Source organism: Apium graveolens, chromosome 11, assembly GCF_009905375.1.
Source record: "Apium graveolens cultivar Ventura chromosome 11, ASM990537v1, whole genome shotgun sequence".
Taxonomy (NCBI): Eukaryota; Viridiplantae; Streptophyta; class Magnoliopsida; order Apiales; family Apiaceae; genus Apium; species Apium graveolens.
Genome location: NC_133657.1, coordinates 146,836,422 through 146,908,510, shown reverse-complemented (window position 1 = coordinate 146,908,510; position 72,089 = coordinate 146,836,422). Strand labels below are relative to the sequence as shown.

Below are 72,089 nucleotides of genomic sequence, written 5' to 3'. Positions count from 1 at the left end.
ACTGAAGCTGAAGATAAAATTCATAAATTAGTGCAAGATCCAGCTGCTATTGAAGAATCTAATGATGGTAAAGAAACTCATGTATCTAATGTTATGTTAGATTTTGAGAATGATCTTTTCTTTCCTGAAGATATGCATATGCATGTTAGACAAAAAAAAATAAAAGACTTAGATACTAAGAAAAAGCAGGATTATTCTGATAATCTCTAGAATGCTTATTGGAAAGATACTACATATCCTATTTTCTAAACATGTGTAGTTTAACATATGGAAACAGCTGAACAGAAGATTACAAATCCTGATGTTCTGCATAATCTGAAAGCATCTACTTTGGTTGTCAGATCCTTACATACAGCTCATGAAGCAACAACTACTCAAACCAATCAGATTAAAGAATCATTGATTTCTTTAAAACTGCTTACTCATGAGGAAATTCAGAAACAAATTTCACCAGTAGTTGCCCAACAAATTTTAGTTGAAGCCAGTCAAGCTAGATTGGAAGCTAAACAAGCTCAAATGTCTGATCAACTTATTGAAGTACAAAATTCAATGGAGCTGATTCTTTCTCTACTGCTTGGTGATGATGCCAAAAAGGGGGGGAATTATTAAATCTAAATTCAAACAGCTGACATTGACAAGTACTAATGATGAAAATTCTGATGGAGGTAATAAGGGGGAACAAAAGGAGAGTAAAAAAAGGAAGCAAGAGGAATGAAAGAAGAGTTGAAGAATTGACTGTGACTACTAAAATGCAAAAATCTTTACAAGTCACAACTATTGCTGATGAAGACCAAGGTATTCTGGAGAAAGAAGCTGGTACTGAAGCAAGTCAATATCTTCAAACTCTGAAAGTTAAGGGAAGAAAGAAAACTCTATTTTACAAAGATCCAAAGATTCAATTATTTGATTCTGAGGTGAGTAGAAGAATATTTGCAAAGGAAAATCCTGGAGTTGATCTTGAACAGCTAAGGAAAATGGCGAAATACTTTAAAAAATTCTATGAAGACAGCAAATGCTGATATTGTTGTTAGTTCTCAAGTACTTTATGAAGATGATCCTTCTAACAGACCAGCCAGAGGTATATTTATAAGGGAAATCAGCTAGGCAGAAGATGAAAGATCTCTCAGATCACAAGCTATTGGAACTACTGACATGAAGCTTAAAGAAAAGGAGAAGATAGAAGAAAAGTCAAGGATTTCAAAGTCAAAAGCCAAAGCTAGAGACAGTATCTAAAGAATTTAAATCTTAAACTCTGATAGATTTAATCTATACAATAGTTAAATCTCTTGATACTGAAAAAAATTTAATTGAAGTAAGAATTATCCAAGCTTGTTTAAGAAGGAAGATTTTTAGAAGCATTCTGAGCGGAAGAAGTGAAGTTAACCTCTGACATTGCTCAAGTTAAAGAAGTAGTTCAAGATGAAGAGTTAAAGTCTTATATTTACTGAAGCAACATTAAATATATATACTTGATTCCTGTATTTAGATAGTTTTGACGTCATCAATTGGAACTTGTCCATAATTCCATAATGAACAAGTAGGGGAGATTGTTAGGAGCAATTGATGATATCAAACACAAACTATCAGAAGCATCAACAGATGATGATTACAAGCATCAACGGATGATGATTACAAGCATCAACGGATGATGATGACATCTACGGATATTGATATTAGACGGATAATGGTATCAACGGATGATGATGTCAACGGATGGTGAAATCAGTATTTGTCACATCAGTTGATCTTTGAAGAGGAAAAGGAAACAGGAACTCAAGTCGGTGGAGGACTTTATCTCAGAAGCAATAATATAGGTTTTCTTATTGTTAATAGAATAGGATTCCTTATACATTGGTAGTTGTGCTCTATATAAAGCACATATTAGGTTCATGCTATAAGCATTGCGATATTGTTATATCTTTCGCATAACCTAGCAGCTCTCAAGGATATTTGTTCATCCTTTCGAGAGAGTACTTGTGTATTAAGTTTTTATAAGATTGATATTAAAACTGTTAATTTTGTTGAAGCTTTGTCTAGTTGATCATATTAACTGTATCCATTCCACTCTACAGTTGATTAAGGGCCTAAGATTATATTATTATTTATACAATACTAAAACTCCTAGGTTCGAACCCCACCAACAAAAAATATTTATATTACTATCTATACACTACCCCGGATTCAGGTTCGAATCCCGCCAACAATAAATATTTATATTATTATTATTATTATTATCATAAGGAACCCGCAGCCGCTACCCTTCGGGTGCGCACTGGGTAAACCCCACGGGCATATTATTATTTATAAATATACTAGTAAGGTAATGATCCAAAAAGAAAATTATTATAATTTTAAATAATATAAAAATATTAATGAAGACTCGTGCATCACACGAGTTTTAAATCTAGTATGATTAAAAATTAAAATAGAAAATAGTGTTAAAAATACATTTACATGTGAGTGTTAGGTTTTGAACAGGAGAGAAAAATTAAAATACGAGGGGATGTGGAAGAGTGAAGTAAGAAAATAGTAGGAAACGCTAGATGACAGGGAAGATAGGGGAGAGAAAGGTGGGTAATTCAGGAAGATAAATGAAAAGGTGGGTACTTTGAAAAGGGAACACTAAACATGGGCAAAGTAATGAAGGATTTTATAATTAGGGGTTAGGGTTTGGGTACACGCACCGAAACCCTTCCCCTAATCATCGATCAATCTTCTAATTATCAATATTAGGGTTGAGTTTTGGTTTTGAGAAAATGAAGAATGAGTCTCACAGAATGATACGATCCTGATAATATATATAAAAAGATGAAAAGGATGAAAGATGCACTGATTGAAGATGATATATGTCTGCATCTGGCCGAATGGGTGGAAAAGATGAAAGATGCACATATTGATTCTGATATAAGTTTGACCAAATGGGTGAAAAAGATGAAAGATGCACGAATTGATGTTAATGTTTGTCTGGATCTGGCCAAATCGGTGGTGTAAGATGCATATAATGCTTATATATGTTTGACCGAATGGGTGGAAAAGATAAAAGATGCACAGGCTGATGCTCATATATGTAAGACCAAATGGATGAATAAGATGATTGATGCACACAAGGCAGGGATGAATTAGATGATTGATGCACACAAGGATGAGAAGCGTAAATATGAACCACCACCAACACTAGAGTCGCCGGAAAAAGAAAGGTCAATTAGAGATATTCTCTCATACAAAAGTGATCTATGGGAGTATGATAAACTTGGCAAGATTAACCTATTCGACCATCTTTTCGGTGCCGCCAAAACAAAATGCCTATGCACTAGAATAGGGGATAAGGTAAAAGTTTAATGCTAACTTATATTATTCATAATTTATTTTAGTCATAAATTTTAGTAATCTATTATTAGTATTAAAGGAGTTATTTATAAATTTTAATTGTGTTCCCCTCTATCAGGTTGAGGTTGACTAACTCAAGGGCAAATTTTTTATTATCCATCGCTTGAGAGAATTTGACAACGATGTAGAAGTTACTTATTCAGAAACCATACCTGACTTGATAGAAATTTACCAATTCTACGGCAATTCTAAGATTGAGATTGTCTTTCTTTGTCTTGGTGAAGACAAGGACTTGTTCTCTGATCACTTCATCTATATGTCGTGGCTTGCCGTCTCACCAGATGATGAGAGAACCATTAATGTATTTGCAAAGGAATTTGACTTTCCAAAAGATGTGTGTTTTCTTCTTTTTAACGGCAATGGCTCATTGTGTCTTTACGATGCCACAATCAACATTAATGCTTATGGTGTCTTAGGATTTCCTTTTACCCAAGAAAGTAGACGGGGATGCTGCCATACTCCGCACTCCAATCATCGATCGTAAACTAACATTGACTGATATTTTGGGTGCTCATGTTATTTCCCCGAAAGGAGACAAGGCAAGTAAACATTTTTTATTTTGTTTTCAAGGCACATATTCATCATTCATTCCAAAGTATATTACATGTCTTTCGCAAGTCCCTATTTCCATTCCCATTATATGTTGTGCATCACCATGACCATTCGTGTTCATGTATATTTACAGGTACCTACCTTCAACTTAAAAAATAAGACTATGGGTCTTTACATGTTGAACCCATATCAATCTCATATTATTCTCGAGAAGTTAAAACTTATTTTGGAGGATAAGAAAGATGATTTTGTCTTAATTCCCATCATCACATCGTACCATTCCTCCTGGTCATGGATCAAAGCCGAATGTAGCCAGCTCGAATGTAGTACCCCTTGGTACACTCTTCCCTCTATTAGGTGTCACTACTTACATAAAGTTTTCCAAAATAGCCTTAAGTATTTGTATTGTTCGCTTGGAGCATGTGATCTAGTTATTCTTAAGGGCGATAAGCATCTTTCTGTCAGTTTTTTTGCCTTGCATATCCTTGCACGCTTTGGAGTTGATGCCTACCCCTTTACCATAGAAAATGTTGTGCAAGTGGAAAAGAAGGAACAACAAGGCGACATAGTACTGAAGGAAATATTATCTTCCAAGTCTATTTTATGTAAACAAGTTTCTCCCGGAAGTAAGGTATGTGTCATTAATTATGAGCACTATCTAGCATGATATAGTTTTTGTTTCTATTATCATATATTATTTTATTGAAGATATAGTTTTTGTTCATATACAAGTTTATTGGAACATCATCTGAAACTTTTTCTAATAATCTGCCTGGCAGGAAATGATCCATGTTTCAAAGCTCGATGGTAGATGCCTCTAATTATTGTTTGGAACTCATGGTTGTGAGTCGGAATCATTTTTGTCTACCATAAAGAATGCGTACGTTAACAAGGGTGATGTTGATTTTGAGATTATCTACATTAATCTGGATATCAGTTTAGAATCTACTTCCTTCTCAAGCCCTACCAAGAAAATGCCTTGGGTGGTACACTCATCTGAATCAGAGGTTGCAGTTTCCTTGTTCGAGTGTGTGTTTCCCATATCTGCACTTGCACGCCTCCCTGCCATTGCAGCCTTTGGGGAAAATGGGCATCTAGAAATAAAAGGATCAGGCTTAGTTTCTAAAGATAAGTTGGTATCTCAGTATCCATTTATACAGGCTGATATGTATAATGAGGTTTATTGAGAACTAAAAGACGAGCACGAATGGGACTTGAAAAACCTCTTTTACTCTTCTGTAGAGATAGAGGCGGCTATTCAAAGTTGGATCTTGTTCCCTGACAATTGTGTGTCAGGTAACTGTTATCCAATACATTATTTCCCGGTCGTTGGATCCAATGGCCAGGATTTTAGAAAAAAATCCCTTGTCCGCGCAAAATATCCGCGGAAAGAAGAGTTTTCGCATATATTATGCGCTGAACGGTTGTCCACTCCGTGGATATTGAGCGTGGATGGACTGTACTTGCAATTTAAAATCTTAAAATGATCACACTTTCCTTTTTATATAATTTTATGGAGAAGGATAGAGATCATTCCTTAGAAGATATGGATGATACGTACTACAAATTTTATCGATCATTAATGCTCGAGTCAAAGACAACCACTTACCTTGTTACCTTCAACAAGTTCTCATTAAGGGGTTCTTGCATATGTAGAATGTTTGAACTTTTGGGCATGTCGTGTCGGCATATTACTGTTGTATTGACAAAGAGGCGTATGGCCGAATTACAAGAACATTTTGTGAAACGGAGGTGGACTAGGGATGTCAATATTGTTGATGGTGTGTTGCCATATCACCTGCCCGAAGATGCTGCCCCATCCCATGATTTGACTCAAACGGAAAGATTTAATCACATGACTTTGCTCACTATGGGGTTTAGTCATAGTTGCATGGCATCGAAGGAACATTACGAGTATGCCGTGAAAGTTATTAATCTAGAGACCGAAATCATTAAAAAAATTCCCATTAATGGGGTGGAACATGTTGGAAGTGAATTTAATAAAAAATAACTCAAGAAAGTGGAGAGAAGTTGCATGAAACTATTCTTGACCCCATTGTTTCGAAAACCAAAGGGCGGAAAAAAGAGCACCAAATTAAAAGTCCCGTTGAGGAACTTGCAAGGCAAAAAAGGAAATGCAGACATTGAAACATTGAGGGACATGATGCTAGAAAATGTTTAGTGAAAATGGAAGAATTAAGAAAATGCCAAAGTGGCCAATTGTAATTCACATTTTATATTACACTATTTATATGTTGCTTTTGTCGTGCTTTATACTTATATTGGTTTTAGTAGGTCTACCTCATTTTACTAACATGCATTTCTTGTTATATGTAGGGGAAATAGACAATACTTTGGATGACGGGTCGGTGTCTTACGTTAGCAACTCATTCTCGGACTCGGACTCCGAATTGGAGGATTGTATGTCATCAACATTTAGCGAGTTGGATGTAATCTCTCGTGAATGGTCCGAAGAAATAGCACGGTTTAACGAAGTACCTCACCAAGTGGATGAAGAAGACCCGAAGTTGCACCCCCCCGAATAAGAGGCATACTGTTCAAGGGTTTGGGCTGAAGCATGCCATTGGTTAACCCTTTCTTACAAGTTTGAAAGAGTGTGGAGCAATATACCACCTTACTTTCTCCCTATTTTGAACTTGGGTAAGGAGTCCCCCGATGACCCATGGAGACTATCTGAATGGGATGGCGGTAAATTTTTGGAATGTGATAGGATCACGGACATAAGTAAGTTGAAGCCTCGTAAGGGTACCACCCAGGACCAAGTCGGCATTAAACACGTCAAGGGGTTGGGTGTCCCACCTACATGGTGATGATACCACTGCATCGACTTGGAGGCGTGCACCATCGTACAAATTCACTCTCTACGACGGGTCGAGTACCATTCCCGTCACCACATGGAATGATCATGAAACCCATGCCGAAGTCACTGAAGGTGTGCTCCGCGAAGGTTATGTTGTTGTGCTCTATTAGGTGACGTGCATTGTGAGGGCTGACGCCCCTCCCGGGGTCTCCACGTACCGACTATCGGGCGACTTCTCTAACTTTTTAGAGATATTTAGTTAGTTAGGGTAGCTCGTACGAGAATTCCCTTTGTTTAAGTATTTTATTGTATTTTGACGTGATGTTTTCAAACTAGACAAGTTATGCACGTATTTGGATTTGAATTGCAACGCTTATGTAATTTCTAATTTGTCATTGATCCATTAATTGAAAACTTATTACGTCAAAACACAACTTTATTTATGTGATGTTAAGTGGAGTGCATATTTATTTTGTGATATTTATGTTGGTCATGCATGGGAATTTACATGCAAAGTTGGCAAAATGACCATATGTTCGTCATTATAGTAAAGTAATTGGTTAAATTTTGAAAGTCCTAAGCAACAATGTTCTAATAAATATTTATACCATAATGCAGTTCATAGAGTTGAAATATATCATTTTCTCATAGATTTCAAAGAAAAAAGGGGGTAAGTTTTTTAAAAACTTATTGTCCTTTCCGTGTAAAATATCTGCGAAAAGCATCAGCCCAGGCAGAGTCAGTTTTTTGAAATGTACCATTTATAATGGCACATTCCCACCTGTTTCACAGGATAAAAACAACAATACAACATCATAACAATATAATAAGAACAACAAGCCAGTAAAAAAATTGCAAAAATTAGGCACCCCTCTAAATATGGCCCAAATCGCCAAAAAAATTCAAAACCTAAGAATTTGAAAGTTCTCCGAACCCTTTAAAATTTGCAATTAAGTTGAGGGGGGCCATTATAAATACAAATCAATAAAGAAAAGAAATAAAAAAGCTAAAAAGGGGACGGGAAAGGGACACGGTCGATAAATGACTGATATAAACAAAACAAGTGTCACTTATAATTAAACCAAATGAAAGGTACGTGAGGATGTTCGAATGGAAGGAAACAAGTTCAAGTAAAGTACACAAGATCAACTAAACTACACAAGTTCAACTAAACTACACAACTAGACGAATGACCTAACTGCTACTCTTTCTGGCTGCCCTCTCTATCCTTTGCCTCATGCGATGCGCTGGTATAGGTTTAGCCATACCTCTTTGAAGCTCCTTGGCAATTCTATAACGAAACCTCTCCACGTCTGAGGCATCCCAACGCACTTTAATGAGGTCATATACTTGCAAGGTGCGGTCAATATATTTGCACACGTACTCATCGCAATCTGAGTAGTTATCTTGTTTAGGCATTGCATCCCAAACATGAAATAAAGGCTCTTGATATGGGACATTTCGATTCTTGAAAATATAAGGAAGCATACATGTAATAACTCCAATCTAACACACTGATAAGTGGCATTTTATACCACTTAGAATGTCTTATATTAGCTTGAATTGATCTCTTGAAATCAAGTATTTTGTGTATTTGATGCATTTTTCTAGTGTCTTTGCATTTCAGGGTATAACTTGCGTAAGTAGGGAGATTTCATCATAATAAGCCTGGGGAAGTACTTGGAACCATTTGGGGGGAGTTGTGCGAAAAATTCAGCAAAATCAGGAGGAAAAAGATGATTTTTCCAGAAGCAGTGCAGGTGCCCGCCTGGGATGTGGGGCGACCGCCTGGAGATGCAGGCGCCCGCCTGGGAACTGAGGCGGCCGCCTGGGGCCGTATTTTTAGAATCTGGATTTTTTATAATTAGACTTCTATAGGGCTTCTAACGGCGCTGTTTCTTGTGGACTTCTATATAAGTAATCTTGAGAGATGTTTCACAAAAAGAAGAACAAGTATCAATCAAGCAAGGAGCAAGGATAGAAGATTAAGAATACCGTTTTAGCACACCATAATGAAGAAGAGGAAGCACACATTATCTTGTGATTCTTTTATTCGTTATAACAGTGGATGCTAGTTTTCTTTACTTTGAACCTTAATACTCTTGTGACGTACTCTGGTTTTAATAAGTATTTTTATTAGTTTATATTGTTGTGTTATTATCATGTTTTCATATGAACCCATGGTGACGATGAGTTCTATCATGGGTTAATCGTGATCATGGGGTCGTAGAGGATTTACTATGGATTTCTTTAGTTAATTGTTTAATACCTTGGTATGTGATGATTGTATGATATCTAGCATAGGTTGTGCTTATTCGTCTTATGTGCGTCGCGAACATATAAGATAGCCTATTAATCTATTGTGAAGAGACAGTGAATCTTGAGATTTAGAACTTGCCATGCTAGCATAGGTTCATGTATTGTATGCATGATTAGTGGGTAACTCTAACCGTTTTACTTACCCTGTGTAATCATAATGAATAACTTGCGCTTAAATCGTTATATTGTCAAATTCTGTAGACATATAGGGTCTCAATATAATTGATGCCTATTCAACTTCTATCTTAATTATGGATGCTTGGTAGAATGGTACTTGTGCAATGAAAGTTGGCTTTTATCAGTTTCGTGTTGTTCGATTAATGTCATCACCGTTACATGTTAAGGGTAATAACAATAACTATTGAATGAAGTAGTAATTAAGTTATGATCTCATTTGTGTTTAATATTGTTAATTCAAGTGTTAATTTAAGTGTTTAATTCTCATAGTTAATAATTAGTTAATCAAACTTAAGTGTTATTGTTTTGACATTAAGAAGTAATCATACATTGGTGAGTAAGTGTTAATTGAACATAATTAGTCTGAGTCTTTGTGGGAACGAACTAGAAATCATTTTATATTACTTGCGAACGCGTATACTTGCGTGAATTATTAGCGCATGCTTTGTGCCTAACAAGTTTTTGGCGCCGCTGCCGGGGACTCGGTGTTAATTTGTTTAGTTTATGTACTTGCCATCAGTGGTCATTAGGACTCGTTGATTAAGACTTGTTACTTATTATTTCTAGTTGTGTTTCAGGTACTCTAACGAGCATTTATGCAAACACGTTCTCGCACTCGCAAGAGGACTCTAGATACGGCTGAGGAGACATATTCAGTTCTTTATATTCTGGAGAAGATAGATTTTGAAGATTCGGATAAAGAGAGTGAAAAGAAAGAACTGGTAATCATGGGTGATCGTATAGTTCCAGCAGATCCAGCTCTTATGGACTTTTCTCGACCTAAAATTGATGACATTTAGTCAAGCATCATTCATCCGGCTATTCAGGCCAATACTTTTGAAATCAAGTCGGGCACTATTCAGATGGAGCAGAATTCTGTTTCTTTCGGAGGTGCTGCGACTGAAGATCCCAACATGCACATCAGGAATTTTGTCGAGATCTGCAGTACTTTCAAATATAATGGTGTTACTGATGAGGCTATCAAGTTGAGGCTTTTCCCATTCTCTCTGAGGGATAAAGCTAAGGACTGGTTACATTCTTTACCAGATGGGTCCATCACTATTTGGGAAGATCTTGCGCAAAAGTTTCTGGTGAAGTTCTATCCAATAGTCAAGACTGCAGCTATGAGGAGTGCTCTTACTCAGTTTGTGCAGCAACCAACAGAATCTATGTGCGAAGCTTGGGAGCACTATAAGGAGATGTTGAGAAAGTGTCCACATCATGGTATACCTGACTGGATGGTGATCACTGTATTCTATAATGGTTTGGGGGCCCAATCTAGGCCCATGCTCGATGCAGCTGTTGGAGGTGCCTTGTGGGCCAAAAGCTATACTGAGGCCTATAATCTCATTGAAACTATGGCTGCAAACGAGCATCAAAACCCAACTCAAAGGATGATTCCTGGGAAGGTAGCAGGTATTCTGGAAGTTGATGCAGCTACAGCTATTGCAGCGCAGCTCCAAGCGCTGTCTATGAAGGTCGATTCTTTAGCCAACTATAAAGTCAATCAGATAGCTATTTTTTGTGAGCTTTGTGCAGGCTCATGCTACGGATCAGTATTCTCTAGTTAATGAATATGTTCAGTATGTGAACAATTATCAATGACCGCAGTAGCCTGTGCCCGCTACTTATCATCCTAATAATAGAAATTATCCCAATTTCAGCTGGAGCAGTACTCAGAATGCTATTCAGCAACCATATCAGCAAGCTGTAAGTAAATAGTTTAATCCACCCGGATTCCAGCAACCTCAGCAATATGCTCAAAGGCAATCATATCCTCAACAAGGAGGTGCTGCCCCACCTTCTAGTGCTGATTTCGAGGAGCTAAAGATGTTGTGCAAAAGTCAGGCTGTTTCTATCAAGACCTTGGAGAATCAAATCGGTCAAATAGCCAATGCCATGTTCAATCATCAACCTGGCACACTTCCCAGCAATACTGAAGTTCCAGGCAGGAAGGAAGCTAAAGAGCAAGTCAAGGCTATTATCTTAAGGTCTGGAAAAGTTGTTGAAGCTGAAAAAGCAAAAGATGGAGAAGCTGAAGTTGTAGATGAAGAAGAGAAGCAAAATGAGAAAGAGGCGAAACCAAGGAAGACTATTGTTGAACACACTCTGCCTGAGGGTAATACAGGGGAGAAACAGCTCTATCCTCCACCACCTTTTCCTAAGTGATTGCAAAAACAAAAGCTGGATAAGCAGTTTGGTAAGTTTCTGGAGGTGTTCAAGAAACTTCACATCAACATACCTTTCGCTGAGGCTTTGGAGCAAATGCCTAGTTATATGAAATTCATGAAAGGTATTCTTTCAAGGAAGGTGAAACTGGATGATCTTGATACTGTTGCTCTAACGGAAAAGTGCAGTGCTGTGCTATAACAAAAATTACCTCCAAAGCTTAAGGATCCAGGTAGCTTCACCATTCCTTGCACCATTGGCAAGTTGTCATTCGACAAGTGCCTTTGCGATTTGGGAGCAAGCATTAATCTAATGTCGTTGTCTATCTTCAAAAAGCTGAATTTACCTGATCCAAAGCCCACCTACATGTCTCTACAATTGGCTGATCGTCTATTACATACCCACGAGGCATCGTGGAGGCGTGTTAGTAAAGGTGGATAAGCTCATCTTTCCTGCAGACTTTGTCATTCTGGATTTCGAGGAAGATAAGAAGATTCCCATAATCTTGGGAAGACCCTTATTGGCTACAGGACGTACCTTGATAGATATGCAAAAAGGTGAACTTACTATAAGGGTACAAGATCAGGATGTAACATTCAATGTATTCAATGCAATGAAATTCCCTACAGAAGATGAGAAGTGCTTCAAGGTGGATTTGATTGATTCTGCGGTAACTTCAGAACTTGATCATGTGCTAAGGTCTGATGCCTTAGAAAAAGCCTTATTGGGGGAATTTGACAATGAAGATGAAGAAGGCAATGAGCAACTACAATATCTAAATACTTCTCCTTGGAAGAGAAAGCTAGACATGCCATTTGAATCTCTTGGCAATACTGATCTCAAGAATGCTGAGGGAAAGCTCAAACCATCTATTGAGGAAGCACATATTTTGGAGCTTAAACCATTGCCTGAACACTTGAGGTATGTTTTTTTAGGTGATGCATCTACTTTGCCTGTTATTATTGCATCTGACCTTTCAGGTAGCGATGAGGACAAGCTCTTGAAGATCTTAAGAGAATTCAAATCGGCCATTGGATGGACTATAGAAGATATAAAAGGGATCAGCCATTCATACTGCATGCATAAAATTTTGCTAGAGGAAGGTAGCAAGCCAACTATTGAGCAACAACGAAGACTGAATCCTATCATGAAAGAAGTGGTGAAGAAGGATATTCTAAAGTGGTTGGATGCAGGATTCATATATCCTATTTCTGACAGTTCTTGGGTGAGCCCCTGCAATGTGTACCTAAGAAAGGAGGTATTACTGTGGTAGCAAATGAGAAGAACGAGCTCATCCTCACTCGAACAGTCACAGGATGGAGGGTATGCATGGACTACAGAAAGTTGAATAAAGCCACGAAGAAGGATCACTTCCCTCTTCCATTTATTGATCAGATGTTTGACAGGTTGGCTGGTCATGAGTATTATTATCTTCTGGATGGCTATTCGGATTACAATCAGATTTGCATTGCACCAGAAGATCAAGAAAAGACTACTTTCACTTGTCCATTTGGCACGTTTGCTTTTCGTAGAGTTTCTTTTGGCTTATGTGGTGCACCTGCCACTTTTCAGAGATGCATGATGGCTATATTCTCTGATATGATTGGAAATAATGTCGAAGTGTTCATGGACGACTTCTCCGTCTTTGGACATTCATTTGATGAATGTTTGAATAATCTCCATTCGGTGCTCAAAAGGTGTGTGGAAACTAATTTGGTGTTCAATTGGGAAAAATGTCACTTCATGGTGCAAAAAGGTATCATTCTTGGGCATAAAATCTCTAGTAAAGGCCTTGAGGTGGATAAAGCCAAGGTAGGGGTCATTGAAAATCTTCCGCCTCCTATTTCTGTGAAAGGAATCCGTAGTTTTCTTGGTCATGCGGGTTTTTATCGGCGTTTCATCAAGGACTTCTCTAAGATATCTAAGCCGTTGTGTAACTTGCTCGAGAAAGATGTGCCTTTCAAATTTGATGATGAATGCTTGGCAGCATTCGAGATTCTCAAGAAGAGTTTAATAACTGCACCAGTTATTACGGCACCTGATTGGACAGAACCTTTTGAGATGATGTGCGATGCAAGTGATTATGCAGTGGGAGCAGTTCTTGGGCAGCGCAAGAATAATATCTTTCATGTGGTCTACTATTCTAGTAAGATGCTTAATAGAGCTCAAATGAACTACACCACTACTGAGAAGGAGCTCTTGGCTATAGTTTTTGGTTTCGAAAAATTTCGATCTTATCTACTTGGGACAAAGGTGACAGTATTCACTAATCACGCTGCCATTCGCTATCTGGTCTCAAAGAAGGATTCGAAGCCTAGACTTATTTATTGGGTGCTCTGCTATAGGAATTTGAGTCAGAGATCAAGGATCGAAAAGGTACTGAAAATCAAGTAGCTGACCATCTCTCTAGATTGGAGAATCCCGATTCTACTTCACATGATAAGAAATTGATCAACAAATCTTTTCCGGATGAGCAGTTGTTCGCAGTTTAAGAGAAAGAGCCATGGTTCGCAGACATTGTGAACTATCTTGTCAGCAATATAATGCCTCCTAATATGAATACGGCTCAAAAGAAGAAGTTTTTGCATAAGGTGAAATGGTACATGTGGGATGAACCATATTTGTTTAGACAAGGAGCTGACCAGATCATCAGGAGATGTATCCCATTCTGTGAGACGGAGGGGATATTACGAGACTGTCATTTCACAGTTTATGGTGGACATTATGGTGGTGAAAAGACAGCAGCTCGTATTCTTCAAGCAGGTTTTTTCTGGCCTACGTTGTTTAAGGATGCACATCAGTTCATTTTAAGGTGTGATTGTTGCCAAAGAGTTGGGAATCTTACTAGGAAGGATGAGATGCCTTTAAATGTGATGCTTGAAGTTGAGGTCTTTGATGTTTGGGGAATCGATTTCATGGGACCATTTATCTCATTCTGCAATAATCAGTACATCTTGCTGGCAGTCGATTATGTCTCGAAATGGGTAGAAGTCAAGGCTCTACCGACGAATGATGCAAAGGTAGTGTTGAGTTTTCTTCATAAGCAGATATTCACAAGGTTTGGAACGCCACGAGTTATCATAAGTGATGAGGGGTCGCATTTCTGCAATCATAAGTTCACTTCTATGATGCAGCGCTACAATGTGAATTATCGTATTGTTACTGCCTATCATCCGTAAACTAATGGTCAAGATGAAGTGTCTAATAGAGAGATCAAGCGTATTCTAGAGAAAGCTGTTTGGGCTTATAGAACAGCATACAAGACTTCACTTGGGATGTCCCCGTTTCAACTTGTCTATGGTAAAGGATGTCATTTACCTGCAGAGCTTGAGCATAAGGCGTATTGGGCATTGAAGAAGTTAAACCTTGATTTAGATGCAGCTGGGAAGAAGCGAATGCTTCAGTTAAATGAACTTGATGAATTTCGACTTCAAGCATACGAGAACAACAAAATGTACAAGGAAAAAGTAAAAAGGTGGCATGACAGAAAGTTATCTCCTAAGTCATTTGTGTCAGGGCAACAAGTTCTTTTATTCAATTCTCATCTCTGAATTTTTCCTGGAAAATTGAAATCAAGGTGGTCTGGACCATTTATCATCAAAATTGTGTTTCCACATGGAGCGGTGGAGATTTTTGAGAACGATCCGGGCCAAGCATTCAAGGTTAATGATCAGAGATTGAAGCACTATTATGGGGACACGGCAAATCGAGAAGTGGTTAGTGCCATTTTATAGTCAACTTGATCGAACAACTCTACGTCAAGCTAATGACGTAAAAGAAGCGCTTCTTGAGAGGCAACCCAAGATATGACACCATAGGACCCTTAGAATTCAGTACTCTATCCAAAAACACACAAAAAATCAGAAAATTGAAGGCAGAAAAAAAATTCCAGGAACCCTGCAGGCGCCTGCCTGCTAGTTCCAGGTGGCCGCTTGCTGGCAGGCGCCCGCCTGCTAGTTCCAGGCAACCGCCTAGAGACCGATTGTTTGAAAACATTTCAGCCTTATAAGAAACCAAAAAAATAGAAAAAAACACAAAAAAATACCACAGCATTACAACCCCATTACCCACAATTTCCATCTCCCAATCACCCACAAACCCCACTCCTACTCTAATTCTAACCCTAATCTTACCCTATATATATACACATCCTCTCCATACACACCCATTATACTTTCAACACTTACAAACCCTTTCCTACACACAAAACACAACTCTACAACACTTATTTTTAGTTTCAATGGCCCCAAAGAGATCTCGGACTGTCGATAGCAGCAGCACCATTCCTACTGTTGATTCTTCAAGGGGTACTGTTGTGAGGCCCCGATTGGTGGATAGGGCTGCTGAGGAGGAGTATGCTAGACTTCTGACTAAGCTGATTCTGAAGGAGAGGGGATTTTTGCCATCGGGGAGGGATGGTGAGTTATTGCCGATGATTGCAGAGAAGGGTTGGATTACTTTTTGCGAGTCGCCTGAGGCGGTCCCGATGAGTGTTGTTTGCGAGTTCTATGCGAACGCCAAGGCCGACAAGAATGGGTACTCTTTTGTTCATGGGCTTATTGTTGATTATCAGCCCGAGGCGATTCGCCGTGTTATTGGGCAGCAACAAAGGAAGCCCCAGGAGGAGAATTGGAACGAGAAGACCCCCGAGGATTTTAACTCGGATTTGATTATTGCTACTCTCTGTCAGCCGGGCACGGTGTGGAAGTTTAAGACGGGATCTAACGAGTATCGTTCTTTTCCGGCTGTTGCGATGAACAGGTATGCCCGTGCATGGAATGCCTTTATTTATGCTAATATTTTGCCTTCTTCACATGCACATGAGGTTACAGTTGAAAGAGCCAGGTTGTTGTGGGGGATTCTGAATGAGGATTATTATGTAGACCTTGGTGAGTTCATCTACCAAGGGATTTTAAAGTTTTTGAGGGGGAGGACGTATAACAACATCCCATATGCCTCTGTTGTCATAAAGCTGTGTAAGGCAGTTGGAGTCCACTGGCCTTCTTATGAGCAGCTGCAGATGTCGGCCGCTCCTATTGATTCATTGACGTTGAATGCGATGCAAGAGTGGACGGTTGGAGAGCCCGAGGAGCATGGTTTGGGATATCGTCTTTTAGGAGGATGTCCAACAGCTGGTGCTATGATGGCTAGGCCCAATCAGGCTCATGGCGAGGCAGGTTCATCTAGAGCCCAGGGAGGTGATGGTTCAGGGATGGCTGATGTCCAGTACAGGAGGCTTTCCAGGAGGATGGATGCGATGTATGAGTCGCAGAGTAGGTTTGCGCAGGAGCTCACCCTAGCACTTGGGACTGCTTTCAGAGGCCTTAGAGCTGACATCCAATGGCCCGTCTTTGGTGAGGACTCTGCTTATCCGCCTCCTGACACTCCACCCTCTGAGGGTGATGATGATTATTTCTCTGAGTAGGTATACCCTGTGTTCATTTCTATTACCTTCACTGGGGACAGTGAAGATTTTAAGTTTGGGGGTGGTAGTTAAGGAACATATTTGTGTGTGTGTCATGTAGTTGCATATTCATGATAGTAGTTTAGTTCATATAGTTGTATTTTTTTTCCATGTAGTTTTTTTTTATTATTATTTTATAGCTTTATTTATCATGTCATATAGCTCATGCATATACCATGATCCCTTTTGTGTTGCTTTACCAATTGATATGTGATATTGATGCGAGTGTAGTGATAGCGGTAGAGTGATATTGAATCTTGTTAGGTTGGCATGCATGCTAGAAACACTTGTATTTTACTAAGTCTTAGAGTATGCTTAAGGATTAGATTGTTGTCATGGTTTGATGGTTTTGAGGTTAATTTATTGCTTATGCTTAGAATGTATGATAGGCTCTTAATGATAAAAGGCATGAAAAGATAAAATTGGAGTAAAAATTGGAATTCATTGCTAGTCGTGGCTAGGCATCAAATGGCTAGTAGCCGGCTCGTATTGTATGCGAGTAGTCTAGGGTTGAGCAAGATGGAGCGAAACGCACTTGCTCAGACAGAAATTGAAAAAAAAAGAGAGAAAAAAAGAAGTAAAAAAAAAGAAAAAGAAAAAAATATGGTTTAATGCATAATTGATCACGAGTGAGATCTTTGGTATTCGAGTTATTAAGTTCTTAGGGGACTTTGTGCCTAGTGGCCTAAGGCTTTTATAGTCTGGGATCCGCTAACCTAACGCTCGCTAAATGGATGTCATTGCAAGATCAAATAAGCATTTGTTTATTATGTTGAATAAAAGCATGATTTCGTAATAAGATCCAGTGATCTTGAAGTGTTATAAGTCATTTTGTGTCTAGAATATATTCTTCGTATAATCTTGTGATTGCTTTGAGGATAATTGAGTTATGATAATTGATCTAGTTTTGAAGCATATCTGTTAAGCATTCACACACACCACGTTTCTAGTTGTATGTTAGCTTGCATGATTTGATTGATCTTTAGTCGCCTAATTGCATTTGTTGAGATGTTATGTGTTGGTTGGTTTAGTCATTGTGATGGGGATCGCTGCATTTCATGTAGTTTGCATTCATGCATGTTTTATTTTGTTTTTGAGTCTGTGACGCTTGAGGACAAGTATCTATTTAATTTTGGGGGTGTGATAAGTGGCATTTTATGCCACTTAGAACGTCTTATATTGGCTTGAATTGATGTCTTGAAATCAAGTATTTTGTGTATTTGATGCGTTTTTCTAGTGTCTTTGCATTTCAGGGTATAACTTGCGTAAGTAGGGAGAATTCATCATAATAAGCCTGGGGAAGTACTTGGAACCAGTTGGGGGGATTGTGCGAAGAATTCAGCAAAATCAGGAGGCAAAAGATGATTTTTCCAGAAGCAGTGCAGGCGCCCGCCTGGGATGTGGGGCGACCGCCTGGAGATGCAGGCGCCCTCCTGGAAACTGAGGCGGCCGCCTGGGGTCGTATTTTTAGAATCTGGATTTTTTATAATTAGACTTCTATTGGGCTTCTGATGGCGCTGTTTCTTGTGGACTTCTATATAAGTAATCTTGAGAGACATTTCACAAAAAGAAGAACAAGTATCAATCAAGCAAGGAGCGAGGAGAGAAGATTAAGAAGACCATTTTAGCACACCACAACGAAGAAGAGGAAGCATACGTTATCGTGTGATTCTTTTATTCATTGTAACAATGGATGCTAGTTTTCTTTACTTTGAACCTTAATATTCTTGTGACGTACTCTGGTTTTAATAAGTATTTTTATTATTTTATATTGTTGTGTTATTATCATATTTTCATATGAATCCATGGTGACGATGAGTTTTATCATGGGCTAATCGTGATCATGGGGTCGTAGCGGATTTACTATGAATTTCTTTAGTTAATTGTTTAATACCTTGGTATGTGATGATTGTATGATATCTAGCATAGGTTGTGCTTATTCGTCTTATGTGCATCGCGAACATATAAGATAGCATGTTAATCTCTTGTGAAGCGACAATGAATCTTGAGATTTAGAACTTGCCATGCTAGCATAGGTTCATTTATTGTATGCATGATTAGTGGGTAACTCTAACCGTTTTACTTACCCTGTATAATCATAATGAATAACTTGCACTAAAATTGTTATGTTGTCAAATTCTGTAGACATATAGGGTCTCAACATAATTGATGCCTATTCAACTTCTATCTTAATTGTGGATGCTTGGTAGAATGGTACTTGTGCAACGAAAGTTGGCTTTTATCAGTTTCGTGTTGTTCGATTAATGTCATCATTGTTACATGCTAAGGGTAATAAAAATAACTATTGAATGAAGTAGTAATGAAGTTATGATCTCATGTGTATTTAATATTGTTAATTCAAGTGTTAATTTAAGTGTTTAATTCTCGTAGTTAATCATACTTAATAATTAGTTAATCAACCTTAAGTGTTATTGTTTTGACATTGAGAAGTAATCATACATTGGTGAGTAAGTGTTAATTGAACATAATTAGTCTGAGTCTCTATGGGAACGAACTCGAAATTAATCCATATTACTTGTGAACGCGTATACTTGCATGAATTATTAGCGCATGCTTTGTGCCTAACACACACAACAAAAAACAACATTACTTCATGAAAGTAATAAGGAAAGATTTCAAAATTATGATATAAGTTGTGGTCGAGGAACTATTACCACTCACTCTTTCTCTTCGGGATATTTAGTGTTGTAGTTCATAGGATCAAGTACCATCACGCCCCATTCCTTCACTGAAAATACCATGAGAATCCAATGATTCTTATTCACCTTCACGGGAACAAATATATAGTCCACCTGGTTAATTGGTAGACCTATCCCACAACTCTCCCAAGTAAGAAAGAAATGCATGGCCTTTGCAGAATAGGGATGTGAGTAGTCCACTTTCTTTGACAACTCCATAAAAAGTGGATCCATGAAGTAGTATGAAGGCATCCTCGGATACACCCCTGCTGCAGCTATGACTTCCTCACGATCACGCAACAACCACTGCAAGAAATAGGTTATCACACAACAATTGTAAAATATAAAATTTCAAAGTGAAATAAAAAGAACAACATAATTGAAAGAAGGTTAAAGATTATACCTTGTAAGCCTATACGATCCTATCATCTAGCTATCATTTGGGTTGCAAACTCTGCATAACATCTGTGTACAAGGTCCACATAAGATCATTTTTAATAGGAGCACTCACGGAGAAACCTCCCCATCCAAAATCCCTCCTAATAGCCTCCATCCTCTCCTACTTTAGCCTCTTATTAATCTCCCATTTCTCTTCCACATGGCGGTGGGCATCCATCTTCTCGACCCTCGAAGAAGATGACACTGATACAAATACAGATGCCTGTGTATGGGCCTATGACACCTGTTGAGACGGCTGTTTCATGTCAATGACATCGGGCTCTCGACTCTCTCCAACTGTAGGCCTCATCGCCTCGGGAGATAACTGAACATGCTGGAACAATGGAGCCTTATATGTTGGACCTCTAACCTGCATGAATTGACAGTACGGCTCCACAAACATAGGGGCAATCCTCCCAAACTCCTATTCATACTCAGGGGGAATGCTGATATCCATAGCCTGCAGATATGCCAACCCCTGTTGTATTTGCAGAGATATTTGTGGCATATAATCAGATGCTACTATAATGCAAGGGAGGAAATAACTATAAAAAATATGGGAGTATAGGGGGAAATAATTATAATAAACTTACAAAGTAAAATGTCTGTGAGTTGTTAAACAACTCCCGGGTGTTGTATTGTGGCTCTGGCACTAGGTGTGGCTTCCCTACACGCATCCGTGCAATGTCTGAGTACCACTGCATATATCCTGTGTCATCACCCGAGTCTGGCTAATGATCTACTATAACCTCCGGGTGATGACTAAAACAGGTCCTCACACCAATCTCAGCAAACCATATACCCCGCCAGTCATAGGGATTGAACGGAATCATAGGCTTCCTATACTCTATCATGTTAATCGGTGACCGTGGGATACCCTGTCTCAACCCGAACTATCTCATCACCCTATCAGAATGTTGATACTTAACAACATCATAACATAGCACTAGAACCCTGGAAAGAACAAAGAAATGAGCTACCCAATCCTTAACAGATACATCATGATCCCCATCTCAATCCTCCTCCACCTCGTGAAAGTGAGCATATGACATCCACGCCACAATATCAGCTGCAACTCCATCAAACTCACCTCTATAATGTGGCAAACTATGATGAGGCACCAATCTACTATCATGCCTACCACTACCCCGTTTCCTCTTAACAACAATCCAAGTCCCAGGAACATCCTCATCCACAGCATCATCAGGAACAACATCAGCCTGGACCTTACCCTTCCCTCCCTTCCCCTACCCTTACCCCTAACATCATTCACCTCCGTCCCCTTCTTCCCACTAACCTCTTTCCCCTTAACCTCCTTCACCTGCTTCCCTTTCACCTCCTTCCCCTTTTTCCCTTTCTTCCTCTTAGGCTCCTCATCCGCCTCCTCCTCCACCTTTTCCTCAGCAATCACCTCATCAACCGGCCTAGACCAGAACTCAGAAACTGGATATGAATCCATGGTAGGATCAGGAAGATGTCTCTCAATCAAGAACCGCTCATATGCCCACAACTGAAACTATTACGTACAACAAGCAATTCTCTTCACCCCCTTCTACGCTGCATGCTCGAGCCCCCTGTATAAATATGAAAGAACCGCAGAACCCCAGGATCATGTATGCACACCCCTAAGAAATTGGAGGTGTCTATTGTACCTCGGGTGCACCACATTCCTACTACTGGTAGGAAACAGAACAGAACCAACAACCATGAGCAAGTATGCCTGTGTGTGGATAGCAATCCTCCTCGGATCAGGACCCGGATCAGCCCTCCCATATATATGATACAACCATGTGTACTTTATGTCGGCTCTGTCATATGCCACTTTCACCTCCTCTTCATCCAGCGGCTCAAACCAATATCTCTCAAAGTACCCAAATCCACTCTCAAGTCCGTCTTCAACTATCGAAAGTCCAGAAATCGGTAAACCCAAGATATAGCGAACATCCTCCAGAGTCACTGTTATTTCCCCCTGTCTCATGAAGAAGGTGTTGGTCTCGGGACGCCACCTCTCCACAAGTGTCGTGATAAGACTCACATCATTCTGTAAAAACACACCCGAATTTGTAAACATACCAAAACCAATGTTATGCAACAAGTCCTTTTGAGCATCAGACAAAACCCAACTACCCATGAGCCTGTTCCCACAATAACACTCCATAGGACCCCGTTCATGTCCCTCCCAAACATACAAACTCACTTGATACTCGTTATCAAAGATAATGATATGACATTACACTTTTAAAACTGATCGTATAATCACATTCATATTTACCAAAATAATTTCATAATACTTCCTAAAAAAACTATATAAATTCTTTCAAAATTACCAATACAAGTTCTTAAATTCAACAACCCTCTTATTACTACAATTCAAACATATAAATTATCCTTAGTTGACAAATTTTGAATTCTAGCACTAGATATGCGCTCGAAAGTAAAAGCTATTAACTAATTCAAACTTGCCAGGGTTCGAATTTATGTTCAATTATTGACATGATACTCAACAATTCAAACTTGTCCCTGTTAAATTAACTAATAATTCTCTTTCTTGATCTCTTTCTTGATCCGATGCAATGTATATTCAAATACGCAATTTATTAAACATTATACATACGCATAACAGAAAAACGTCATAAATAATACATACATGAAACATAATTAAAATATCTGATTTAAATCGTTCAGGAAATCGAACCAATTCAACCAATTCAAGATTAAAAACATACAACTACTTAATCATCAAACTAAAAATAATCCTAATCCCACAAGTAACAACACAACTTACGATCAAAGCATTTATATACACACAAATCGAATGAATATACACATAAATCGTATTTATACACACAAACCGAATGAATATACATATAAACGGAACAAAATATAATTTTCATGAACCCTAACCCTAAAAACCCAAAAAAAAACATAATTACAATGAAATTACAAACCTTGCAGGTGAAACGTGGGTGAAATCGATGAAAAAAGGATGGAATCGCGTTGTCGCAGTGTAATCGCCAGCAAATTGCCACCAAATCGCAGGAGAAACGCAACTAAGTTTGTATATGTTTGAATGACTGTTAAACGGGTTTGTTTTTCATGTTAAACTGATAACAGACCTTCCGCGAATATTAATCGCGAAAGCAGTTTAAGGGTATTTTCATCTTTACTCGTTCCGCGCATAATATACGCGGAAGCTCTCCTTGCCGTAGATATTATGCGCGGACAGGGGAATTCTTTTTTTAAATCCTGGTCGTTAGATCATTTTGTTGGATAACAGTTCGTAACACATGATTGTCATTGTCAGGGAAAAGGGACCCTTTAAAGTTCAGATTAATTTATGGCTCAATTAGTCGGATGGCGCTACCTATATGTATTTAGATATTAAATATATAGTTTTATAAGCATATATTTGCTATTGTATATATAGGTATATAAGCCGATAGGCTAGCAGTAAGCTTGGCTACAGCGGTAGATAGCCTGGTTCCTATAGGCCGTGGACAACATCTCATGTTCTGCAAAGTGAACCAGTTACACTAGATAAATTGGACTGAAACGGAGTTTGCATGTCTTAACCGTACTACAGGAGAGGGGATACCCCCCCAATACCCCAGGATGGGGAGAAGACTCCCAGTTACTACGCGCGATCGTATACTAAGGATAATCATTCTGGTCCTGGGAGAGATGGCGACCATTCTCGGGAGAAAGTCTTTGCAACCGAAGTAAGCCGAGGAGCCGAGTGTTTTGAAGCATTCTTTCCCATTCATAGGCGTTAGGGGTTCTTTCTCTTTCCATAAGTCGGCTTCGTACAGGTAGATGTTTTTCGGGGGAGATTGGTGATCCTTGAGGTATGCTTGCTAGCAAGAGGTAGAAGCTCAGTCTATAGCTCCTAAACGGCTAGCTAATAGTTATATGTTTGACCCTTTTATTTATGTTTATTTTAATGTGTTTTTTATCTTTATTGGCTGTCCGAATTTAATTACATGATCTATTTTTTTATTTAATTCTTGTTGTCCCGTTTATTATTTCCCGGTTAATTACAGATCCTAGAGTATCGTTTGGTGTTTGTGGATTGTATAATTTGTGGCATTTGGTTAATTCGTTTAGATTGGTCAAAATGGGAATTTATATGCCGAGAATTAGTGCTCTATCTAATTCTATTTTTCTTTCGTCTGGAATTCTAAATTTTAGGGTTGAACAGATTGTTTTGGTAGTTTTCTAAGTAGGAGATCTTCCAATTAATTATGTCAAAAGGAAATAGTTCATTTTGATAATTAGAATGGTATATAATTGCACCTTCTGGATGCTTATGGAATTTCAGGGTCACTATTTGACTGGTACAATTTGTTGGCATAGGTAGGAATGTCTACAACCTATTTCCATGTATACGTGATTTATTATGAATTAGCCTGGTCCCAATACTATGAATTCGCAGGGAATGATTCTGGTCTAGTTCTGAATTCACCTACATGAATTAGGGAGTGAGTACCAGCTCATTGGGGCATATTTCTAGGTTTTTGGGGTATGTTTTGCAGCGCAATACAATAAAAAAATATAACGGTTTCTCTCGACACCTGTCTTTTCTTTCAAGTCATTAATCTCATATCTATCAGCGGGGGGTGTGCCTTGCCTATTAAGCATACACCCTGTTATGCCCAAAATTTGGTATAAACTTTGTTCGGGTCAAAACCGGATCAATTGGTCAGAATTGAGATATTGGTGCCTAAAATTAAGGAAAGATAAGGCATCTATTTATATCACAAAGGAAGAAGGTGCGCCCTACAGATATGGGGAGGCGCGCCCTTATGCATACGAGAAGAGTAATGTTGACACCTTACATAATCAAGGCGCGCCCTCATTGGTGAAGTAGGCGCGCCCTATTGATATATGAAGAAAGTAATTCAACAGATTCTTAGAGATATCCCATAAGGTATTAGGGCGCGCCTTAAGTGAGAAACATAGCTTGGATGGGACTTCAATATTGTTACTTGGACGGGTTCTTTGGATGATTCAAGGAAGATGGAGAATTATTATTACTAACATATTTGATGCAGGTACTCTGTTGAAGAACTCCTTCCTGTAGCATATCTAAAGGAAAGGCGGTGTCTGTGGTCAGAGACCTCCAGGGGTATGCCTGGACTGAAGGCCTCCTCCTGTAGTCAATGAGTGTCCTCATTGGGGATACGGGGTGAAATCTGGTGTGTGCTTTGGGAGCTCTGTCTCTGTAGTCAACGGGTGTCCTCGTTGGGAGACTTTGGAGTATCCTGCACTTTGCACCCAAAAGCTTGGGATCACTTGTCCTGTAATCTGGTAGGGGCTCCTTATCGGGGGGGGGAAGGATGCGTCCAATATTTAGGGTGAACCATGGCTATACCTGCGTCCACGGACTAGAGAAACTGCTGGTAGCGGAGGGTTATCCTTGGCCAGGGAGATACCTTATCCGTGAAGTTTTGAAGCCGCGGACGAGCCTTGGGCCTTTGTGGTTGGGCCTCATCGGCGGACATTCCTAAAGCTAGTAGAAAACGGTTTCCAGTGGGTTTCCCATTGGCCCTCGGGTCAAGAAATCTGAGCCCGTTAGGTTTCTTGTTCCCCAAGAACTACGTGGGTTTGATTCTCTATAAATAGGGATACGTAGGCAAATTGCAAGGGGTCGGAAGCGAGAGCCTTAAGGAGCCACCACCAACCCTAAGCAATCTCAGCCCCCAATTCATCACAACCACCACACTCCGCTCACTTTTCAGGCGAAGAACCACCTTCGTAGATCTTAATTCCGGCTAAGAACCTCAAATTTTGTTGATACCAAATTCCTCCGTCAACAAATTAGCGCTAGAAGGAGGGGTAATCAAGATCATAATCTCAGGAGGAAGAGATGTCTCGTCACGATGAAGGTTCTTTGACGCAAGAATTGAAGGATAGCCACGGAGGAGTTGCATACAACGGCCACGAAGGAGATCCGTGAACAACTGTTTTCGGCAGGGGGGTCGAATGAGATTTAAGTGTAGTATCCACGGCCACGAGGGAGATTCATGGATGATGATATCCGGCCATTGAGGTTGAAGTTTGCAGCCATAGCCACGAAGGAGCGAAGTTGGATGGAAAATTCGGATTTGATGGATTTAGCGATTTGCTTACACTGTTTGGGCCGTATCTCGAGTTTCGTAAGTCAGATTTGAACGATCTTACAGTCTACGCGAAGCTTGTTGAATTCTCTTTAATTTAGAGATGATATGATTACAAGAATAAAAGTTGAGCAGTACGAAAATAGAGGAAAACAGTAACTGCAAATTTTTACCAAAAAATCCTATTTGGTTTAGAAGATTGGGAGAATTCTATTTGGTTTAGAAGATTGGGAGACTCCTATTTGGTTTAGAAGATTGGGAGAATCCTATTCGATATAGAAAATTGGGGAATCATATTCTAATTAGAAGATTGAAGAATCCTATTCCATTAAGGAGATTGGAGAATCCTATTCCAACAAGAAGATTGAAGAATCATATTTGATTTAGAATATTTGAGAACACTATTCAGTTCAGAGGACTTAACCAGGAGCAAATCTGAGGAGGATCGGGAGGAGAACACTTCAAGAAGAAGGCATTACTACCATGAGCCAGTCATCAATGTTAAGACGATTCCTCGAGGTAACACTCGACTAGTTTTGTTATGTTTTCCGTTAATTATTTCTGGGACTTGTGCAGAAAGAATATTGTGAAAGAGATTTAGCACGGAGAAGATCCCCACAAACACTTAGAACACGCCTTGATGAAGATATTCGAGGCTCAAAGGACTTCCAACAAATTTCAGGAGAGTTCGCTGATTGGACACGTCCATCCCTCTAGGACGCGTCCTCCAGGTAACATTTAAAGTTCCATATTAATTGTATTTCTTGCAGGTAGGAAATCTTATCTAGAAAAAATCTCATGATTTGCCAAGCAAAGTATCACAATCTATTAAGGCGCGCCCTCTGCATGTGAGATATTCAGCAAAAAATTTCCTTCCCAGGGCGCGCCCTCAGAAGAAAAAGTCTATGGAAGTTTTCAATGAAGATGTCTTGATGATCAGATGAGTCATAATCAATACTTGAAGAATGGCTCGACTGGAACTAATTCCTTGTCTTTCAAGACGCGCCCTTTCTTTAAGGCGCGCCCTCAGAGAAATATTGAGAGTGAGATTCCCTTTATTGGATGCCACTTCATGAGATGCCTAAGAGATGTTTCTACATGAGATAGTTTTGACATCCCTTGAGCTTTGTAGAAGATTGAAGCCTTCTAAGAATATTGATCTTTGATTTGGTTTTTATTACATAAAGATTCTGTAGAAGACCCTTGTCGAGGTAGATGCTCCTCTTACAGAGGACGCGCCCTCCAAGGATGAATACCCTTGTCGAGGTAGATGCGTCTCTTACAGAGGACGCGCCCTCCAAGGATGAATACCCTTATCGAGGTAGATGCGTCTCTTACAGAGGACGCGCCCTCCAAGGATGATTTACCTTGTCGAGGTGGATGCTTCTCTGAAAGAGGACGCGCCCTCCAAGGATGATTTCCTTAGTCGAGGTGGATGTGTCTCTTATAAAGGACACGCCTCCCAAGGATGAATAGCCTTGTCGAGGTAGATACTCCTCTTACAGAGGACGCACCCTCCAAGAATGAATACCCTTGTCGAGGTAGACCCGCCTACTACCGAGGAAGCTCCCTCCAAGGATGATTACCTTTGTCGAGGAAGACGCTCCTCGTAAAGAGGACGCGCCCTCTAATTCACAGATAATTTTATTTGAGGAAGACACCGCCACTATAAAGGGCGCGCCCTCTAAAAATATATGATTGTAAAGGTTTTAAATTTTAGGTAAATAAATGAATCACACTATTTGTGGAAAAGACGAGTTCAACGATTTAGAGTTATGATTTGACAAGGAGCAAGAAATCAAATATGGAATGGTATTGTGTTGTTGATGGAAGGATCACTCTCACCAACAAAGCACGTCCTCCTTTCATCAATGATTATTTATTACTTGAAGATTAGAGAACTGTTCTTTTATTCTGGTTGTGTCTTCCCCTAGAAAGCGCCCTCTAATGATGACCCTTTCAGTTTTAGGCGCGCCTATAGGAAACCAATATTAGGATGAAAAAGTTGGAAGAAACCCTCAAACCTTTGTAAAATGGATTATTCTTTTCCAAGGTATGCGAGGTGCACTCTTTTGTACGATTTTTCTTGTTTCTTACGCCGAGTTAGCTCATGTAAGCTTAGAGATGTGGTGCATAAGTGGTAAACCTCCCCGACAAACCAAAGGTTAAAGTCACTAAGAAGAGAAGCGGTAGAAAGTGACATATGTTACGCTGGGGGGTGTAAATTGTTGTATAGATTCATGAGACGCGCATTCATACAAGGAGCACCCTATCATGTTCAAAGAAGAAATAGAGCAGAATGAAGAAAGAGGAATGAATAGGTTCGTAAGGGCATACCCTCAAATTGGTAGATGCTCATACAAATTTTTCAAGTTTGCTAGGGGGTTGATAATTCCAATCCCATTTTCAATGACATATGGAATTTGGGGGTAGTTGTTATGCCCAAAATTTGGTATAAACTTTGTTCGGGTCAAAACCGGGTCAATTGGTCATAATTGAGATATTGGTGCCTAAAATTAAGGAAAGATAAGACATCTATTTTATCACAAAGGAAGAAGGCGTGACCTACAGATATGAGGAGGCGCGCCCTTATGCATACGAGAAGAGTAATGCTGACGCCTTACATAATCAAGGCGCGCCCTCATTGGTGAAGTAGGCGCGCCCTATTGTTATATGAAGAAAGTAATTCAACTGATTCTTAGAGCTATCCCCTAAGGTATTAGGGCGCGCCCTAAGTGAGGAACATAGCTTGGATGGGACTTCAACATGGTTACTTGGACGGGTTCTTTGGATGATTCAAGAAAGATGGAGAATTATTATTACTAACATATTTGATGCAGGTACTCTGTTGAAGAACTCCTTCCTGTAGCATATCTACAAGAAAGGCGGTGTCCATGGTCAGAGACCTCCAGGGGTATGTCTGGATTGAAGGCCTCCTCATGTAGTCAATGAGTGTCCTCATTGGGGATGCGGGGTGAAATCTGGTGTGTGCTTTGGGAGCTCTGTCTCTGTAGTCAATGGGTGTCCTCGTTGGGAGACTTTGGAGTATCCTGCACTTTGCACCCAAAAGTTTGGGATCATTTGTCCTGTAATCTGGTAGGGGCTCCTTATCGGGGGGCAAAGATGCGTCCAACTTTTGGGGTGAACCACGGCTATACCTGCGTCCACGGACTAGAGAAACAGCTGGTAGCGGAGGGTTATCCTTGGCCAGGGAGATGCCTTATCCGTGAAGTCTCGAAGCCGCGGACAAGCCTTGGGCCTTTGTAGTTGGACCTCATCGGCGGACATTCCTAAAGCTAGTAGAAGACGGTTTCCAGTGGGTTTCCCATTGGGCCTCGGGACAAGAAATCTGAACCCGTTAGGTTTCTTGTTCCCCAAGAACTACATGGGTTTGATTCTCTATAAATAGGGATACGTAGGCAAATTGAAAGGGGTCGGAAGCGAGAGCCTTAAGAAGCCACCACCAACCCTAAGCAATCTCAGCCCCCAATTCATCACAACCACCACACTCCGCTCACTTTTCAGGCGAAAAACCACCGTCGTAGATCTTGATTCCGGCTACGAACCTCAAATTTTGTTAATACCAAATTCATCCGTCAACACACCCAATGAGAGAAATTATTATTTTATTGAGACCTTTTTCTTATTGTTTAAACCCTTATAGTGTACGTATATAGGTTGATACCTTTGACGGATATATTAAAGATACTTAATATATCCGATAGATAATATACCCGATAGAGTGTTGTTATATCTTATGCATTTCTTGTTGAACTGGAAGTTCCGGTGGGAAACATTAGTGCAAAGTTGGTGAGACAAGCAGCTGCTAAGACCAATGACTTGGATGGTAAGGGGACAACAACATCTGCTGTTTTTGCACAGGGTCTTATCGCTGAAGGTGTTAAGTCCGTTTGTTATTATTTTCATGGTAACTGTATAAAAATCTTGCTTTGTGAATTTTCATGAATTGCTTTAATGTGATCCAGGTAGTTGCAGCCTTGCAAACCCTGTCTTTATCACTAGAGGTATTGAGAAGCAATGAGTAAAAAGGTATGGTGACCCTGGAAGAGGGGATCAAAGTGCTGATAACAGTTTATAATGCAGTTCGATCGAGGTTACATTTCACCATATACTTTGTGACTGATACTCAAAGATGACCGTTGAACATGAAAACTGCAAAATGTAACATAATAAGCAAATGTCCTTATCATAATCAATACAGCATAGGGAAAATATTGTAAAACGTATCACATTGGTGGGAAGAACATGTTGCCTCGAATGGCAAGCTGTTGTAACAGACGGATAGCCGTAATGCAAAATATAAGATTTAATACTTACAGTAAGTATATGTTTATAATTAAACCCTTTCCATGTCTACGTTTTAGGATTCAAAAGGTTCTGTTGTCACTGGTCTCACTCCCTGGCCTGGGGCCTGGGAACACGTTCCATGTATACCACCCAAACAGAACAAATAAATTGCAGAGCAAGCACTGGTGAGGACGCGGCTCCTGCACTGCGATCAAACAAAAAAGGAACTTGCTCGAAAATATTCCAACTAAGTAGTTGTTGATGATCAATAAAGTACACACCAAATTCAAAGTATAAAGTTAGTAAAGTTAGTAAAATGCTACAATATACATACCATATCTACAAATTTTAAGAAATTTAAATAATGTACCACGAAAAAAAACTGGCCGTCTAATGTTTGCGGTAAGCAATTCTCAACGGGCGCTAAACTCTAATGGTTAACCCCAATAAGAACACAAAAAAAAAAAAAAACTCCACTATATGCTCAAGGGCCAAGCCTGTGAGGAAACATAAAGAGGCTTTCCACAGTTCCAAGGCCTTCTCTTTTTTCTTGCTGAATTATACTAATTTATATACAAATCATTTGCAATACCATAAGAAACTTGTGGGAATAGTAAAGACTGCGGAGAATACTTTCAAAAATAATCCAAGTCAGGAAATCTTGATCTCATATGTTTCGCCTAGTGGCAATTTTAATGGTGTACTTAGAGTGGCTATACTGTAAAACATAGAGGCGAATAAGATGATTTTGTGAAAAAATGAAAAATGTAGCAGGTCTTTACCATTCCAAATACTGTTTGACAATCTGTAAAGAAGAGTCTCACATAAGTCCTACTTGATCAACGGGCTTGTAGCATGAAAATCTATAAGTGTACTGTGTCCAGACACAGGTCGCAGTATTTTCCCCATGTCAGAGAAATGAGAATACCTATTTTATATACCTTTGTTCAAGCCTGCCAATATGTTTAATCTCTAGTAAAATGATATGGATCTCTCAATAAGTACATATATAACTCATTGCTGATATTAATCGCAAAAAATCAAATAAAAATAATGACAATTCTGAAGCTGGCTGAAAAGTGGATTTCCAATAAAAATCACAACATGCTGCTGATGATCCTACCATTCTAAAGATGCATAAAAGTGCAATAAAATATACTACATTGCAAAAACATCGGGTAGTGAATTAAAGGGTGCCTTAAGAAAATCTTTGCTGCAATGCAGGCTTCTCATAAGGCAATACATAAATTAAAAAGAGTTAACTCCAAAATATCCTGACACACGAAAACAGTTGTACAATCTTTAATATAGAATTTAATGATACAATTTTAGTAACTATTAACAGAGTATTAAAACTTAAAGAATAGAGATTCCAATGTGTTAGATAACTGATGTAATGAGAAGGTCTAACCATTGCATTTATATAGTTGATCAATATTTAAGTAATCTAAATTTATAAGCTTGTATTTAGCCTCAAGATCTTTAACAATTACAATATTTTGCAATAACATGGCCTATGACAATTCTACACAAAATGGGGAAACTTGGGCATGCATTGTAACCTAAGCAGATCAAGCACACAGGTCTAAGAAGAGTTTAGTTCACAGATCCAAAAAAATTCAGAATGATAATTACAAACAAGCAATGGGATACATGCACAAATATAGACGCATTTAACTTATTAAGTATAAAAAATGAAAGTGTAATATAAATATATACTATTATTCAAATAAAGGTTATTAACTTATTAAGTATTTCAAGTTTGGCATGTTCCTTGGTCGGTAAACAAACCTCTGCTAAAACATTTTGGCTGTGAAATAATCTCAGCTATGGCTTATTCTAATTTAGCTCATGTGAACAGCCTAATTGCAAACGGTAGCTGCTTTCAAAGTGGTTCTATCAACGTTCCCGCTATTGAACTAAGGCATCTCATTGCTTCCTGTGTGATCTGTAATCAAGAAGAAGTCTTCTGGGAAGGGCAGAGAAATTCATGTGCTAGGTTCCTTGGCTTAAATTATAACTTGAAAAAAATAGTATTTTTTAAAAAATAAATCTCAATAATTATAAAATATTTGATATTTCATCCTTATAATTTCCCTACTAATTACTTATGTGTACCTCATTTTATTTGGTAAAATGAGATTTTTTGTAAGGATTCTCAGAGTTGAATACCATAATAAGAAAACTGGTTGAGCACATTAATTTCAAATGGAATGGTTTTGTAAGGATTTTCGAAAGTCGACTTTCAACATAGAAAAGTATAAACGTACCTAAAACTAACATGAAATCACAATTCGAGGCATTAGAAAACATAACTATAATACTGAAAAGGAAGTACACCAAAAAAATATTTAAAACTGAGGATAAAAGCAACTATGTAAATTACCATCACTAACACACATAGAAAGTCTTGGAATCAAAGATGTTTAAAGATATAAATATTGGAATTATTTGATCTGCATGTCACTAGGTGGTATCAGTTTATAATGTGATAATTGATTGGCTTTCTTTATATTCTGTACGAAATTTTATTTAATTTTCTTTTTATTTATAAAAACTAGATAATCTTCTTCCCATCATAATATCCTGATTTTCTTGACTCGATTGTTAAATATTCAGGAAACAATATACCATCTGCAAAAAGCTTCACTGGACTGAGTTCTAATTGAATGTGCTTGCAGAATTTTAGCACCTCGCTCACCTTGGCTGGGTCAATAATCCCAGCAACCATCAAATCTTCATAGTTTCCGGTGGCTGCATTATATCCATACTTGTGATCGTCTAAGTTAAGTACCTGAATTGCAAAATTTGGTTTAAAATGCAAAGTACTACATCACAAAGCAACAAAACCTAATCGAAATGAAAAACAAAAGTAAAACCAAAAGGTTTTAATTACCTTTTCACTGACAACATTTCCATCAACACCAGCATTATTGGCAGTTACCTTGAGAGGATAGCTTACAGCACTAACTGCAGCTATGTTTGCCAATTCACCATCTTCAACCTGAAATTTCATCATTAACATTGTAAGTTCTGACCATCACATATTATTTTAATATTAAAGTTGAGTCTCAAACAGTGCTGGATATCAAGAGATATCATATGGATACATTATTATAACTAATTAACGTTACCTCTTGACTCATCAACTTAAGTTCAGTAACTAAAGCCTTTGTGGTCTTCTCAATACCTCTGGTGATAAGGACAGGGTTTGCACAGCTACAACTACCTGGATCACATTAAAGCAATTCTTGAAAATTCACAAAGCAAGATTTTCTTTTTACAATTGCCATAGAAATAGTAACAAACGGACTTTAACACCTTCAACGATAAGACCCTGTGCAAGAATAACAGATGTTGTTGTCCCATTACCAGCCAAGTAATTGATCTTCGCAGCTGCTTGACTCACCAAGTTTGCACCAATGTCCCCCCCCCCCCCGAACTTCCAGTATGACACGAAATGCATCCGATATAACAACACTTTATCAACTGATCAATAAACTAAGATCTCATAATCCATAAAAAAAACACCAAGTGCACACATCATTTAGGGGGGACTATAATTTCATAAGCAGGCAGGTAAGAACTATCCTTAATATATCCATCAAACGTATCAACCTATATATACAGTATAAAAGTTTTAAACAATACAAACAAGGTATTGATAAAATCATACTTTCTTACATTGAGTGCATGCTTAATAGTTAAGGCAATTCCCCCCCCCCCTGCTGATAGATATGAGAAACTGTTAGATTTCTCTATTGGATTGCGCTGCAAAACATACCACAAATACTTAGAAATATGCCCCAAAGAGCTGGTACTTACTCCCTAATACATGTAGGTGAATTCAGAACCAGACCAGAGTCGCTCCCAGCTAATTCATAGTATTTGGTCCAGGCTCATACACAGAAATCACTTATCCTAGCTAATAGCTATGCAGAGTGATAAGAACCTCTTTTCCACACTCATATTACCCATGATCATTACCACTGCCCTTCTTTTTGATAGAAGAAAGTTCGAAATTTTCTTTCTATTTAATAATTTATAATATCTATATTTCATTTTGTTCTGCCTTCTTGATATTTTAGATTCAATTTAAAACTACAAACTATACCAGCCCATTCTAATTATCTATATGAACTATTATTTCCTTCTGCAAAACAATCTGTTCAACCCTAAAATTTAAAATTCCAGATGACAGAATAACAGAATTAGGTAGAGCACTAATTCTCAGCATATAAATTCCCATCTTCACTAATCTAAGCAAATTAACCAAACCCCAAATGCCACTATTTATACAATTCACAAACAACCGATACTTTATGAGCTGTAATTAAGCCCACAACTCTACACCTACAACAACTCTCGATTCTCAATTTTATATGTGCTAAAATCGGTTGATTACAAGTTTTTTGAGCCGGGTGATCTACTTACAAGTCATGTGTTAGTTCGGTAACTAAAATGTCATTTAACGTCATTGTAAGTTATGAGCCCAATAAGACCACGAAGAAGGTCCCTTAAACGATCACATTATTGGGCCGAAGGCCCATAAAGCTTCGTAGGTCGAGATTAATTTCTACTCCAACCGTTGGGATTATACAATTATAACACCCTATTTTCACTACTCTTCATTACTAAGCATTCATGTCAAAATTTGGGTATTAAACCCCTGGGAAAGTAGGACAAAATGATTACACACTCATTCTCTCACTTACTCTCTACATTCTTGTATTCCCAAAACACACTCTATGTCCAGATTCTTATTCTCACACTAGAGGTGAATCGGGGTGACAATCCATCGCATTCTCTTCCTTTTCAGGTTGAAGCCGCAAGCAGTTCATAAGAGGCCGAAGGCCGTTGCAGTACAATGGAGATCTGGGCGTAATATTTGGCGCAGTCTGTGGGAATTACAAGAATCACAAACGAGATATCGAGAAAATAACAAACACGGTTGATGAACACTCACCACCACCTGGTTTCACTCCTCATGACGAGGGACAGACGTCCTCCTTGGTGGATGTCGATGGAGTCATCAAGTTAACTCCCGAAGAGGAAGCTTTGTTTATCAACATCCGTGCAGAAAAGTTAGCCGCGGAGAAGGGCAAAACAAAAGATGACCAAGCTGAGAAAGAAGCGGAGGCCCGGGCGAAGCGAAGAGAGGCCGATGCGTAGTGAATGAAAGCCTTGCAGCTCCCGAGGGAAGAAATTGAGCTACAGGAGAAGGCACTGTGCGAAACACTGCAAGCTGACGAGCCAGAGAGAACTACCAAACCAAGGAAAGAGCGAAGGGGGTATGACGAAGAAGACGAGTCTGACTCTGATTCGCACCTTAGAAGGAAGCGAACGAAGCAACATTTTTCATCTGTTTCAGACGAAGAACTTGATGGGTCCCGAATCAGACTAACTCGCCTGAAAAAGGCCATGTTCGGTGATAAAAGGGTCGACTGAGAACCGATTGTGACGGAAGATATCGAGCAGTACTGACCTCCCACGGGCGAAGAGAGGCATCCCGAAGATGAGCGAGTTTAATGGAAAGGGCGATCCGGAGGACCACTGTGAAATATACGAATTGCTGATGATTGGGATGGCTAATGACATCATGCTCTATAAAATATTCAAGACCTATCTGAAGGGATCGGCTTCGATGTGGTACAAGTCCCTCAAACCTGGGTCCATCGGGTCGTAAGAACAGTTGAAGAGAAAGTTCCTGAAGTATTATTCACACCTATACCGAAAGGCGAAGGATACTGAGGCCCTGGTCCACAGTAGACAGAGGGAGAATGAGGAACTTGGGGATTACTTGGCTCGGTTCAAGGAGGAAGCTGGAATGGTTACAAATCTAGACATAGTCAAGGCGATGGGCTTCCTTACGGCGGGGCGGATCCCTATAAGGGTAAAAAGCTTTGCTCCTCTCTTTACAATTTTCACCCCAAATCCCTAAATGATATATATGTGAGGGGTGAGAACATTCGGAGGAAAATGGAAATTATTAAGGGATACAAAGATTTCCGAAGGGATGACCGATCGAAGCGAGCAGAGAGATATGATAGCTCAAGATCTGGGAACGACCGAAGGGATAGCAGGAAGGAGGGAAGAAAAGAAACCGACCGGTGGGCCGAAAGGCGCTGAGATAAAGATTTGGTTGTATGCACGTATTTGAATGCACCAATCTCCAAGATTCTCCATGAGATTAAGGGAAAGTCTGGGTTCGTTCGGCCAGTCAAGATGAAGGTCCCGAATCACAAGAAGAACCTCGACAAGTACTGTGATTATCATAGAGACAGAGGGCATAATACTGATAAATGCTACCATCTCAAGAAGCTTATCGAACAGATGATCAAAGAAGGAGAACTCAATCTGTTCGTCCGAGATCTGAGGGACAGACTAGGGCCGAAGGAAAATCAGGAAGAACCGAAAACTGAGGAGCCCGAATGAAGAGACAGGATAAGGGGTGAGGTGAAGACAATTTCTGGGGGCAGTGTGCTGGACAGAGAGAGCAAAATGGTGAAGAAGAAGTATGCCCGACAAGTGTACAACCTCTATCAGTTCAACCAGGCGAAGCCCCACATGCCCATGACTTTCACTACAGAAGATTATGAGGATATCATTCGCCCACATGAAGACCCCCTTATCATCAATCCTCTCATCAGACAAAACAAAATCTGGAAGGTGTTTGTGAATACTGGCAGCTCGGTCAACATCCTTCTCCATAAAACCTATTGTAAGATGAACCTGGTCGGCGAACAACTAGAGCCTTGTAACGAAGCACATCTCTATGCCTTCGGAGGTCACCCGATACAGTTCGAAGGTACGATCACTTTTCCCGTCCTTTTGGTAAAATTGTCATATACTGTTGAGAAGCCAGTAATGTTCTATGTAATTCGGATTGAGAGTCCGTATAATGCCATTGTGTGAAGGCCGTTCATGTCAACCTTTGAGGCGATAGAATCCATACCCCACCTCAAGCTCAAATTCCCAACTGAGAAAGGGGTAGGAGAGATGAGGGGCGATCAGAAAACCGCCCGAATAATCATGCTGGAAGATTTAGAAAACGATCAGGCTTATAAAAAGCCAGATGAAACTAGAAAAAAGAAAAATAGCCGAGGTCGAACCTAGTGGAAGCAGAGAGACCCTGAACATCGAATTGGAAAAATTCGGGGTGGATCTTTCAAGTCTGATTGCCAAGTCAGCCGCCGAAATCGAAGAAGTTGAACTATATGCTGGGCATTCGGGAAAAATGGTTCGAATTGGGAGAAATATGGAGAAAGATCTGATTAAAAAGGTTATTGCGGTGATTCGGCAGTACCATGATGTGTTCACCTGGGGGTCGGAAGACATGCCTGGTTTACATCTCAAGACGGCTAAGCATTGCCTTAATGTACAGTCCGAGGCCAAACCAGTAAAGCAGAAGAAGAGGACCTTTGCATCCGAACGACAGAAGGTCATTGAGGCCGAAGTGGAAAAGCTTCTGGAAGTTAAGTTTATAGAAGAAATCAAGTATCCTGACTGGTTGGCTAACCTGGTGGTCGTTAAAAAATCCAATGGGAAGTGGAGGATGTGTGTGGACTACACGGATCTTAACAAGGCTTGTCTGAAGGATCACTACCCCTACCCATCATCGCCCAATTTATAGACTCCATGGCCGGATACCAGGTACTTAGTTTTCTTAATGCTTTTTCTGGTTATCATCAAATTTCCATGAACGACAAAGATGTTCCCGAGACAGCGTTCATAACTCCGAAGGGGACTTATGCTTATATTAAAATGCCATTTAGATTTAAGAACGCTGGAGCCACATTTCAGCGAATGGTGAATAAAGTGTTCAAGGAACAGATTGGCTGAAATATGGAGGCTTATGTGGATGACATGATCGTGAAATCCCTGTTCCAAGATCATGTTGAAGATTTAAGAGAATGCTTCGAGACCCTTTGAAGGAATAACATGAGGATAAATCCGAAAAAGTGCACGTTCGGCGTGGCAAGTGGAAATTTTCTGGGCTACATGGTCAGTGCTCGTGGGATAGAGGCGAACCCAGAAAAAATTGAAGCAGTTATCAACATGGAAGCTCCTAAATGCGTTAGGGATATCCAAAAGCTAACCGGCCGATTGGCTGCCCTTCGGCGTTTCATCTCCAGGTCAGCCGAGAAAGCACTCCCTTTTTTCGCCGTACTGAAGGGGTCAAAGAATTTCGAGTGGGGGCCCGTATGTCAAAGGGCATTTGAAGAACTAAAATAATACCTCACTATAGCCCCCACTCTTAATGAGGCCGGATCTGAAGGAAACCCTTCAGCTCTACTTGGTTGTGTCCAACCGAACACTGGGTGCGGTACTTGTAAAAAATCATGAAGGGAATTAACATCCCGTCTTCTACATGTCCCATGTGCTCAAGGATGCAGAAATAAGGTACCCCAATGCCGAGAAATTCGCATATGGGTTGGTCATGACCTCCCAAAAATTTCGACATTATTTTCAAGGCCGAACAGTTCAGGTGGTCACTGATCAACCATTGAAGAAACTTCTAAAGAGGCCAGAAGCTTCGGGAAGGGTTGTAGCTTGGTCCATCGAGCTGGGAGAATACGACCTCGAGTTCGTCCCCCAAACAGCATTCAAAGCCCAAGATTTGGCAGACTTTATGGTCGAATGCACATTATCCGGACGGAAGGATCTTACACCGGAGGAACAACTCATTCAGACTCTAGGTAAATGGAAGCTCTTTATAGATAGATCGGTCGCTGGGAAAAATTACGGGGCCGGCTTAATCCTCTCTAGCCCCGGCGGATTTGAAATATGTCAATCCATGCGGTTCGACTTCCCCCTCACTAATAATAAATTGGAATATGAAGCCCTCTTGGCAGGAATAGAGTTAGCTCTAAGCCTCAAGGCGAAGCACTTAAGGGCGTTTAGTGATTCCATGGTGGTAGTCAAGCACTTTTCAGGGGAATATGAACAAAGGGATCCCTGGACAAAGGCTTACGCCACTAAGGTAAAAGATTCTTCTTTGTCATTTGAAACTTTTGAGCTAAGTCAGATAGGCAGGGAAAACAATAGTAGAGCGGATGCCATATCCAAGCTAGCTTCAGTCAAGACACAGAGCCTGACCGGTTCTATCTATCTCACCGAAGCCAAGACGCCTTCAATCGAAAAAAAAAAGAATGCCTTAAAATTCACCAAGGCGTCGATTGGATGACCCATATTCAGAATTTGTTGGAAAAAGAAATCCTTCCCTTGGACTGAAGGGAAGCCCAAAAAGTAAGGTACATGGCATCAAGCTACACTATCGTCAATGGAAGGATGTATCATCGATCGATCAGTCAACCCCTTTTGAGGTGCTTAAATGTCGAAGAACAACAACAGGCCTTAGAAACGGTGCACGAAGGAATTTGCGGAGAACATCTGGTCGGTCGGTCTTTTGCCTTTAAGATCCTTCGTCAAGGATTCTTTTGGATGACTTTGCGAGCTGATGCGATCGAATATGCAAAGAAGTGCAAACAATGTCAGCTGTTTGCCAATGTTCTGAAGCAGCCTCCCGAAAAAATGACTTATGTCCTTAGCCCCATTATGTTCGCTATGTGGGCCATAGATATAGTCGGTATTCTCCCTACCAGCACCAAAGAGGCAAAATACTGCATTATCTCCATCGACTACATGACCAAGTGGGTCGAAGCCAGGCCGCTATCCGCCATAACTGAAGAAGCGACCAAAAAGTTCTTTCTTGAGTAGATCACTCTCAGGTTCGGGTTTTTGAAAGTTTATGTCTCGGACAACGGAAAACATTTCGTTAGGAACAAGTTCTGAAAGTTTCTGCATCACTTCGGGGTTCAACATAAATTCAGCCGAGTTGCGCACCCCAAGGGAAACGGGGCGATCGAAGCAGCCAACAAGATAATCTTTCAAGGGATCAAGAAAAGGTTAGGTGAAGCTAATGGAAGATGGGCCAAAGAGTTACCCTGGGTCTTGTGGGCTTACCGAACAACGCCCAGGTCTTCCACCGGGGAAACTCCTTTTAGGCTGGCATATGGAATGGATGCCCTAGTTCCGATCGAAGTGGGCCTACAGTTTTACAGAACTGAAGTCTACAATGTGGAAATCAACAACTTCAGATTAAGAGCGAATGTGGATTTATTAGAAGAAGAAAGAGTGGCTGCCCACCGAAGGAACATAAAGTACCTACTACAAGCAACCCAACACTATGATTCAGGAATAAAAAAAGGTCATTCGGTGTTGGAGATTTGGTCCTACAAGAACTAGCCGCATCCATGCCAGCGAGATAAGAGAAACTTTAGTCAAACTGGGAAGGACCTTATAAAGTGATCGAGATCGTTCATCCCGGGACTTACAAGCTGGAAATATTAGCTAACGAAGCCATCAAGAATACTTTGCATGCTAGTCGCCTTTGGAAATTTTATCAGTAAGGAAAATTTCTTTTATTCTTTATTTGTAATTCATTTTGAATTCAATGTGAAAAGTGTAATGAGTTAATGATCAAATAAAAATGCATTTCCTTCGCACAAATTTATTACTTAAAATTATGACAAACTGCGCGGTCGAACAAGTATTATCTAGGGGCGATCTCGAAGAATATAAACCCTTTGCCCGCCTTGTTTGGTTTGCTTAAAATGAAAGGCCGAATGAATATTATCTAGGGGCGATCTCAAACAGAATAATATCCTTCGCCCTATAACTACTATGAATTATTAACTTAAATGGACACGACGAGGATGAACGAAGAACGTCTAAGGGCTATTTTAAGAGAAGATATTCTCCTTCATCCTTCCCTTGTGATTTCTGTCCACTAAAATCACATGATCACCGAAGGAACGAAGAAGGTCTTGTCTAAGGGCAATCCCGAAGAAGACAAGTGTAATAACCCCCAAAATTTTGAACTTTTTGTAACCCTTGTGAATAGTGTTTTTGTTGAATGAGAAAACTTTTCATGCCACACTATGTAGGGGTTCTGTTATGGATATTCTGAGATTTTATAAGTACTCTATATGGTATATAAGTGTATGTAAAGATCGTCAGAATCCAATTCCGAACACTTTGATTTTTCCCGGAAATCCACTAGATACGGAAAGAATTGAGTATAAGGTAAGAGGATAAAAAGGATTTAAATTAAAGGATTATAAGAGAGGATCATAAAAGGAATATAATATATTGAGAAAGGTTAAGGGAACCTAAGTAATAAGATCCCGGGTATGATCCCTCAAACGATAAACGAAAACGAAAGTTAAGCGAACCGTATAACAGATCAGCGGTCATTAGGCAAACAATTAGGAAGTTAATCAAAGGGATTAGAGAGGATGATGTCACCCAACCAATGAGAAGAGGACAAGGAGGGAAAGATGACATCATAGCATGACATAAGCATGACATGGGAAGGAAGGAAATGTGGTGGAATATTAACCACACAAAATCAAGGTTAAATTGGTAATTAACCAAAAACAAATCAAATATTCAACCAACCAAGCCAAACAATTCATTTTTCATCAAAACAAGAACACAAGGCATTTTATTTTCTTCATGCTCTCGGCTTTTTCATTTTCAAGAAGCTAGAATTTTCAAAACTCAAGATCAAGGCTTCCTAAATTGGTAAGATAATTCCCTAGTCATCCTTATGCATAGTTATGGCTATATTATGAGTTTAAGCCTTCAATTCTTTCTCAATCTTCTTCAAGAAATCAATGAAGAAGACAATGAATAGTGACTTCAAGAATTTTAACTTGATTTTCTTGTTTTTCCTTTAAGATCCAAGCTTTCCTAAGACTCCTCAAGGCTTCCTAAGGCTTCCTAGCTACTCCCACCACTTCAAGGAAGGTATATCATCTCCAAACCCTAGATTCCTTTGTATAATAAGATGATTTTGATTGTTATGATGATATAGTAGCTTAATGCTTGTGGTTTAGAGTTTGGGTTGGAGTGGTAGTGAAATGGAATGGTGAATCTTGTTATTTTGGTTAAAAGAACTTAAGTATAGTTTAAATTCAAGTTTTAGGAGTAAGTAAATGGATTATAATGAGTTGGTTTGGGGCTGTTGTAATGTATTTTGGATGGAGGTTTGATTGGGTTGTGAATTGGGGTTGAATTGTGATGGTTTTGGAATGGTTTAAATTTGGGAAATCGCGTAAACATAGCCGTCGTAATGTCCGATTTACTTTAGACTGCTTTTGTTCATAACATTTGGACCCGAGAACTCCCTGCTAGATTATGACCATTGTCATGTTTAGATAGCTCATGTTACGAGCTTCGTTTTGATATGTAGTTCGTTTAATTCCGATATACGGTTTAGGAGAAACGACCGCTTTAAGTAACGGCGTTTCGCGAACGAAACTTTTCCCCTCGCCTTACTTTGAAACATAGGTTAAAGACCAAAATGGGTTAATTAATATATGAAACAATTATGGTAAGTGTGTTAGGCAGTTGGTAAGACACCCGCGAAAGAATCGCCTTAAAACTCGTAATGGTTAATTTTTAAAAAATGGTGGAGCCGAGGGTACTCGAGTGACTTAAGAGAATCAGTAAGCGTAAAACAAGCGTTAGAGTCTAAGTTAGTTAAAGTATAGATTTACAACTGACTTTGGTTTAATTCCAACTTACTTGTTGTTTATAGGTTACCAGACTCGTCCCGGGCCTTTTTTCACCCCCAGTCGCTCAGGCAAGTTTTCTATCCGTTATACTGTTGTTGTGATGTATATATGTATATGCATTATCTTGCGATAGATGCATGTTGGTTAATTAGCAAATGTTGCGATATATTGAAGCATGCTGATATGGTATATATATGCATGCCTGTTTCGTATTCTTGTCATATATATCTGTTGGTTCAGTTGATAATACCTATGCTAGAGAATAGCAGTAATTTGCATATACCCTTAGTATAGGGACCCAAAGGTGAAAACATTTTCTAAAACCGGGAGTCGAGGATCCCGAGTAGATTTTATATATATATATATGGTTATAGTTTTCAAAACTATTAATCGAATAAGGTTTATTCGATAACTTTATTTATTATTGAATATTATTTTGAATATTCATCTGAGGTCTTATGACTCCTTTATTTTATTATTGAATATTATTTCGAATATTCATCCGAGGTCTTATAACTCCTTTATTTTATTATTGAATATTATTTCGAACATTCATTCGAGGGCTTATGACTCAGCTTATTTTATTTATTGAATATTATTTGAATATTCATTTGAGGATCTATGACTCCGATTATTTGCTGAGATATATTCTTTATTTTATTAAAGAATAAGGTGTCGATAATCAAACTTATTTTCGATTATTCAAATAAAGATAGTACTTTCATATAAGTATATCTTTGGTTATTTAATATCCATTTCAAGTATAAGTTTTAAAACTTCTACTTCGATTATTTTTATAAGGATTATCTTTATGAGAATATTATTTAAATAATAATATTCAGATATTTCTAATATATCGGGACTGATTTATTTTAATAAATCAGCAGTACTCCAAACATTCTTGAAAATGTTTTCGAGTCTTCAAAATGATTTTTAAAGTTAGAGTGGACCCCAAAACTCATTTTTATATTTAAGATCTTCCTTTCAAAGGGGATTTAAATACTCGCTCAAAACCTGGGGGATCCGGCTCTGTGGTGTATTTTACATTCGCAACGTGGTTGCTATTTTGAGAAAACAATTTGATTACTTGTCCAACGTTCGGGAAGTAAGTCCATCTAATTGAGTCGGCATAAGCGACAGGCCGGGGTACGGTCTATCAAAGTGTAAGTGGCTGGGTGGCAGTCCATCAACGCGTAAGAGGCCGGGTGGCGGTCCAGCACAAGGTCCTTATGTGGCCAGGGTGATGACCGGTGGGGTATTCATCCATCTACTAGTAGAAAAGGTTACTTATTGGTATCTTTGCCTGATCAGCAAGATATCGGGTTTATGCCAAAATTCTTTTCCTTTCTAAAATTCATTGGATGTTACCAACTCTGTTCATACTTTACATAACAGAGGTTCCAGGAAATGTTTAAGAGATATATATGTGGATATATATTGGGACTAAATAAAGTATCTCGTAACTTTATTTCATTCAATAATATTTCAAAGATTGAATCTATTCAAGTCTTAACTTGTGGTCTCATCTATGGGATGACTTTTTTTTAAACCTATAATACTTTGAACAGTGGTAGTTCAAGTAGCCTTATAAATGATATAAGTATAGTGAAGTATTTGGTAACTTCATCTTCCTTTAAGCTTATATCCAGTAAGTAATTATCTTACTTTTGATAAAGGTTTTCAGTAAGTTATCTATTAGATACTTGCATTATTGATTACACTATATATTATCTTGTGAGCTGTAAGGCTCACTCTTGCTTTATTTCTTCATCACACAACAACAGTTAGGAAGGATGGCCAGACTCCAGCAGACCCAACACAAGAGCGTGGGAAGCGCCCCGCGCCTTCCCGTTGAGATCATAGCTGCTATAGCTGCAGAGGTAGATCTATCTGTAGATCAGACCATCTACTTTTGAGAATCAATTATGTATAATTATAACTTGTGGCAGATAATGGCAATTAATTGTAAACTTATTAAGTAATCATTTTGGGTTGTAATAACTTTTAAATTATGGATTCAAAGACTTGTACTTATTTCAATTTCATCTCTGAGACTATAACGGGTTGTGGTGTGTGTTAGTGTGGGGTCACAGCATGAGGTTAATTATTATTAATTAAGTGAAGTGATATTGTGGAAAGAAAGACCGTGATGACCCGGATCCCCGACCCCGGATCTGGGGGTGTTACAACAAGCCCTTCGTTCTCAACCTAAAACTTTACAAACAATTTTTACAAGTAAGTCTTAAGAATGAAGAAGTTCTCATTTAGGGACGATCTCGTAGAAAACGAGCCCTTCCCCCTCTTGGTTAAAACTAAAAACATAAAGTTTTACATATGGTTTTTTCTAAGTACAGTTTTTGACCAATGGAACGAAGGAGGACTCGCCTAGGGGCAACCCAAAGAAGGCCATCCCCTTGTTCCTTCGCCCAAAAGGACATAATCTCTTCAATGTTAATGGCCCAAGGTTAACTTTGGGCTAAGGCCTCACCCCTTTAGCACTCGGGGCCGAAGATGTACATTAAACTGCTAAGGCAAAATTTTAGCCGAAGACGCGTAAATACTACAAAAAAATTGCTAAGGCAAAAATAAAGTCGAAGATGCAATGAGTGAAGTAAAAATAAATCACAACAGAATGCTAACAAAATAAAGATGCATTTAAAATTAAAAATTTTGCCCGAAGGTGAGTTAAATTACAAGGGCCCAAAGGCAAGAGTATCAAACAAAAAATTACAAGTCAAAGAAAAATATATAAGGTTGGGTCTTCATCCGAGAGCTCTTCGTCTTCGCCCGAGGAAACCGCAGAGCTTCAACGATTGCCCGACCTATAGGGTCCCTGAAGCTATCATCCAACAGCTGCTTATAATCCCATCCGAGGTCATGGGCCTTTTCCAGGACATAGTCGACGCCGAAGTGGAAGCACCGCTCTTCGGTCTGATCCAGATACTTTTTGGTTTTGCGAAGCTCTTTGCGGGACTTCTTCAGCTGACCATTCCTATGGGCGATTCTCCTGTTTGCTCGGGCGAGATCCCCCTTCAGGTGTTGCTTGTCACCCTACAGCACCTTGGCCGGACCGAACAGCACCCCATTCTCGGTTTGCACCCTCCCAAGCTCCTCCTCGGCCGATGTGGCCCTCCGCTCCAGCTCTTTGACCTCGGCCATCCTGGCCTCCATATCTCAGACCTTTTCTTCCACGGCAGCTGCACAAGGTATGGCCTGCAAAAATACACAAGGCAAAAAATATGTCAGATAAATGAAAGATAAATATGAAGAAGGACTAAAATAAGTAGAAGCAATCTAAAAACTTACCAGAGATAAGAAGGACATCAGCTCGGTGTAAGCTTCAGTCTACAAGGCCGCCGCAAAGGAAGCCTGGTCCGCCGGGAGCTGAAGACCGTGGCAGAGATCTGAAGCCACATCTTTTGTAAACTACCTAGCCAGGTAGACAGTGTGGTCGGACGTCAGAACAGCCCAGTTGGGGAAAAATATCTAAACGACCCCATCCTGGCTCCGGAGCCACTTGGAAGGGGCTCTTTCACCCATGTACTCTAGGTCATCCCCCTGGCCATCTTCAGGAGCCGGAGGGGCCTGTTGAAGCGGAACCGCCCTCTCAGCTTCAGTCCCCTCCTTCATCTCCTCGCCCGAAGGGTCTCAGACAATCTTCTTCCAAACTGTCCCGACCTTCTCTGCCTCCTCCGCAGCTCTCTTTTCTGTCGCCCTGGCCTTCTTCATCTCGATAAGGGCTTCCCTGGAAGACGCTGAAAATAAAGGGAGAAGAAATAAAAGTCAGTCTAAACAGGTATCACAAAATGCTAAGTATACAATGCATGAAAATAGAATGGAGAAAAGGTAGAACGAACATAAAAAAAACAGATATAAAAAAACTACAAGTAATAAATAGACGAAGAAAAAGACTGTTACCCTCACCCCACAAGCTAATGAGCCAATCGTTGTCCCGGTACTCTTCGGGACCTAACTTGTTCACCTTCGTGTCCACCAGGGCTGCGTACAGGTCTTTCTCCTCCTCAGTCAAGTTCAGCATCAAGAATGCCGAAACATTGACCTCCCACCAGACCGAAAGCTCGGCCAGCTTCAGCCCACTGATGAAACTCCAGTGTGTGTGGATGGTCTTGTTGATAGAATTCATGGTCGTCCAATATGCTCGGCTGGCCCGACGGGCGATATTGTAGAAGCCCGGGCTCTTCGAATTCTTCCAGAAGTTGTAATGATACCAGAAGAGTCGGGTGAGCGGTTGAACTACGGCTTGAAGGCCCGGTTGTGGAAATAGTTAATGTGAAAGAATCCATTTGGATCCATCTGCCCTAAAACAATTCCCATTTAACTGAAGAGCCGCCCGAGAATCTTCAGCAACGGCACCCTGAAGGCGTATTTGAAAGTCGTTTCGGAAATGCTGACGGTACAGTCTCCATAGCCCTTCGGCACACCCGGGGTGTCGTAAATTTGCTCGTCTCCTTTGGCGGCGTATAGCCAAAAGAAGCCTCGTGGGACAGAGTAATCGAAATACATCTACCCCACTCGTTCCTTCGAATGCTCCGAATGGTTGTTAGCCGTAGGGTACGTCGCTGGCGAGTCAAAGAGAGCCCTTCCCGTTCTTTCAGGTTGGGAAGAAGAAGTCCCGGCGAGAGTGTTCACTTTGGGAGTAGAAGTCTCGGCAGGAGGATTCGCTCGGTCTATGTCTCTGTATTCGGAAATAAAGAGACAAATTATTCCATGTACTCAGATAAAATAAAAAATAAAAAATAAAAAGACAAGGGTCTGAGTACATGTCCAAGAAATGAGCGAACAAGAAAACGCCCAGAGTCAGCTCCCGAAGGATGTTCTACATACAAATTTTCCCGAAGGAAGTTCTTGCCCCCAGAACCCTTCGCATGCCATCTTTAAACTCAACAGGCAAGGAAAAAAGAAGAACTAAGCACCCTGGGTGAAAGAGATATGTCCTAAGTCCAATCATGTATGAGGATTTAGGAATAACTTTTATGTAATCTGTTTTGATTTCATTGATATTAATAAAAGACTTGTTTTGTTTTTATTGCGGGCTCTATCTATTTAAATGTTTAAATAAGATATACCACATTTTAGAGTAAAGCTTTTTATGGATTGTGATGAGATCATAATAATGAGACCTAAAAGATGATAACTCTAAACTTAAATAGTTCCTGGTCGTAGGATTACTAACTGGTAATTAATAATCCGCAAAGATCGGTACATACTATGCTTGCTTCATTATGAAGGATGTCTGTTCTCATAGACATTTGTGTGGTGACACTATAGCTAGTATGTAGGTGCTTATTATAGAATAAGTTCACTGAACATGACTCACACAGCTGAACAACTGATGGAGTTCACTCACGTGTCAGCAGTTGTTCACATAGTTATAGTTGTACAAGTATCCTTAGACTTGAGGTCATCATAGTCATCTTGTGTACACTGAACTATGATTTGATTTAGTTCTTAGTCTCAAGGGACAATTATAAGGGCTCTACTGGGTATAGGAATTTGTACACGAAGATAGTGTATGATCAATAAAGGATCTACCCCTTCCAGTGTAGGAAGAGAATGTTCAATACTGATTCACTTATGTTAGTTCAGGAATCTCTGACCGGAGTGAATGAAATTATAAAGGAGTTTCTAATTTACATTAAATAGAACTAAGCATAGTGAATGGGAAAGCAAGTGATTAAATAAGATAGGCTTGACAGAAGTTCCATGCCTTGTATTTAATCGTGACATTGCAGCGTAGAAGGAATTAATTGTACGGTAACTACTCACTGAATAGGTTCTTGGTATTCTAAGCAGTGAATTCGTATTATCCGGATAGTCACGATATGCTGAGAAGTATCCCTCACGATGTAGAATAAATATGATTAATTAATTAATCATATTTAATGAATTAGAGAATTTATATAAATAATGATAAAATAGTTTTATTATTATTTATTTCTACTACCGGCTTAATATTGAACCTACAGGGTCACACCATAAAAGAGAATGATTTAATGGTGGAGGAATTAATTAATAATGGCTGATAATTATTTATTTATGAAATAAATAATTAATTGGAAAATTTAATAATTGATTAAATGAGATTTAATTGATTATAAATTAATTAAGAAAAGGTTCTTAATATTATTAATTAAGAATTTAATTTTTGGAAATTAAATCAAGAGAGAGAATTATTTCTAAAGTGTTTAGAAAAAGGATTAATAATTAAAAGGTGTTTTAATTATTAATGAGAATAATAAAGGGTTAATAATAATAATATTTTATGGGAAAATTTTCAGCTGAAAATTTTGCCTATAAATATACTATTATAAACCCTATTTTTGCCTCAACCAAAAAGATTTACAAAACCCTAATTCTCTCCATCTCCTCCTCCTTTCATTACATCATTTTCTTGGTGGATACCGGTGGAGTGCTTCACACTTGAGGAGCAGCTGCTAAGGATCTCCGTTCATCGTTCTTGGATCGCTATTAAAGACCTCCATCTTTCCATTAACGTAAAGCTTCTTAAGGTAAACATACTGAACTACGAATTAAATATTATTTTTCGCATGGATCCTGCGGAGGGTTTCATTTTTTTTAAGATTAAATTTACGTTTTCGCTGCGTTTATGTGCTAAAAACCCTTCAATGGCATCAGAGCTACTTGCAAAAAGTTTTTAATTCGTTTATGTGTTTAACTGTTTTCGATATATGAGCATGTACGTGATTCGTCATGATTCGATGTTGATATAATATGCTTATATATGTATGGTTTTGAATATATGATATTCATGTGAGTTGTATAATCATAAGATGATTATGTAATCTGTATATATACTGATATATACATGATTTATATTTGTTCTAATTATGAGAATCATATTAGATACAGATTCTGAATTGGCTGCTGCAGATTTGCTGAAATCTGGGTCTGGTGTCCGATTTACGCAAACGAATACCCTATTCCATAGGTAAACGAGCGTCTGAACAAAACCGATAGCTAAAGCTATCAACGACTCTTCTGTAAGGCGTTTGACGTCGTTTAGTGCCCGTAAACAGTGATTCTTGTTTTTCTGATTTGATTCTGATTTTTCTGATTTTGTCATATTTTCTTTTTATGATTAGATCATGGATAATATGATATGTTAAGATCAGATTATGTGTTTTAACATGCTTTTATGTGTTGTATGAGCATGGTGGATGGTTATGGCCTTTCGACCTTAGTGTAATGGTTTTGGTTTTGGTTTTAAATACGACTTGCATGTCGTCAATCATTGTAATCATAAATCTCGAATGTAACTCGAGTTATTCTTGTAAGTTCATTAGATTAGTTTTACTTTCAATCATGTAATGTAATTGAAGACTCAAGAAGGCTATCCAATGGAGGTGATACAAAGAAGAAGACGAGACATATAAGAAGTCTAAACAAAGAAGAAGACTTATGTAATAAGTAGTTGTATTTATTTCCATCACCATATTAGATTGACCTTGATCTTTATCGTGAGCTTGATAAAGATCACATAGGATGGGGCCATAACCAAACATATTTACTTTATTGTACTTTACATTTACTTGTTTATTTAATTTTATATATGAGATATATGCCCATGTTTACCATGCGATGATAGATTTATGTGAACTTAAATCAATATAAGGCGTGCTCTAGAAAATCTAGAATAGAATCGTTTCTTGCCTTAACAATAATATTATGAATACGATCATGAGATTCTTGTGTTTATGAAACACGTAATCGAATATGAATTTTCAATATTGAGAGAAAGGATGATTCTATCAATAACAGATTTCTATCTGTAAGATAGGGTTATTAAGTGACGCCTTTTGACAATGCTCCACCCGATCTGGGAATCATCTGATTATCGATTATTGATTTGAAATATTTAATTTAATAAGAAGAATCTCTTTATAATATGATTATGATTGTAACGTAATATAATCCCTCTAAAATTAAATAATATCAAGTAGTAATTGGCCAATGACATAACGGGCTTGTGTCGGTCATAGCCTTCCAACATGGTAGAAAGTGGTTCTTATTTTTAAATCATTATCGTTTCGTGCTACAGCCGAGGGCTTTGATTTCGAAATAAGAAATACTTGTCTATTACATAGAGATGTGTACATTGAATTAGAATCTAAAGGTCGTGGAGACTGATTCAATTGTACGAAATGTTGGGTTAGACTTGACTTATAATATTGAGTTTGTCGTGCCACAGCCGTGACTCAATTATTCAAGAGGCTAAACTTATATTAGGGAATAACATAAGATGTAATTGATAAGAGTTGTCTGCCTATTGAACATCACATGACGTTTTGTGCCACAACCAAGGTTGTGTGATGGAATGTAGGATCCCTATTCCCACTAGCATTATGAATGCTTAATTTTAACTTAGGGGGTTGAAAAAAATTAGATAAACTAGTGGGAGACACTTATGAATAAAGACCCGATTCATATAGTATTTTGAAATGAAATTGAATATTTGCTAAGTGTTGTTATGTGTTTATCATTTACAGATTTACTATATTCGTCATGTCTTCTGCACTATCACTCCGGAGCATACTAGATGCTCACAAGTTGACTGGTCCTAATTTAGCTGTTTGTTTTCACTGTAACAAGTTGGGGCACTGGAAGAGGAACTGCAAGGTTTACCTTGCAGAATTGAAGAAGAAGAAGAAGGGTAGTCAGACTACCGCTTCTGATTCAGGCATGTTCATGATCGAAGTTAATATGTCACTAGGTCAAATTTCTACTTGGGTATTAGATACGGCCTGTGGTTCTCATATTTGCAATTCGTTGCAAGGACTAAAGGGAAGTAGGACTTTAGAAAAAGATGAGGTGATTCTACGTATGGGCAATGGAGCAAGGGTTGCGGCCATATTTGTAGGATCATTTAGTTTACATATGTCTACGGGCAAGACTATTATTTTGAATAATTGTTATTACGTTCCCTCTATTGTGAGGAATATTGTTTCTATTCCTATGTTGGATGTGGATGGTTTTTCATTTATTATTAAGAATAATGAATGTTCTATCCTTAGAGATAATGTTCTTTTTGGACGTGGCATTTTAAATAATGGTTTGTATGTATGTGACGTAGAGCATGATTTACTTCAGATTGAACAAACTAATAAAAGAAAATGAGATGATGAAAATCTGACCTATTTATGGCACTGTGGGCTAGGTCATATTAGTGAAAATAGACTGCGGACATTGCATAAGGAAGGGTTACTTGACCCCTTTGATTTTGAATCATATCCTACATGCGAGTCTTGTCTATTGGGTAAAATGACCAAATATCCATTTAGTGGACATGGAGAGAGGGCTGCAGATTTGCTAGGATTGGTACACACAGATGTATGTGGACCAATGTCTACGTAAGCCATGGGTGGATTTTCGTACTTCATTACTTTCATAGATGATAGATCTAGATTCAGATATGTGTATTTGATGAAACACAAGTCTGAAGCCTTTGAAAAGTTCAAAGAATATAAACATGAAGTGGAGAAACAAACCAAACACAGTATTATAACTCTTCGATCAAATCGAGGTGGTGAATACTTCAATGGAGAGTTTCTAGATTATCTCAAAGAAAATGGTATAGTCTCCCAGTGGACTCCTCCATATACTCCACAGTTAAATGGGGTATCTGAAAGGAGAAATCGAACTTTGTTAGACATGGTTCGGTCCATGATGAGCTATGCGAATCTTCCAGTATTCATATGGGGTTATGCATTGGAAACCTCAGCATATTTACTGAATAAGGTGCCTTCTAAATCTGTTCCTCAAACACCATATGAGATATAGAAAGAAAGGAAACCGAGTCTTAAACACGTTAAGATTTGGGGATGTCCAGCTTATATCAAGAAAGTTGACTCAGATAAGCTGGAATCTCGATCCGTAAAATGTAATTTTGTGGGATATCCTAAAGAGACTTTGGGGTATTACTTTTACACCGATCATCGGGTGTTTGTCTCCAGACATGCTACCTTCTTGGAAAAGGAGTTTATCCTTGAAGGAAACAGTGGGAGCAAAATTGAACTTGATGAAGTTCAAGAAGCACAAACTAATACGGATCAAGTGGAAACACCTGTTCAGACTGAACAACCTTCTGTGGAACAGCACATTCGTAAGACAGGGAGAGTGTCTCGCCAACCTGAGAGGTATTATGGCCTTGTCATTGAGAATGACAATGAGTTGTCAATCATTGATGATGACGACCCTGTGACCTATAATGATGCTATGAGTAGTGTTGACTCAGAGAAATGGCATAGTGCCATGAAATCCGAAATGGAATCTATGTATACCAACCAAGTATGGACTCTGGTTGAGGCGCCTGAAGGTGTTAAGCCTATTGGGTGCAAGTGGGTATACAAAAGAAAGATTGAAGCAGATGGCCAGGTGGAGACCTATAAGGCCAGGCTCGTGGTAAAAGGATTCAAACAAAGACAAGGGATTGACTTTGATGAAACTTTTTCTCCTGTAGCCCTGTTAAAATCAATTCGGATTTTGCTTGCGATTGCTGCTTACTACGACTATGAGATCTGGCAAATGGACAGTGAAAACGGCCATCCTCAATGGGGAACTTGAGGAGGAAGTGTATATGACACAGCCAGAGGGTTTTCTTTCCAAGGGAAATGAACACCTAGTGTGTAACCTGCTGCGAACCATACATGGTTTAAGGCAAGCTTCTCGTAGATGGAACATCCGTTTTGATGAGACAATCAAAGAGTTTGGTTTTATCAAAAACATAGATGAACCATGTGTCTACAAGAAGGTTAGTGGGAGCGCGGTAACATTTCTTGTATTGTATGTGGATGACATACTTCTTATAGGAAATGATATACCGATGCCACAATCAGTCAAAGTATGGCTATCAAAGAACTTCACCATGAAGGACTTGGGAGAAGCATCCTACATTCTCGGTATGAAGATCTATAGAGATAGATCTAGAAGAATGATAGGTCTTACCCAGGGTACATACATCCAGAAAGTGCTTAAAAGGTTTAGCATGGAAAACTCCAAAAGAGGTCTCATACCGATGAGCCATGGAGTCTCCGTTTCCGAAAAAATGTCTCCTAAGACACCTGAGGAAAGTGAGTGTATGAGTAAGATTCCTTATGCTTCAGCAATAGGATCTATCATGTACGCGATGTTGTGTACAAGGCCTGATGTTGCTTATTCAATTAGTGTGACGAGCAGATATCAGTCCATTCCAGATGAAGACCACTGGAAAGCAGTGAAAAACATCCTTAAGTACTTGCGAAGGACTCAGGACATTTTTCTTATTTTTGGTGGTGAATCTGAGTTGAAAGTAGAGGAGATGTCAACGTCGAGAGAGTTGACACACATAACAATGTAGCAGACCCACTCACAAAGCCACTTTCTCAGAGTCACTTTGATCATCATAAAGACAAGATGGGTATTAGATACTAGAGTGATTGGCTTTAGTACAAGTGGGAGATTGAAAGAGATATGTCCTAAGTCCAATCATGTATGAGGATTTAGGAATAACTTTTATGTAATCTATTTTGATTTCATTGATATTAATAAAAGATTTGTTTTATTTTTATTACGGGCTCTATCTATTTAAATGTTTAAATAAGATATACCACAGTTTAGAGTAAAGCTTTTTATGGATTGTGATGAGATCATAATAATGAGACCTAAAAGATGATAACTCTAAACTTAAATAGTTCCTGGTCGTAGGATTACTAACTGGTAATTAATAATCCGCAAAGATCGGTACATACTATGTTTGCTTCATTATGAAGGATGTCTGTTCTCATAGACATTTGTGTGGTGACACTATAGCTAGTATGTAGGTGCTTATTATAGAATAAGTTCACTGAACATGACTCACACAGCTGAACAACTGATGAAGTTCACTCACGTGTCAGCAGTTGTTCACATAGTGATAGTTGTACAAGTATCCTTAGACTTGAGGTCATCATAGTCATCTTGTGTACACTGAATTATGCTTTGGTTTAGTTCTTAGTCTCAAGGGACAATTATAAGGGCTCTACTGGGTATAGGAATTTGTACACGAAGATAGTGTATGATCAATAAAGGATCTACCCCTTCCAGTGTAGGAAGAGAATGTTCAATGCTGATCCACTTATGTTAGTTCAGGAATCTCTGGCCGGAGTGAATGAAATTAGAAAGGAGTTTCTAATTTACATTAAATAGAACTAAGCATAGTGAATGGGAAAGCAAGTGATTAAATAAGATAGGCTTGATACAAGTTCCATGCCTTGTATTTAATCGTGACATTGCAGGGTAGAAGGAATTAATTGTACGGTAACTACTCACTGAATAGGTTCTTGGTATTCTAAGCAGTGAATTCGTATTATCCGGGCGATATGCTGAGAAGTATCCCTCACGATGTAGAATAAATATGATTAATTAATTAATCATATTTAATGAATTAGAGAATTTATATAAATAATGATAAAATAGTTTTATTATTATTTATTTCTACTACCGGCTTAATATTGAACCTATAGGATCACACCATAAAAGAGAATGATTTAATGGTGGAGGAATTAATTAATAATGGCTGATAATTATTTATTTATGAAATAAATAATTAATTGGCAAATTTAATAATTGATTAAATGAGATTTAATTGATTATAAATTAATTAAGAAAAGGTTCTTAATATTATTAATTAAGAATTTAATTTTTGGAAATTAAATCAAGAGAGAGAATTATTTCTAAAGTGTTTAGAAAAAGGATTAATAATTAAAAGGTGTTTTAATTATTAATGAGAATAATAAATGGGTAATAATAATAATATTTTATGGGAAAATTTTCAGCTGAAAATTTTGCCTATAAATATAATATTATAAACCCTATTTTTGCCTCAACCAAAAAGATTTACAAAACCCTAATTCTCTCCATCTCCTCCTCCTTTCATTACATCGTTTTCTTGGTGGATACCGGTGGAGTGCTTCACACTTGAGGAGTAGCTGCTAAGGATCTCCGTTCATCGTTCTTGGATCGCTATTAAAGACCTCCATCTTTTCATTAATGTAAAGCTTCTTAAGGTAAACATACTGAACTACGAATTAAATATTATTTTTCGCATGGATCCTGCGGAGGGTTTCGGTTTTTCTTTAAGATTAAATTTACGTTTTCGCTGCGTTTATTTGCTAAAAACCCTTCACTGGGTCGGCTCCCGAAGGTTGTTCCACAACCAAAACCCCCGAAGAGAGTTCTTGACTGAGAACAACTCGCATGCCCTTTTTAAACCTAGTGGGTGCCCCTAAAAAAGCAAACCCAGAAAAAAGGCCTATTACCTGCCTAGAGAAAGCACCCCGTCAAAAATAACAAGGACCCCAGAAAACATTTTTTAGAAAAAACAAGCTTGCATGCAAAAAAACATCCCAAAAAGAACTTGCATGTAAAACGTAAAGAAATACGAGAAACACTTACTGATTTGAAGGTGTTGCTTAACCGAGATGGGATGGTTAGAAAATGTGGAGTTGTTGTTGCCCGTAATTGAAAGACTTGAAGAGGTTATTGTTGTTTGTGTTTGGTTGCAAAAGGAAGATAAAGAAAATACAAAGATACACTATAGCTATTTATATAGGCGCCTAAAAGCATTTGGGTGCCAAAAAAGCGATGTTTGGGGCTTTTTTGAAATGAACGACCCTGATGAAATTGGTTAAAATTCAACGGTAGGGATTAAGTTATGGAACGACGTGACAGACAGTTGTCCCATTAATACACCCATGACATTGTCATATATACGAACGGGATCGAGGCGAGACCGCAGTAATCGTCCTAGAGTTTCTTCACCCCAAGATGGCCCGAGATCGGTGTCCATCAGACCGACCGAAGGCCCAGCCGAAGGACAGGGACATGTTAGCTATGGGCCCAATAAGGCCTAATGAACGAAGGCCCATTAGACGACGTCACTACTGTGCCGAATGCCCATAGAGCTCCGCAGGCCGAGGCCCATTTCTCCTCCAACCGTGGGGATTATACAATCATAATGCCCCCTTTTCACTCCTCTTTATTACTAAGGTGTAACGGATGAGCATTCATGTCAAAATTTGGGTATAAAACCCTTGGAAAAGTAAGACAAAATGATTACACACACATTCTCTCACTTACTCTCTACATTCTTGTATTTCCAAAACCCACTCTACATCAAGATTTTTATTCTCACACCGGAGGTGAATCGGGGGGACAATCTCTCACATTATCTTCCATTTCAGGTAGAATCCGCATGCAGTTCATAAGAGGCCGAAGGCCGTATTTGCAGTACGAAGGAGATCTGAGCGTAACACCCATCATCTTCTATCTATTCATTTGAGGGAAGATCACGACTTCTTTTTATTTGAGATCGTCGAAACATGTTTCTCTGCCTTTCGCCGCTTAAGAATGGCTTTGCGGAGATCTCTTGAGAGTTGATGGTTGGTTGCCGCCTTCTTGTTCTAGAGGCTGGAAGGGTATTATTATCGTGATTCTTTTTCCAGATGTATGTGAACAGAGCGACAAACTCCTTTTTCATAAATTGGTCCAAAAGTCGGCTTCACGTCATTATTTTTTCATTCATTACATGTCTGAGAGTAATTGAATGATATTTTTGTGTTCTATTTTACAAGATTTATGGTAGACTTTTTTTCCTCCTATTCCATAATAATATTAATTTTTTTCTATCGCATCGCGATATAAATTACCAACTTATACCTTACGACCAAACGATTAAAACTTCTCACTCCGGTAATATAGGCTTGTAATTTATTTCCACCGTATTAGAAAGAAAGCCTATTTCCTAATTCCATTTTTCCTTTTCATAATTTGTAATCCATGAATAATAATTTGATTGATTATTATACTCAAGCAAGTAATAAAAGAAAATAAAATTGAGAAAAAAACCTAAATCGGTGTCCGTGCGACACTGACCAAGATGATCTTGACATTCGTGCGATTGGATCGTTCTTAAATATTTTGAAAAAATTGAAACATGAATATGAGACTAAACACTCATAAATATTCGTGCCATTGGTTGATTGTTAAAATAACAAATAAAATAAATTAATTTTTTCTGAAAATTTTGACTTATCACTAAAATATATAGATTTTGACATCTGTATAAATCATTCATAAATATTTTTAAATAAATTGAAACATCAATATGAGACTAAACACTAGTAAGAAGTAGGGGTGTACATGATTCGGGTTAAACCGACCAAATCGATCCAAACTAGCCTTATTTCTCCCAATCCAAACCGAAATTTTTTAAACCGAATGTATTTGGGTTGAAAAACGGTAAACCTGATTTAAATGGGTTGGGTACGGGTTTCAATTTTTTTAAACCGATCTGACTCAACCCGATTACAAATATATATGCACTGATTACAAATTTCCATATACTAGTTTATAACCCGTGCTTTGCATACGGGTATTTCAAAAATTATTTAATAAAATAAATAAATTTATAATTAAAATTGAATAATATAATACTGAAAGAATAAGTTATTTATATAATAAGTGTATTGCATCTACATATTATGATAAATTTATTTAAGAACTAATTTCGTTACATAAGTTATTTTTATGTTATATATTTTATGAGATTATTTCTATAAATAGATCTTTAAAATTTAAAGTTTACTTCAAATTTGTATTTAAAACTTACCATAAGTAACACAATTCATATTTATAATTGTATTGCAAAGTTTCTATAATTAAAACGGGTCATGATAAATATATGGATCTTTTATAAACCTAATATGGATACCATACCTAAAAATGGATAGTCCATTGGGTCAAATTAAAATTAAAAATTATATCGAGCCAAAATATGGATACCAAACTTTAGTAAAGGGTTATCCAGCAATTTATAATATATAGATTTATTTTAATCATACATGAATATTGTAGAACCTCTTTGTTGATTGCCCGAGGGTTGTGATAATTTGGTTATCTATCTATTCTAGCTGCGGCACTTGCAATATGACAGTCGACCAACTGGTTGAACTTTATTTGTTTGCACCGCTGAAGTATGTCAAATTATAAACCAACTGCAAGTGTATTGTGCAAAATATGTTTGATTTAAGTTATGTAATATATAGTTCATCAACTTCCTTTATTTACAGAGCATGGTCTGCAAGAATCAGATTGTGTTGATATAACTGCAGTCTGGTTTGGTTCTCACTTTATAGAGTAACAAACAATCCTACATGTAAGCTTTACTGAGTTGTAGCAAGTTTGAGTGAGGCTTCAGCTTTATTATTCTATAAGAAATAGTTTATTTGTTTAATAACCCGAACAAATCGATCCAAACCGAAGCACCTTAATTGGGCTGGATCATAAATTTATATTTTATGGTTTGGATTGAGAATTTACGAACTCGATTAAATTTGGCTGAGTTGTTAAATTCTTCTAACCCGTACAACCCGAACCGTTAGTAAAAAGTACCAGTCAAACTACTGGTTAACTTTTAAAATAGCAAACCAAATATATTTATTTTTTCTAATTTTTTTATTATATCACTCAAATATATAAATCTTGGCATCAATACTATTCAATCATTTATAAATAGTTTTAGAAAAATCGAAACACCAATCTGAGAATAAATATTAATTAAAAGTAGTAGTCAAATCACTTGTTAATTATTAAAATATAAAAATAAATAATTTTTTATCTGAAACTCTTTTCAAATTACGAAAACTCTTAATATTCATATGGTTCAATAATTGAAAAATAGTTATAAAAAATCTGAATAATATTCATAATAATCTAATATATAAAAATTAAAATATTTTTTAAATTTTTTAGAACCGAACCGGAACCAGCTGAGTTAAAATGACAAAAGGTCGATATCAATTTTTTAACAGACACATTTCTGTGTTCACGCTCGAGCCTTAGCGAACCGAGGCCCGAGCTCGAGCATGTTCGCTCTAAAGCAAAAGGATAGGAACCCTCGATAATAAACACACGCAAACACACCTATAATATATACACCACACACAAACATACACACACAATTGAGAAAAAGATGAAGAAAGAAGACGCAGTAAAATTGATAAGCTCCGAGGGATTCGAATTCGTGATCGATAGAAACGCCGCTATGGTTTCTCAAACCATCCGCAATATGCTCACTTCTCCCGGTATCTAATTAACCTAGCCTTTCTTTAATTACATTCAATTTTATTCATTTAATTGTGTTTTTGTTTTAATTTGACGAAATTGGGTTTATATTGTGTTTGATTTGTGTTGTTAGGGGGTTTTTCGGAAACTGAGCATGGTCTAGTCAGGTTTCCGGAGATTAGTACTACTATTCTCGAGAAGATTTGTCAGTACTTTCATTGGTCTCTCCAGTATGCTAGGTTTGGACTTTTCGATTTTTTTGTTTTGTCGGGTTATGTTTTTCGTGTTTTGTTTGATTGTTATAATTGGATTTTCGTTGTTTGTAGGTGGTAATGAGATATGGATTACTTAAGTTGTGTTGACGAAAAAGGATATTGATGATAAAGTAAATGTGAATTGGTTATGTTAATGTGTTGATCTGCCAACGTTGCCTTGACGAATGAGAATATTGATAAAAAAAAAGTAAATGTGAATTGGATATATTAATGTGTTGATCTGCTTACGTGGCATTGACGAATAAGAATATGAATAATAAATTAAATGTGAATTGGATATATTAACGTGTTGATCTGCTTACGCTACGTTGACGAATAAGAATTTTGATGAAAAAGTAAATGTGAATTGGATATGTTAATGTGTTGATCTGTGTTGGCCTTTTTTAGTAGTTGTGTAAATGAGTTTATCTGTCTCTCTTGGGTATCTTGCATTAGCGTAATCAGCATTGTGCTGCTTTGGAATTTTGAATGTCATGTTCTATGTCAACTTGAATGTGTTTTTTTCTAATTGACCCTTTTTTAAATTCATTTGAATCTTGATACTTGTTTTACTGCTAAACAATTTAGAATCTTGATTTCGGATTTTTTTTTAATGTTTATCTGGGTCTAATGCTCCTTTGCTGGACTTGAGTGGGGAAAGGGTTAAATAAATCATTTAGTTGGGACTGACTGAGAATGTGCAAGTGTTTGCCGTTGGTGGTGTAAGCATAATTGAGATGTTTCATCACTATTACTGTTATGTTTTCTCCAAGATGCATTCTCTTGTATTTATTTGTGCTATCCCTGATAATATTCATGAACTATTGGGATAATGTTTCCGTTTAAATATTCCTTTGAATGATCTATTATTTTTTGCAGTTGCTAAATAATAATTTGGCTAAAATTACTCTCTACACTCTATTGTCTATCTAGTTTTGTTCTTAGACTTCTTTGAGGGCTATCTAGTTTGTCTGTGTTCCTTTGTTGGGTTTTCTTTTACATTTTTGTGCTATTTAGAGGGTGAGGGGGCTACTTGTTAATTCTAGCTATTCCATCTTGGGTAATCAACAACGGGCAATGCTTAAAAAACCCCATAGCCAGTGATAGCTGTTGGCGTCACTCTTTATTCTTTACTATGTGTGTGTGCTTGTATCACTTACACACGGAAAATTTATGTATCAGCGGAAAGGAGACAGAATTTTACATTGAACCTGAACTCACTCTGGAGCTGATGATGGCTGCTAATTATCTACACACTTGACAGGGTGAGTTTTTTTTTTCTTTCCAGAATCCTAACATGGTTAGCATTTTGCCATTTTCCATCTAGTCGTGTTAAAATACATATTTGCATTTGCATATATGTCCTAGTGCTGTCTGTTGCCTTGAAAACATAAAATTTAGCCTTTTCTTATTCCTTCTTTTGTTACTCTTTCACTTTGGCGATTATATTTGTGTTGTGGGGCTTTTTCTTTTGTCATTCTTACAGTTCTACTTGTATATTAGAATCCAGGATACTTGAGGATGGGCTGCTGGTCAAGGTCATAAGGATCTAGAAGAGTTAATAACACATTTACTATTCCAGTTTTAGGTATTATGCTCTTCTGTTTCCGTTATCAATGTATGTAGGAATGAAAAGCTGTAGCCATATATAATGCTAATACTTGGACAAAAACCTTGACTGTTTGTACATTAGAAATTTGTCTTTTAGTACTATGAATGGATGATAATAATTATAATCTGTGCTACTTAAAATTATTGTTGCTTCCTTAAAAGTCTTTGCATCCAGCAAAATATTGACCATGTGCACGTTCCTGTTTGGAAAGGTAGATAGACCTGTTTTTCAATATATACATGTGGCGTGGAGTAAGAAAAGAGAGTTCTATTGTCTTACAATGTTTACATAGTTATTTTGGCCATAAAGACCGAAGCAATTAGGCCGGTTGAAACCTTTAATGTACATGTATGTAATATGTATATTAAAAAGTTGAAAGAAAAATGAAAAACACGTAAGATATTAACACAAGACAGTTAATATATATATATATATATATATATATTTTTTAATAGTTAAAATTCTTATTTTTTTACTAATTTAAATTTCTTTGCTTGTTTGACATTTTAGACATTGACATGTTTTTTGTCAATTTAGATTAAAATTTTCTTATGTTTATAATTATATGAGTAGCTTTTTTTGGCAGGTGTATAGCCTTGTCTACTTATTTCCTGTTTCAGGTGAATCATATATTTGATCACTATTATAAAGTATAATTCTAGACATACACAGAAATAATGTTGCTGGAAATTTTTAAATATATATTGAGGAAAAATACACTAGGAAGATTGGTATTTTTAGCATGTGATTCCTCAATGCCGAGGTGCCTGCTTCAGACCGTTTTACACGTTAGACTAAAGCAAGAGCAGATGCTTTGTCATGCTTCAAAGAATCACTCTGGTTTCCTGAAGCGTTGTCAAGGTGGCTTAGGCCTGGTTTTAAACTATGATACAAAAATATAGATGACATGAAATCAGTACATGTATAATGTAGTACAAGTCTTGCTATACAAGGTTGTATATTATCTAATCATATTAATGTCTGAATTCAGAGTCTTTAATATTTACCATATCTACGGTGTTTGGTATTTGTCTTCTCTTTTATATGATAGTGGTTCTTGAGAAAGGTTATTATTTAGCAAAGTTAGAAATGCAACCTTATTATTGATTGAAGTGGTCGAAAATTGATCAAATTACTACTTTTGTAGGAGAATTAGTAGTCAGGGGTACTCTTGGAGTCCTCTGAGATTTTTGGGCTATATACTAGATACGTAACATATAGCTAGAGATAAGAGTTGAAGAAACGAAAGTGAAGAGTTTATATATTTGCTATTTATAAGTGTATTTTATTTATTGTAGAGATAAATTGTATATTTATCTATATGTGTTGACACCCGGGGGTAGTTTTTTATAAGATATAGGTTATTAATTATATGGTCATATGCTAAGGGGCCTAGGTCCATTAGGTTATTTTATTAGGATTTCTATAACTTATACAAGCATTGTAATCCTGACGTATTATTTTAGACTTGATAATTGAAATATTATTGAATATTGAATTAGGTCTTTTCATGGGGTTCGGAACTCCTTGGGGCAGTGAACTTTTTGTTGTTAATCCACCCAAGTTCTATTTTGTATTTGTTTTAGTTTAAAATATCCATCTTAATTGTCTTGCATCAGTTTACAGTGCTGAATTGATTTACTTGCTGGGCTAAAAGTGATTCTATATCCATAATATAGCACTCAAATAAAACAACACTCCAGTGAAATGTTAAACATGGGTGCTAAATTTAAAACCAAGTGCAGATGTTACTATGTTGGTGCTAAATATAAAACCAAGTGTAGATATTGCTATGTTGCAGTAATTGCCACATAGTGACAAATATAATTATGCATTAGAAGATTAGGTGGTGGAAATCTAGCTATATTGATATTTATTCGGTGTCTTTTAAATCTATGCATCATCGGAGCATAAGTTATATTTGAACATCAAAATTCACTTTTTAAATATATTTTAGTACTACCATCGGACATGCTCTGGCGGTCCCTTATTACCGACCTATTATTTCGGAGTTCACTGAATAGACGATGTATTAGAGTAATATGTATCAAAATTTTGAAACCATCAAATTCCTCTTTAATGTTATATTTCCCTTTTTGTGAAAGACTTTGAAACTATGATATCAAATTACTCATCTAAACATTATCATTTTTTGGAGTATTCTGGAAATTAATCCTCCCTCTGCGACTGCATATAACGATAATATTAATGTATATTTTCATCATCATATGGGATGCACAGGCCACCTTTCATTGGAATCCGCCATATAATTAGCGATGAAACAGTTTAAACCTTTTTATAGCTTTCCTTTCTGCTGTATGATTTGTTCACCATGTTTCTAGACTTCATAAAGTAAGCCCTCTACAGTAAAACCTCTGTAAATTAATACTCGATTAATTAATAATCTCTCTAAATTAATAATTTTGTCCGGTCCCGACTTGGGCCAGTTCAAAAAATGATCAATTTTGATAAGATAATAAGATAATAATTTTTTTGAAAACCCTGTATAAAAATATGGTCCCAATAAAACTATAAATTAATAATTCCCTTATATTCATAAAAATATATCTATTACATCTTTGTAAAATATGATTCAATTGTAGTTTGCTTTTTCATATAATTTAAATCAACATGAATCTCATCCCTAATCTTCCTTATTGCATCCAAAAGTTCGGGTGTGGTACTTTCATGTTGCATCAAAAAGTTATTAAGCATTTTTGATGCCTTGAGTGCTTCTTAATTTGAATTTCTCAAGCCAACCTTGAGAAAAAGTGTGCTCCTGATCTTGTTGAGGGTATAAAATTTTCATGGTCTCTTTTGCCTTCTCTAAAATTAGCTCTCCCGTCATATTAACACGATCTTGGTACTGGAGAAACCATTCATAGAGAACCTTCTCCATATTTGGATATTTTGCTGGTTTATGTCGCTTAATATCTTTTCTTTTCTCCAAGTAATTAGCTGCAAGATAGTCTGCTGACCTTTTCAGTGTATTTGATATTGTACATTGACTAACTTTTAGATGAAACTTATTCTCGAGCCACAACTGGAGATCTTTTTGAGTGCATGATGAATTTTCTCTTTTATATTCACATAATGCTTTTCTTGCTTCATCCGTCATTGTTGATTTTGTGACACCTTTTAGATAAGAAGCCATTGTTTTGTTTGTATAATTTTTCCCCCAATCTAGTATATACAGTATATATAATATATTTTATGACTACACATACATTGAATACTTTCTATGTAAAATACAATGAATTAAATTAATTCATGTACTTTGAATTTTCCTAATATACATTGAATATTTTCTATGTAAAATACAATGAATTTAACTTATACACTACATGGACTTTGAATCTAATATATTGTACATTACATTGACTTTCTAAATTCATATACATTGAATTAATTGAATTAAGTATAAAATATAAATTGTACAATTCATTTTATTTAAATTTATGTGAATAAAAATTTAATCAAAAGTTAATTTTGTTTGCTACCGAAAATTCTCTATAAATTAATAATTATTAATTTATCGATTAATTAATACCTCTCTAAATTAATAGAATTCTCCGGTCCCAACTATATTAATTTATAGAGGTTTTACTGTATATTGCTATCAATTACAGACCTTGTTATGCCGACAAGCTTTGTAGCCATTCAGGTTATGACAGTATTGCTTTTAACAATGTGTGATCCAAACTGTGAGCATGTAGAGTTGTATTGGCAATTATATCGTGATGCAGAGCAACTTAAACGTTAATATTTATATATTTTAGGTTATTATTTAGGATTAAGTTATTAATTGCAATTTATTATGAAGTATAGTTTTATTCGACACAAGTTTATAATCATGATTATTCTAGGTTATGATAGTAAAGTAATAAGAAGAGATAATATATTTTATTGTCTAGTAAAGTAATTAGATGTGCATCACCGATTAGAAGCCATTTCTTTTTTAGAATTAATATAGGTTTTGAGAGTTCTCCTCCTATATTAGATCTTTATAATAGCGAAACATTGATTGATTATTGAAATTTAAGATTTCATCTTGTCATGAGTTGTAATGTGAATTGGTATGCATATGAAGCTCTTGGTCTAATCTAGCAAGTACAAAACGAATGGTTTAGGCATAGTGATAAAGCCCTTTGCGTACATTTTGCGCCAATATTATTCTGGTTTTATAAGGAATCACCAACATTCTGCTATGTGGCGCCTGTAGCTCAGTGGATAGAGCGTCTGTTTCCTAAGCAGAAAGTCGAAGGTTCGACCCCTTCCTGGCGCGCCTCTGTTTTTTTTCCTTTCAACTAATTTTAATTGGTTTTACTTGGCTTATATGAATTGATGATTCATTGGGTTTTATGGGTGGATAAATCTTTGATTCATGTGGTTATCTATGATCAGTGTTCTGAAAAACGCATTAAGCGGCGGTCGTTAAACGGAATGGGAATATTAAGCGCTTCGATTTTATACTAATTAGAAAATTAAGCGTTTTTAAATATTAAGAGGCCTTATGAATGGATTAAACGGTCAAACCGATTTTGACTTGTCAAATTTTTAATTTTAAATATTAATTTTTATTTTAGTAAAACAATGATCTTGATTAAAAAATAAAAATATATAAGTTTTTAAGAAAAATTTATATTTATATTCTTGATATTTTATTTATTTTCATTATTTAATATTATACATATTATTATTATATATAAAATTTTAAATAAATATTATTTATCCGCTTATAAACCCACTTAAAATTCCGCTTAAGCGTCTGCTTAACCGCTTAAGCGCTAGAAGGTCTTACAGCCGCTTAGAACCGATTTGTGCTTTTCAGAACACTGGCTATAACTCTATTTATCAATACTAGCTTAAATCATGTGCGCCCGGGTTTTCGTTAATATTAAATTTTTATATTTATTTCGTCATATTATAAATTTAAAATATTTATATAAATTTATAATAGTTAGAAATTTATAATTAAAATTTAGGATAACATGTGGTCGTAGGATAAGTAGATTATATTTAGTATTTTAACAATTTAGTAATATAACGGATATATAACATTATTTAATTATTTTTTAATAATAAGATAAATTGTAATCGTAGTTTAGTAGAATAAGTATACTATGTCTAGTAGTTTAATAATTTAATAGTTTAACAAATATATAACACTATTTATTTATTATTTTAATAACTAAAATTAGGGGATAACCGTTAAACCAAATTATAACTCATTCACCGTTATTATAGTAAGGTATATATATTCTTTTCCTCGGGGTGAACTTAAAAACATAAGGTAAAAAAAAGTGCACCTTCCTGGATTAAAAATTTCCAAATTAGTTTCAATTGATTTATGACTGGCTTTGTACAAGTACACTTAGACCGTGATGAATTAATACTCGATTAGTTAATTATTTTTTGTAGTACCGATTTTGTAATATCCGAGATATCGCGTGTAATTATTTTATCAATAAATGATTAGTGTGTGATTATTACGTGAATTTTGGTAAATTGTCTGTTGGTTGATAATAATGTTTAGATGTTTATATATGATAAAATATGAGAATGCTAATTTAATTATGTTCAGAATAAAATATAGATAAGTGTGGCATTTTTCTGGTGATTTTTGGAGTGTTATATGATTTTATATCAATTTAGGAATTTATTAATTATTTTTTGAATAATTACAAAACTATTTTATAAAGTTGGGAATCGTCCGACCTCAACCGTTTTCAAGATTTTACAACCCGAAACTCTTCCGAAAACTCCTTCCTAACCTAATCCGGTAATTCCAGACATTTTCCGTATTTTGACTTTTTCGATCCGGATTACGGTTTGACCCGTGCGCGTCCCGGCGCACAATTTTCGATACGATAATAATTTCGATAAAGCAACAAAACCCGTATTCTCAAAAGACGAGATAATATTATATTATTTTCGTATAAATTATTTTATAAGAAGCCCGGTTTGGATAATTATCCACTACAGATATCAAATCGGATCATTTTTGCAGTTACTTTTTTTTATCGTAGTTAAATCACAGCCGCCACCCTTCGGGTGCGCACTGGGTAAACCCTACGGGCTCACGCAATAGCCTGGAAACCACGTGAACCAAAATAAACCGCATTTAAGCGACATGCTCTGACTCAGGAGGCATAATCATAATTTCTTCTCCCGTGGGATTCGAACCTGTGACCAAGAGGATAGTTATCCCCTCTTTAACCAACTGAGGCAACCCTTGCAGGCCGTTTTTATCGATCCAAAATGATCCAACACGAACCAATATTTCATAAATATATATAGCCCTTTTATTATTTCATTTTATTCGTATAATCATAATCGATCAGTAAAAATATGAAATTTACAAAGAAAACTCTAATTATTCATTACGTTCTTGAAAATTCAAACGCATAAACGAAGGCGTTATCGGACTCTGATTCGGGCGTGCCATATATCAAATCGAAGATCTCGAAAAGTTCTTTCTGAATCAATCAACCATTTTAGTGCAGAAATCAAGGTATTTTTCTTATTTAATTGTTTTATTTTGAATTAATTAAAGATTAAATTATGAAATTTTGTTCTTGATGTTGTTTGTGTGATTTGATGGCATAATCATGTAGATAATTTTCTTCTGATCAATTTGGTATATTATATGTCAAAAATAGAGGTAAATAACATGGTGAAAATGGGGTTTGATTCTGTTAAAATTGAAATTAGGGTTCTAAGGGTTTGAATGTTCTAAATCGAATTTGGGGGTTTTATTTTTAATGATTCTGGGGATGAATGATTGATACCAATCGATAGATCGTGGAAAAAGCAATTTATTGACGCAAACATGAACGACGGGGGATGACTGGAGCAGGCTCGCCGGAAAAACACTCGTGGGGGCGTCAGAAACTTCGGCGAGGTTTTCCGGCTGAACCACAAGTCGTTTGATCAATATAATATCAGAAATGGACTCCTGGCAAATTGTAGAGCATCCCCTGTTAATTTCATAATGTTCTGGGTTAGTTTCAGCCGACCGGAAAAGCTCCATGGCGGCGGCCATGGAGTTCCGGTCGACCGAAGGAGGAGGACGGGGACGGGGGTTACCATTTCCACCCCTGTTGTTTACAAAACCTACAAATCTTATATTTCAGTTTTAAAAACTTATAAAAATCTGATTTATGTTTTAAAACTTTCAAAAATCAGATTCTTGTTTTACTATTTTCAGAAATTGTATTTTCTTTTTATATTATTTTCAGAAATTGATTTTTCAATTATTTAAAAATTCAAAAATTTAGTATTCAATTTCTTAAAATTATTTTTAGTTTAAAAATAAATTTTATTTATTTAATTAATTGATATTAGTTGATAATTAATTATTTAATTAGTCAATTAATTTAAATATTAATTGATTAATTAATTTAATTAGTTATTAATTGATTTTAATTAATTATTTAATAAGATTTAATTATTTATTTTGGGTTTAAAAATCCTGAAAAAAAATAATTTCGAGCTTCCCAATATTATTTAAATTATTTTCAAAACTCGATAATTATTATTAAATCATTTTAAAGCCAGATTCAGGTGTTCGAACCCTATTATTTAATTATAAAATGATTCAGAGTCTCATTTTAACTCCGAAAAATGTTCAAAAATTCGTATTAAATACTTGAAAAATCATTTTTAACCCCGAATCTTCTTTGAAAAATTATTTTGATCGAATATCTTTCGTGCTATGTGCTACGTGCTATCTGATTGATGTGTTATATGCCTATGTGGTTATTGGTTGACGATTTTTGCTGTAACTTTAAATCCGTAAATCGGATTTGGGTAAAACGAAGGGTATATAAAAGCTTATGACGTCTGTGTGACGATTAGAATGATATGAGATTGAGTATTGATAGATACTTGTGATGCTTAGCTGAGTAAGCGAGGCATAGAAAAGAAAGCCAGTGATTAGTAAATAGAACTGAAGTGTAGAAAAAGAAAGCAAGTGATCGATGAATAGAAGCAGGGCATAGAAAAAGAAGGAAAGTGATGGAAAAGTAAAAGTGTGAGATGGGGACAAGTAAAGTTGGAAATCATCGGTGACAAGGAAAGTACTTCTGGATCTTCTTCAAGATATATTGCAAATATTTTCAGACTTTTTCATAACATATTTCTAGTATTTAAAATAAATCATGTTTTATATTGCAAGCGCTTTAAACTATTCAACCTTGAACCCTGATTCTTATTAATCTTGAGTCATAAGCCTTATTCTTCATAAACCATTGATTGTTGAATTCTCAGATACGAGCTAGACACATACGATACTACTCCACAAATACATATCTACCACATACTGATTTCTGATATTGAATTGCTTGACATACCAATCCTTATTCCTTGTTTAACAGAAGACCAATCCTTGTAACCCTTGAACACTTGGTCTTCTAATTTCTGATTCTTTCCTTGATTGAAAACCAATCTTTTTGAATTCCTTGTTATACCTTCATGGTATTGTGAATCACCCTATGCTTCAAGATAAATATTATTTATGATTCATCTTATTGAATTACATTAGTTATTATATTGAATTGTTTAAGAATTTGATGGTTTTATAAATGTGGACCAGATTCGTGGTCGGCCCAGATTCATGGTCATAATAGGCCAATGCGTGCCTTGGATCCAGTATATAGAGCAAAACTGGGAGCTTTGATCGGGGTTAGTACGTGACTAATCAGCAGCCTAACCTTAGTTTTTAAAATAAAAAGTGGATATCCAATTATAATCATTGCTTATTTAGAAACTTTATTCTTCTGAATCATTTCAATTGGTTATTGTTTAACCTCAGTTATTGCTATTATGACTTGTTGAGCTAGTTAGCTCACTCTTGCAAATCTTTTTATGTTTTCAACAGTTGAAAAGGAAATTGTTGGTAACGAGGATTCCCTGTCCAGTGTGCGAGCTAGGGTTCTCGGTTAATTTGGATCGAGCTAGCAGGAGCTTTATATTGTAAATGAGTTATAAAAGATTGTAAGAACGATATCATTATCAATTGTAAGTTGAACTATTTGGGATTTGGTACGATGTAATAAAAGTTAAGGTTGTGGCTTGTTCTCATACTTTAACCTGTTGCGATTCACGGTTGTGTAAAGAAGGGTCAATGCATATAATATTTTATTTACAGGTTTATTTATTGTGATGTGCCCCCAACTTCTGACCCGGGTTTGGAGGGCGTCACAGACTTGGTGCCATTAATATAACTTAATAATTCATTGAAGTTATAAGATAATATTTTTTTATTAAAACATATAAGTCTAATATAATATATAAATTAATAAATCTATCTTACATCAAAATTTTATATTTATTTAATGATATACTCTTGAAATAAGATTCTACCGTAACTTGCTTACTTGTTAAATTGATTGGTTTTTATGTTGTATAGATATCGCAAGAGAAAATTATGTAATGTCATTGTTACTTTAAGAATATCCGAGATCAGTTTTAACTCAATAATATCATCTTCTAGTTCATCTTCTTTCTCATTTCTAATAACATCATTTTTGTGGGGATAATCAATAATATTTTCTACATCCATTGTGAAACTATAATCAATAACAATTTTCTATATAATTTATATAAGTAAAAAAAAGTTAAAAATAATATGTATCAATAAATAAGTTATTAGTATATTGATAAATTAGTGAATTATTAATTTATTAATTAATTTATATTTTGATTAATTAATAATTTTTTCGATCTCGACAATATTAATTTATCGAGGTTTACCTGTAAACAACACTTTGATTGATTTGCTTAAAGTGTTTATTATATGAGTAATATTCCGTACCATGAAAAATATCTCAAAAATATTTCAAATGACACGTGTTGTTATTTCATTAATAAGAAAATAACCAAATATGATAACAACTCAACATTTGAGAATAATTTCGGGAACACTTTGGAAAATTGACATTTTTCTTATTATATTCTTCCTCTCGGAAGTATACAATAATTTTTTTTTAAAAAAATCATTTTCTCTTTTTAAACTCTTAGCGAAGGTTACCGACTTTTCTTATGAATAAGACATTAATATTTAAAAGT

General features: G+C 37.1%; 3 protein-coding genes and 1 non-coding gene across 6 annotated transcripts; 3 read left to right on the top strand and 1 right to left on the bottom strand.

Moving 5' to 3' along the window:
• Positions 1-30,284: 30,284 nt before the first annotated feature.
• Positions 30,285-34,870, bottom strand: LOC141698181 (chaperonin 60 subunit beta 3, chloroplastic-like). Of its 2 annotated transcripts, XM_074502814.1 has the most exons (5): positions 33,772-34,870; positions 33,585-33,679; positions 33,347-33,454; positions 33,152-33,244; positions 30,285-30,655 (listed from the first exon to the last, which is right to left on the bottom strand). In XM_074502814.1, exons 1-5 carry the CDS (start codon positions 33,914-33,916, stop codon positions 30,524-30,526), a joined length of 573 nt encoding a protein of 190 aa, XP_074358915.1. In that variant the 5' UTR covers positions 33,917-34,870; the 3' UTR covers positions 30,285-30,523. The 2 variants fall into 2 exon arrangements, with proteins under 2 accessions (XP_074358915.1, XP_074358914.1); XM_074502813.1 differs by lacking the exon at positions 30,285-30,655 and having other exon boundaries at positions 32,917-33,244.
• Positions 34,871-39,708: 4,838 nt separating this feature from the next.
• On the top strand, positions 39,709-40,698 carry LOC141695995 (uncharacterized). The gene is made up of 2 exons (XM_074500194.1): positions 39,709-40,154; positions 40,284-40,698. Exons 1-2 carry the CDS (start codon positions 39,709-39,711, stop codon positions 40,696-40,698), a joined length of 861 nt encoding a protein of 286 aa, XP_074356295.1.
• Positions 40,699-59,909: 19,211 nt separating this feature from the next.
• LOC141698660 (uncharacterized) lies at positions 59,910-62,161 on the top strand. Of its 2 annotated transcripts, none has more exons than XM_074503434.1 (4): positions 59,910-60,172; positions 60,286-60,391; positions 61,589-61,671; positions 61,917-62,161. In XM_074503434.1, the coding sequence occupies exons 1-3, from the start codon at positions 60,061-60,063 to the stop codon at positions 61,665-61,667; spliced, it is 297 nt and encodes a 98-aa protein (XP_074359535.1). In that variant the 5' UTR covers positions 59,910-60,060; the 3' UTR covers positions 61,668-61,671; positions 61,917-62,161. The 2 variants fall into 2 exon arrangements, with proteins under 2 accessions (XP_074359535.1, XP_074359534.1); XM_074503433.1 differs by having other exon boundaries at positions 59,912-60,172; positions 61,910-62,161.
• A 4,069-nt stretch (positions 62,162-66,230) lies between these two features.
• Positions 66,231-66,303, top strand: TRNAR-CCU (transfer RNA arginine (anticodon CCU)). Its single transcript has one exon. It is a non-coding gene; the product is annotated as a tRNA-Arg (tRNA).
• Positions 66,304-72,089: the final 5,786 nt, after the last annotated feature.

Bases quoted from the DNA above. Each gene is read 5' to 3' on its own strand.
- LOC141698181 (XM_074502813.1), bottom strand. From the start codon at position 33,916: ATGCATTTCGTGTCATACTGGAAGTTCGGGGGGGGGGGGGACATTGGT. The intron at 33,455-33,584 runs GTAACGTTAATT...ATGAAATTTCAG, and splicing joins TTAAGTTGATGAGTCAAGAG to GTTGAAGATGGTGAATTGGC. The intron at 33,245-33,346 runs GTAATTAAAACC...TTTGCAATTCAG, and splicing joins GAAATGTTGTCAGTGAAAAG to GTACTTAACTTAGACGATCA.
- LOC141695995 (XM_074500194.1), top strand. From the start codon at position 39,709: ATGGCATCAAGCTACACTATCGTCAATGGAAGGATGTATCATCGATCG. The intron at 40,155-40,283 runs GTTCTTTCTTGA...ACATAAATTCAG, and splicing joins ACTGAAGAAGCGACCAAAAA to CCGAGTTGCGCACCCCAAGG.
- LOC141698660 (XM_074503434.1), top strand. From the start codon at position 60,061: ATGAAGAAAGAAGACGCAGTAAAATTGATAAGCTCCGAGGGATTCGAA. The intron at 60,173-60,285 runs GTATCTAATTAA...TTGTGTTGTTAG, and splicing joins CAATATGCTCACTTCTCCCG to GGGGTTTTTCGGAAACTGAG. The intron at 60,392-61,588 runs GTTTGGACTTTT...TTTATGTATCAG, and splicing joins TGGTCTCTCCAGTATGCTAG to CGGAAAGGAGACAGAATTTT.